The 72,089-nt window shown below is 42.2% G+C and overlaps 1 long non-coding RNA gene across 1 annotated transcript; it reads left to right on the top strand.

Annotated features, from left to right (window-relative positions):
* The first annotated feature begins 22,518 nt into the window (after window positions 1-22,518).
* Window positions 22,519-65,160, top strand: LOC102639337. Its single transcript, XR_387349.3, has 4 exons — window positions 22,519-23,036; window positions 37,284-37,436; window positions 59,519-59,656; window positions 64,148-65,160. It is a non-coding gene; the product is annotated as an uncharacterized LOC102639337 (long non-coding RNA).
* Window positions 65,161-72,089: the final 6,929 nt, after the last annotated feature.

Below are 72,089 nucleotides of genomic sequence, written 5' to 3'. Positions count from 1 at the left end.
TATATTTATATGCTAGTGTATTTTTCCTTAGAACCATTATGTAACCCATGGTACTTGCTAGTGTTACTCTCCAATATATATCTTTTAATTTGGACGGAGCAAGAGATCAACCTTTGAGTGTTTATTCCTTTTCTATCAGCAGTGGCTTGAGTGAGAATGGCCCCCAGTAGGCTCACATGTTTTAATACATGGTCCTTAGTAGGTAGAAATGTTTGGAAAGGATTGTAAGGTCTAGGGTTGTTGGAGGAGATATATCACTGGAGGCATGCTTAAGGTTTCAGAAGCAATGTAACGTTCCCATTGTGCTTTCTCTGCTTCCTGCTTCAGGTCAATATGAGCTCTCAGCTGTCCCTGCTGCCATGCCTTTACTGGCCCATCATGGACTCTAACTCTCTGAAACCATAAGCCCAACTAAGTGTTTATCTTTATAAATCACCTTGGTCATGACATTTTGTCACATCAATGTAAAAGTAATGAAAGCAACATTTTAAAGCATTTTTGTTTTAATCAGTCACAGTTCATTTTGCTAGAATAACCTTATGTTGAGTCTTTAATACCTTCCTGCTGTAATTTGTTTTTCCCTATGTTTTATGGTCCTTGACTTTATTTCCATCTTCCAGGTCAAAGAAGAATATGTCAGGCAAAGCCATCATATATATATATATATATATATATATATATATATATATATATATATATATGAATTTTGTCTCATAGCAAAGCACTTAGATTAGATGAAAAGTAATTAATATTTTTTGAAGAGCAAGGAGTGATGTAAAATGCCTAACTATTAAACACATTCCCATGTTATAATAGATGGTGAGACACATTTGATAAAAGAGCTGAGCAACTATTTAAAAACAAACCAACCAAACAAACAAAAGAAACAAAAACAAAGAATTAGGTTTGGTAAGATGGCTCAGTGGGTAAAGACACTTGTTTCCAATCCTGAGGAGTTGAGTTTGCAGTCCAGGATCCACAGGGTAGAAGGAGAGAACCAACTCAAAAATGAGTAAAAATAAATAAAATAGAACCAAGAATCAATATCAACAATCAAATATACTTTCCCTTCTGGGAAGTAACTAAAAACTTTAAATTTAGTGTATCTGTTAATACCAAATACTGTGTTTGTTTCTGGTATTCATGGTGCCTTCTTTTTAAGGCTTCTATTGGATAGTACACATCTTTTCAAAGAGTTCACTGCCATCTCAATTAAGTTTTTATGGCCAACCCTAAAGCCTAGCATGAGCTAAAGGTTTCCCTTTTATTCCTTTATCTTTACTGGGCACAATATCTAAGCCACCTGTCTGTGTTTTATACTCAGTCCTGAATAGAAATTTGTTTCCTAGGGAGTCTCCCCAGCTTCTATGAGAAAACATCTCTTGTTCCTTGAAATACTTTTAAATTAAAAAGTATGGACCTTTCAGCTGGAACAGATCCTGCCACGGTGCCATCACAGATTGCCTATGTTTTTATTTCTGAAACATTATCTGACAGTGGATTTGAACAGAAATGCTAAACTCCCTGGGCTTAGCTCCATGATGTGCTGTCACTTAATAGGTTTGTTTAGCAGTCCAGGACTAACCATGGGCCACAAAAGCCCCAAGACCAGAGGTGGGATCATTGCTAAAGACATTTGACAACTAGAGTTTACTGGATGGGTAGATGATAATACAAAAATAATAGCAGAGCTGTAAATGAGTTCTCCCTTTCTTATGTGTGGTGCAGATATGTGTGTTTTTGGGTACAGCTCACATGGAAACATGAGGAAGGAGGTAGATGATGAGGATTGCTGGATATTTTCCTCTGCTGTCGGCCAGGTTTTTGTTTTTGAAGAGCCTCTCATTGAACTGAAGCTCACAAATTCAGCTAAACTAGTTCAGCTGTTAGCCCTAGAAAGCTACCATATCTGCCTCACTGTTGAGACAAATGTGTGCAATTATTCCTTACTTTTTTTTTTTTTTAAAAAACATGGGTTTTGGTCACATAATTCAGGCCCTCATTGAAGTGGAAATTTCTGGTTTCTTTGGAGACTCAGTTGTGCTATGTGATGTTTCTTTGGAAACCATCTTATGAGAGGATGTTTTGCAGAGAACAGACATGCGGTGTTTGAAAGCTGGTTGGAAAAGGGGCATGCGGCGTTTTGCTAGAGTGAATGCTTGAGAAAACATGTGGTGGTTGGAAAGGGTATAAATAAACCCAACAGACAATGAACAATGGTGTGCCACATTTTGCTGGTCTTCGTTGGGCTTTGCTGATGCTGGTCTTCACTGTTGACGTACTGGCATTGGTTCACCTTGCCTTCTCTGGTGTTCCAGTGGCTTCATGCCACTTCCTTGGACTCAGACTGATTGACAAAGCCCTTGGGTTTCTTCATGATCAAACTGCCATTGCTGATTTGTGAATGGGGTGGGGGGGATAGATTGGTTTACCGCTGCTGACTTGTGTCAACTGAACTGCTGCTATCCTGACAATGAAGATTAGAATCACCCCAAAGAACTATTTCTAAACAGGTCTACATCTTCCTTTGCCCTAGTAACCTTTTCTTTCCACTACCTCTGGTGGTTGGTGGGCTAGAAGGGAGGTTAAAGCATTTAAGGACCCTTATTAAAGTAGGTTTTGAAAAATGTAAGCCTATATATCATATCTACTTATCCATTTCTCCAGCCCCTAGAATTAATATTTAGAGTTGGTAGACAGTATGGATGATTGGAAAGGTCATAACTGGAGAAGCAATCTTACATATTCACAGAACAGCTATCCTGAGCACCCATAGGGTATTAGTTCCAAGACCTCTGGGGATATCAAAACATGAAGATATTTAAATCCTCCCTGTGTAATGGTACAGCATTAGCATATAGCCAGCTAATGTGCTCTGATGTACATGAAATCACATTTAAATTCTTGTAATACACATCATACTGCAAATATTGTATAAATCAGCTGTGTAATGTTCAGGGGATAATTACAAGAAAAAGTCTGCTCGTGGTCAGTACAGAAATAATCTTTGATCACAGAATAACTGGATGTGAAGCCCACTGAGTATAGGAGATCATTTTTCTTTGGGGAGATTTCTAGGTCCCGTTTTCTTTACCTCTAAACACCCTAAGGGAGAGGGTGGGACCGCAAAGACTACCCAGAGCTTCAGAGCGCATACTGCTCTTACAGAAGACCTGAGTTTAGTTCCCAGCCCACACCTCACAACCACCTATAACTCCAGTTCCAGGGGGTTGGACACTCTTCTCTTGCCTCTGTGGATACCTGCATTTACACATACTCCTGTCTATACATTTACCTGTATAGACACATACTCCTATACAAACACACATATGCATAATTTAAAAAAATAAAACAAATTGTTATCTTTGAGCATATATTTACTTTTCTTTTACTGAGATCCAAGGTATAATCACACCTGCTGTGTTTGGTCACCTCACACAGACATTTATCAAACATTTGTCCTTGACTTTGACAAGAATGACAATTTGAGGAGTCTAGGGAATTTGATTCATGGACAGTCCTTCAATACATTCCTAACATTTTCTTAGATTTTATATATTTTTTGTTTTGTTTTGTGAGGCAGTGGCAGAAAGGATGTTCTGTATTTTGGTGGATCATATCAGGGAGCATGTGTGGCAACTGTGTCCTGAGGTGGTGTGTCAGCTACTGTTCTATTACTGTGAGGAGACACCATGATCAACTTACAAAATAAAGCACTTAATTGGGGGTTTGCTTACAGTTTCAATGGGTTAGTCTATTGTTATCATCATGGTGGGGAGTGTGAGGCAGACAGGCAAGCAGGCATGCTGCTGGAGCAATAGCTTAGAGCTTACATCTGATCAGCTGTAAAGTTGCAGGCAGAGAAAGAGATAGATAGATAGATAGATAGATAGATTTTTTTTGACAAGGCCACAGCTTCTACTTCTTTAACATCATATTGTTTTTCCTCCTATAGGGTTCCAGACCGCTTTAGCTCCTTGGATACTTTCTCTAGCTTCTTCATTGGGGGCCTGTGTTCCATCCAATAGCTGACTATCTGTACGTGTGTCCATGTGCTACCAGATGCATGTGGCAATCAGAGGCTGACTTTCAGGAGTCAGATCCGTTTTCACTGTATGCATTCTGTGGATGGAACTCTTTAACTTCTGAGCAATCTTTTTGGCTATGATCCCACGTGAATTGTTTCCTTTTATAATTTATTTTTTGATGATTTTCATAGGTGTATATAGTGTCTTTGTTGTATTCATTTCTCATTATTCTGACTCATTCCCCCCCCCAACTCCATCTGACCCTTTTCTTCTCCCAACCAGTCCCCCTACTTCAATATCTTATTTTTTTCATGCTGAGTTTAATTTGTTGCTTTCACATGTATGAAATGGAGTTGACTGCTTGCATATGGAATGGAGGCTATGTACTAGATTATGGGCAACTTACCAGTGACCACAGCACCAAAGAAAAAGAAATGACTCTTCCTCCTTAGCAACTACTCATAGCCAGTAGATCCTTTGCTAGAGATGAGGTCTCATGAGTCCCTTCCTGGATCCATGATGGAATGTTGACTGCCTCAGTCTGGTACAGGTCTTGTGCACATAACCACAGCTGCTGTGAGTTCATTAATGAGTTTGCCACATGCCACACCAAAATGCAACAGCTCACACACTCCTCCCAGTTCTTTCTCTTACATTCTCTCCACCTTTTTTTTTTTTTTCTGTAATGTTCCCTCATCCATTTTATTCTTATCTGGCCAACAATCTTTCATGTTTGGCAAACCTATGAGCTATTTCTGAGGGGAGTAAGAAACCTATTTTGCCTACAATGATTTCTGTGCCTACCATGTGCATGAAACATGACGGCTGTTCAATAACTTGGTGTTAAATGAATGCGCACAAATTACAAAATTGATTGGCATCAAAGGATTATTTTTTGTCAATAATTATAAAAATCCATTGCATTTGGCTCAAGTTCAGAGATGCCTTGTATACACGCAGCGGTCTCGTGGGAGCTCATATTATCTGCTCAGACAGGTTCTGGGAGGGCTTGCTCGGAGAGAAATGCTCTGAGCCTGAGGTAGCACTGAGACCACACACTCACTCTGCTCTCTGTACCTCTCTGTACCTATTCTTACTCCTTTCCTGTGGCTGAGTCTAAAATGATTTGCACAGGAAACTGAATTCCTGTCCTTCCCAGGAACACCAAGACTGCCTTCACTGTCATCGCTGAACCCTGTTATTGCTCGCTAGCCAATCCCATTCTCTAGGAGTTGGGTTGCCTAAGTGTTGGAACTTGACCCTGGCTGATGAGGTGACAAGTCCGGTTGTAATAGAATATGTGAGTGTGGGCAGAAAACTCACACAGAGGGAAGTGTGGCTTTTTGTAGGGGAAGGGTCATATAGAATCCACTTTTAAAAGAGGAGCTTTTAAAATAATTAAGCAAAAGAAAGTGTCATGCAAGGAGAGAGCATGACCAAGGGATGATAGGCATGTAAAGGACACATAGGCACATGGGAAAGAGCTAGGAACCCTGAAGTAGAGCGTCAAGGACAGAGAGGTCAGAGTCTTCATTCTCAGGGGTATGGTGCTATTTGGAAAAGCCAGGGGCTGACAGACACCCTGCCCTTGCTCTCCTTCCTCACTCCTGCTAGCCACACCAAACTGGCAGTAAGGAGAATACCCAGCCCACACTACAGAAACCAGTCTTCAGACCAGGGAAGAAGGAGCTATGACAGGAAGGAGATGGAGGTGGCCAGCTAGAGACATAGCCAGGCAGAGGTCAGGACAGGAAGCCAAGACAAAGGACAGTTCAGTTACCAGATGGAACTCATTCCAGAACGTGGGTCTGCTGTTAGACAGGCCTCCTTGGAAAGCACTGAAAAGGGTGTTTCAGGGAAAATCAGTTTCATCTGTATGCATGTTAATGGCTGCTCTTTGAGCTGATTACCGTAGATGTAACTGAGTAGTCTCAAGAAATAGAGAGTAGCCAAGTGTTAAATAGGTTCTCAGAGGGCACTTTATCTTAAACGTTGTGCTTAGAGCACCCGGGGATGCTGCCACTGGGTCATTTGATCAAAAGCTCAAATAAAAAAAGAGAGTGGATTGTGCCCATGCCGTGGGCACAGATCAGACCCATGCCAAGGCTCCCTAGACTTCAGCTCTCCACAGTGGTACCAAGCCCCTCCCCCATATCCTCAAGCATATGACTGTTTTATTAGGCAGTGAGTGCAGCCGACAGTCTACTGAATGCATGACAGTTATCATCCTGAATCTCCTTGAGGGACTCTGAGCTCAGGACAGTATGAGAAGCCACAGCCAGCTAGTGGGGGGGAGTGATGCTAGCAAGGGGCTGTGCTTTTATGTCCTGGCTCTTCTTCTGATGATGCCAGACTTCACAGTGTTTCTGCAAAGTGGGCTTCTCTCCTCTCTCTCTCTCTCTCTCTCTCTCTCTCTCTCTCTCTCTCTCTCTCTCTCTCTCTCCCTCTCTCCCTCTCTCCCCTCTCTCCCCCTCTCCCCCTCTCTCCCTCTCTCCCTCTCTCCCTCTCCCCTCTCTCCCTCTCTCCCTCTCTCCCTCTCTCCCTCTCTCCCTCTCTCCCTCTCTCCCTCCCCCTCTCCCCCTTTCTGTTGCACATGTAAGCATGTGCATGTGGAAGTCAGAGGTCAATCCGAGCTATTTCTCAAGTACCATTCACCTTGCTGTTATGAGACAGGATCTCTTGTTGTTTGGCTTGGAGCTCACCAAGTAGGCTAGGTTGGATATGCCTATTTCCTTTTCTCCAGTTCTAGGATAACAGGCACATGCCATCATGCCTGATATTTTCGTATGACATTCCTGGTATGGAATTTGGATTCTCAGGCTTGCAAAGCAGGTACTTCACCAACTGTGCCATCTCCTGAGCCACGTTCTTCATTAGTCACGTAAGGTCTGGCTCTGTATCTCAGGCTCAGCTTGAATTCTGGGCTCTCCCTCCTTAGCAGCGGCATTTCAGTGTGAGCAATTGTCAGAGCTGCTTCTGTTTGTCTAGGTGAGCTGCAGATCAGGGTTGAAGCTACTAATTCTGGGCTCCTGCTCCACCCACTGCTGCAGCTAGATGGCGCTGCATCCATAGTTTTAGGCATGCGGTCATGGGTTTTTGGAGCATAGCTCACAAAACACACAGAAAGGAAGTTTCTTCCTGGGATTTCTTGGTGTGAAAAGCTACCTCCCAGGATTAAATTCGAGACTTATAGGAGCTGTGGGTGCATGGCACAATTTAAACATTCCTGTGTTTTCTTAATTCCCAGTAAGATGATTAGGCTGCAAGCAGAAATGTGATGAAATTCCACCAAAAAAAAAAAAAAAAAAAAAAAAGAGAGAGAGAGAGAGAGAGAGTGCAGATGTTGTGTCAGCAATCCCCCCTCCTCCTTTCTCCTGTCTTTCAATCCTGAAATGTAATCTTGCCACCTGGGCAAATGGAAATAGTATTTTATTTATTTTATTTATTTTAAAAACCTGGTGAGTAACATCTCCGGGACTATGCGGATGTCCAAATAGCTGAGAGGAAGTGAACAAGTCCAGATGCTTTATCTTCTTGGATACAGAGGTTTAACTCAGAAAGGGCACCCGTGGCCTGTGAAACAGTGCAGCGTATCTGTTAAAACGGTTTTACATATAGACGTGGGGCTGGGAAGATGGCTCAGTGGGGAAGGGGGCTTGCTGTCAAGCCAGAGGAACTGACGGATCTAAATCCAATCCCGAGACCCTACGTAGGTGCTGGAAAGAGAACTGATTTTCCCAAGCTATGTTTGACCCCCATCTGAGAGCCAAGCATGTGTGTGCCCCCCCTCCAATAACTAAATGAACGAACGTTCTTTTAGGAGAAGAACACACTGAATACATTGAGATATACAACTAATGTCTGCTAGCACACGTTTTAAAAATAAGATACACAGTTAAGATATACACGTTGTTTTTATATTTATGCTATAGATTTTGCAATTTTCAATGATAACCAGATAACACTGTGCTTAAAGGGTCAGACTATAATGAGAAAATTTGAGGAGGGAGGGGAGTAGAAAAGAATGAATATGAAACGCAAGAGAGCCTCCGAATGAATGACGCTTTGGAGCAGAGAAACGAGAAGGCCGATGGGTTTGGAATGTCCTGCACTTGAGATCTTGCAGTGTTAAACGAGACAGAAGGCAGCACCCACACAGGCGTTTGGTAACACGTAGGAGGCTAACGTCAAACTAACTTAAAGCCCAGTGCAGCAAGCCCGTGGCTGGTCGGCTGGGTGTTGTCTCAATTAAAAAGATTTCAAGTTCCATAAAAAGAGCCAAGGCAGGTTTTGGTGATGCCTATGCAGATAACATTTGGCGGAACTTTGGTGTGGGGAGAGATGTGGTCCCTCCACACAGCGGCGATGAAGGGAAGAGCAGAGACAATAGTATTTCCTCCTCAATGTTGTAGGTAGGTAGATTCTGCCGTGAATCTGACCTGTGGAAGAGAACCATCTTTTCTTTGGGGTGTCGATATGGCTTTGGAGTAGGAGCACTGTTCATCTGGAGTGGGAGCACTGTTCATCTTGCGGACAGTTTTCTTGTCTCACCTGACAGCCTAGCCTCTCATGGTAGCAGCTGAGTACCTAGAATGTAGGATCACTAACTTAAAAGGAGTTGCTAGTTATCCATGGACTCACTGTGAAAAGAGATTTTTCTAGGGCTGGCTAAGAGTGAGTACCACTGTTGCAAAGGACTAGGGTTCTGTTCCCAGCATCCATGTCAGGTGGCTCACAAATATCTGTAAGCCCAGCTGGAGGCAATCTGATGCCCTCTTCTGAATTCCATGAGTACCTATGCACACAGAGAAGGGAAGAGAGAGAGAGCAAGAGAGAGAGTGAGCGAGAGAGAATATGAATACACATGCACATAAAAACAAAACAAACCTTTTAAAATAGGAATTTTTTTCTTCAGAAAGAAGATAGAGCATCTTTTCTCTCCACCACATCCTCCTTTGTAGGGTTTCAATTTAGCGTTTTCACACTATCGATGACCAGATATTGACACATGCTCATCACTGGAATCGGAAGATCAGATGGGAGCCAACAGAGAATTACAGGGTCCTTTCAACTAATTACAAAACCATAGAGCTCTGCCCTCTGCTGGCTGTCTTTGGAATAGAAATGACAGTATGATCATAAAGGTGCATGAAGAGGAACCCTGTCTGTAGCCATCACTTTGTTCAAAGGCAGCTTTAGAAGGTTCAGGGGCTCACAGTGTTAAGGGGTACAGTCTGTTACAGAAGGACTGCATGGCAGCAGGAACATAGGGCAGGTGGTCACATTGTTTCCAGTCGGGAAATACAGCAGATGAGCACCCCTGCACTGCTTTCCTTCTCTCTGTAATTCGGTCCAGGACCTCAGTTCATGGCATGGTGCCACCCATATTTAACATGAGCCCTCTCATCTCGATTGATTGAATCAAATAATCCCTTCACAGACAGCATGGAGCTTGCATCTTCAGCTACTCTGGAGTGTCTCAAGCTGAGAATTAATATTGATCACCACACTTCTTTATGGCAGATATTAGCAACAGCACCATTTAAATGTTGTCTCCCCACGGCCACAGGGAAATCCACCTTTCAGTACTGGATCAGATGCATTTTTATGGAATTTACAATCATAACTTTACAAATCTAGTTTATCAAGCATTTATGAACCAGGTGCTGTTTGAGACTATCTGCTTCTACTGTAGAGCAATAACTATTTGAAGATCCCTGGATACCAATACCTTATTACTATATATTTATTTCCCCGTGCGTGCATGTGTGTGTGTGTGTACATGTTTATGTGTGCATATGTGTATGTGTGTGCATGTGTGTGTGTGTGTGTGTGTGTGCGTGTGTATTCTGTTTGTGTAGGCAGGGTCCATATAAACTAAGGCATGCATGTGGAGGTCAGAGGACAACCTGAACCCTCTAACTTGTCTGAGACAGGGTCTCTTTCTCCACTGCTGTCAGTGGCCGTCTAGGCCTGAAGGCTTCTAGAGACTCTCCTCTCCCTCTCTGCCTCTCATATCTATGCAGTCATGCTGGGATTACAGATATCCTCAACTCCACTTGGCTTTAAGTAGGTTCTAGGGATCCAAACTCAGGTCTATGTGCTTCTGCCACAAACAGTTCCCACAGAGCCACCTTCCAAACCCTTTCCCCATTTTAGATATTGAGATAATTAACCAAACCAATGTTGATAGAAGCATGAATGTGAAATTTAAAACAAGGTTTATGTGGGTGCTTATTAAAGACCTCCAGTTTTTCATTGCCAAACAACTGTGCCCATTTCTGCTTAATGTTTGCTACAGTTCCCGGGGCTGCAGATGGGTTTTAACGGCCTCCTGGGTGCTGTTTGGGGTCTCTCTCTTGAAGCTGTAGGTGCCCATGGGAATACTTGGAGGTGGTGGAGGCACCGTCGGCTGTTGCTTTGAAAGTGACTGCTGCTGGATTTTAAGTATTCTAATTAATTCCAGTTTTTAATCATGCAGGCTCTTCGGGGTTTCTAAAGGCAAGGGCACTGGTTTGGAAAAAGAAAAGCCAGTTGCCAGCTGCTCATGTCTGTGTGGATTTCCGTTTTCCTTCTCTGAGTCAAGTGCTCACGTTTGCAGGAAGTGCCAGGGAGGGATTTGGCTCCTGCCCCACAGAAGGAAGGGTTATCAAGTGTGTGCTAGAGTCTGAGGTCAGCTACCAAAGACTAACAGATTCGTGCAATCTAGAAGCAGGGTGTAGGTGTTTGGAGCAAAGGGCTCGGTGGCTAAGGGTCCTTGCTGCTTTTGCAGAGGATCAGGGTTCAGTTCTGAGAACCCACATTGGAGCAGCTCACAATCATTTCTAACTCCATTTGCAGAGGACCCAAATACCCTCTTCTGGACTCTGAGGGTGCATGTGTGTCCATTGTGCACATGCAGACAAGCAGGAACACACATGCACACAAAATGCAACAAACCATAATAATAATAATAATAATAATAATAATAATAATAATAATAATAAAGCAGGGTAATGTTGGGGCCTAAAATAGAATCAGTAAAGAGTCCCCTGTGTGCCTTGATACCTATGAAACTCCGGTTTCCTCATCCTTCCTATGTAGGATGAGTTTCAAACACGCATGCGTGAAGTCTCATAGCGGTCAGGTGACCTGACAAAGGCTGCTCCGTTGGCTAATATTCATCCCTAACTGAACAAGGTCTGTACTTCCCATGAACTTCTAGGCATACCTGTGAGGGAATTTCCTCACCCTCACATGCTAACTGATGTGAAGAGACCTACTCCTGCATGTGAGCAGCACCTTTGGGCAGCACCCAGTATACAATATCAGGGAAAAGGTTTGCTCTTTGCCTGCCTACCTTCGCATCTTGTTTGTAAATTCATCTGCCCCGCTTCCAAGTTCAGAGCCTTTGTAATCGCTGCTGTGGTTGCTGCTGCTCCACCCTTCACTGATGGCTCCTTTGGCCTCTAACCTGGACTGAAGACCAGCAGTTCTCCAGGGGTCCTCCAGTCGTTCAGTGCCTCTCAGTTTCATGGATTGAGAAACCTAGGTAGGTCCTAGGACTGGAGCCTGTCCTTGTTTATAAGCTCTGACATTTGTAAAATGTCAGCTTGCACTGTCGGCAATAGTTTTTCCAGCGAGCATTAGAAAGACAAATTAGACAACAAAGGCCCACCAGGGAATACTCAGCTTGCACAGCGCTTATGTTTGACCTGTGAGATATAGGCCCCAGTTTCTTTTCCCTGGGGAGCAAGTCTCCCTGTCTCCTGCTAGTTGTCCCCTAAGAACATCCCCACTCACTTGCTATTGACACAACTGGTCCTGGCCTCATCGCTATCCCGGTTGCTCCCTTTCATGTTCTTGGCTCTCTCAGTCCAGAGCCCCCCTTCCTTTCTCCAAATATCCCAGCCTCCTTTACTCCATGTGACCTCCGCTCTCTGTAGGACCCTGGGTCTATATGTACATGGCAGATTTTAATCTTTGACACAATATTAAAGATTATTAAAATGATAAAATGAATGCCAACCGCGGGCTCCAGGAAATTAAATTTTGAGGTGCGAGTGGCAGATTTCTCCAAAGAATAAATCTGTGATGGAGGATACTTTTGGTATCTTCTTTGGATGACTGGGTCTTGACATTTTACTTAATTAAAAATTATTTGTTGTGACTGTAACTTCCGTTTCAAATTAAACCATCAGACTTCCTAATTTTTCGGTCCGTTAGTTACGTTGAATCCCAGTTTTCGGCACTCATCTTTATGTACCTCCCTGGGATTTTGTTGGTAGGTCAGAGGGTGCACTTAGGTCAGTGCCTTCTGAGAAAATTAAGAGCTGAGTGGACAGTCCTGGGGTGGGGTACAAGTGTGTTAATTTCTTATTCAGGAATCCTTACCTGCATTCTAGAAACAACCCTTTACTCTGAAGAGTAGGAGAGTGAAGGAACCAGTATCCCCTCTGAGTTCCAACCCTGCTCCTGTGAGCTCCCAGCTCAGAGGTGCTCATGTTGACTTTGAGTAAGCCCTGGCTCGTCTCCTACTTACGCTTTCATGTATTAGAAAGGTTGTATGGGGGTGGGGGAAAGCTCAGTCATTAAAGTGCTTGCCTTGCAAATATAGATCAATCACCCAGAAGCCATGTTTAGAATACTGGGCATGGTAGTGAGCTCTCATAGTCCCTCTGCTGGAAGGCTGAGAGACAGGTGGATCCTCAGGGCTCACTGGTCAGCCAGGCGAGACTATTAGCATGTTTTAGGTCAATGAGAAACTCTCATTAATTGTTTAAATGGAAGATGCGGAAGGAACAGCGCCCACAGTTGCCTTCTGGATTCCTTATTTGTAGGTACAACCTCAGCCACACGAAAGAGGGATGATGACATTTTTCATACTCTGTTCATGAAAGATTATCAGGAGGGGTCAGGCTCAAGTCAGCACCATGTCAGGGTGCCTATTACAGAGCCCGTGTCTGGTGAAGATGGTGACAACTCTGCCAGCAGCCAATCATCTTACTTTCAGGACCATTGTGCCATGGCAGCCTTTTCTGAGGATGCTTCAAATACCCCGTGGAGCCCAGGGAAAGGCATCAGGACTCCAGAATGCCCCAGATCTTAGAGTAGCCATATGTGGGGCACAGATGTGTACAGTTAACAGCTCTACTGTTTCTCTCACCCCTTAAATCGGGTGACTTAACCCGCGGCATTTAGCTACTGCACTCAGAATCCTCCTGTTGCCGGTACTGCTCTCAAAACACAGTAGGGCAGGCTCTGAGCCAAGTCTTGGGCAGTGTCTGCCAGGATTGTCTGAAAGCCAATAGGAGTCTCTGAGCCAAGAATGGTTGTTGGCCCAGAGAGACCACAGGGCCTCCTAACCAGTAGGGAGGGGAATCACCGCCCATAGTGTCTCATAGAGAAGAAGGAAAATAGACACTGAAGTCAGCATAATTCCCGGGGAGTTCCAGCGAAGACTGGCAGATAAAGGCTTGGGTTCTGGAATCTTAGGTCAGATTGCTGCCTCAGAGCACAGAGGTGACACTCCCAGGGACAGACGCAATGATCTCATTTTGCTCTGTAGAGACATGGATAGGAATCACAGCATTCTCATCTGACCAGGTCTGAAAGGCAGCCTCTGTTTACAGACAGATGTCTGACAGGACCAGCCAGCATGATGTAGTGATGTCAAGAGAGCCTACACAAGAGCAGGGGGGAGCCATTCAAACAGAGCCTTCCTCTGTCATAGTTGGAACCAATCTGCTAGGTCCCAAGGCTCCAAGGCTCGTATTACAAACTCCTTATTCCCCTTTCCCTGCCTCAAAGAAAAACGGTATCATTGTGACAACCGCAGCACACACCCTTACCTGCATGAGTCTTTCCTTGTATTTGGTCTGGAATCCTATCAGCACACACTGTAACATCTCCTTCACGCTGGAACTCAGTTCTTTAGTTTTACCTTGGAACTTTTTTTTTCTTTTAAAAATAATTTTCCAATTTTTATTTGGACACTTGACACGTGAATATAATGAATCTCGGTCTCTTTTTATCCTTTGACAATTTCATGTATGTATATAAAGGGTTTTGGTCATTTCCTTCCCCTTCCAGACACCCCGTCATCTTTCTCCCCCACTGAAACTTCCCTTCCCAATAACCCAATTTGATGTCTTTTTAATGATTTATTTTTGGGACTCACCAAGTTTAGTTAGGGCTGTGTGCATAGCATGGATGAGGGTTATTTACTGGAGCACAGGCAATAGCACCCTGGCAGAGAATGACTCTTCCCAGCGACCATTCACTGTCCACAGTCTTCCAGGGAGGGGACGAAGCCAATAGGAGTTGGGATGCCTATTACAGAGCCCGCGCTCCCCACTGTGCCTGATGGAGTGTTCATCAGCCTAGTCCTTCAGAGGTCAGCACAGCTACAGCGAGCTCATGACTGAGCCCTCAATAGATATGTCTTAATCATTCTTCTTTTTCTGTTTTCGCTTGCTTGTTGGTGATAGCCTATGTGTTGAAATTGTGTCCAATCTACATGTATATGTTTATTTATGCTTGTGGTGGCTGCAGGGGATGGGATCAGAGGACAACTTGCAGGAATCAGGTTTCTCCTTCCGCTACCGGATCTCTGGGATTGAACTAGGGGCATCAGGCTTGGTGGCCGAGCCTCTCCTTGGCCCTGTGCTTATTTTCAAGGTTTACTCGGGGTAGTCTTCTTTGGAATTCTCTCTTTTCACAGACAATGTCTTTGTGTTCCTTGCCCAGAAGGGCAACGAGAGGCAATGGAGCATCCTGGACTTGGCTTGGGAAACTGTGGACCTGAAGTTTGGCTCTGACTCTGCCTGGTTGGCAAGCTCCTTGTCTGCAGAGCTGATTTGCTCCTCTATAAAATGGTGCAATAAAACTTACCTCACTTCACCTAAGAGGCCATGGGGTGTGGCAGAGAACACAGGCTATGATGAAGCCAAAACAGTGGGTTCAAGTGTTGAGTCTGCCTTTCACGAGCTAACTTTGTATGAGTTCTCTCATCTCCCAGGGCCTTCCTTGGTTTCTTTACCACGATACCAGTGCACTATGGGGCAAGCTTGGGAGGACTCCGTGGATTGGTGTGTAAGTAGAACACAGAACAACTTGACACATCACATCAGAACATAAATGTTGCATGCTGTTATATAGTTTTGCTCTTAGCTCTAGGGACTGATGATGTTTTACAAACTCCATCAGAAATAAGAGAAAGTAGAAAACAGATATTCAGAAATTGGACTTTCGAGCTCTCAGTCTCATGCTACATCCCAGCACTGTTGTCTGTTACAGCGCCCTCTTCTGGAATGTGTCTGGTGCAGGCATGTCTGCTCTGCCTCCAACAGCCCCAAGGAAGGCAGCAAAAGTTCCTTTGGGTGAAGGGGAGTTCGAGACAGGGTTTCTCTGTGTAGCCTTCACTGTCCTGGAACTCACTCTGTAGACTAGGCTGACCTCAAACTCAGAAATCCTCCTGCCTCTGCCTCCCAAGTGCTGGGATTAAAGGCATGCGCCACCACTGCCTAAGCCGCAGCGCCCCCACCTCCCACCCCCCACCCCCCACCCCCGTCCCCCGTCCCCCGTCCCCCGTCCCTTGCTGAAACTGCTCTTGTCAGCTGTGGAGCGCCTCCTTTCCAGGTCATTCTGGCCCATTTCTAGGATTTGATTTTCCTAAGTAGCTATCTGAAACTGTTCTATATCATGCTCCTTTGTAAATATATTTGGTTCTCTTCCATCTCTTCCTCCTCCTCCGTTTCTTCGTCCTCATCTCCCCATTTCTCCTTCCTTCCCTCTCTTCCTCTTCCCTTTCTTCCTTCCTGCTTCTATTCCTCTCTTCCCTATCTCCTCCTTTATTCTTCCTCTCTGTAGTTTCTTCCTTTTCTTCCCTTTCATCTTTCTTCTCTCTCTCTTCCCCTTCATTCTTTCTGTCCTCCCCCCTTTCTCTCCTATTTTCTCTTCTTCATCCCTGCCCTTATTCTTCCTCATTTCTCTCTTTCAACATCTGCCTTCCTAGTTCTCGATTGTCTGTCCCCAGCTTGTTTTCATGGGACATTCCTCCGCTCTCGCAGGTCTGTTCTTCTAAGTGGTTCTAATTCCTGGTGAAGGAAGCTTCCATATATGTAGTGCTGGTTCTAACTTTTCTGAGATTCAAATATTGGAGTTCTTTGAGATGTTAAGACTCAATATATCAAAGGTCTTGAGAATTGTCAGCTTTCATTCTACACTGCATGCTGTAAGTGGCACTCGCTTGCCCGGGCACTCTAACATCAGAATTATCTATGCCCTTCATTTGGCAATCTCAGTATCCATTGTATGACAAGTACTGTGTAAGACAGGGGAAAAATAGGCAGGTATTCTACAAAGACCCTTGGGCTAAAGATTAGAGGAGGAAAAACAGATCTGCCATGCCTGGAGAGGAGAGCTCTCAGGAAAGGCTGCGATGCGGAATGAATCTGGACCAGAATGCTAAAGGTGTGTAGCTTTTCAAAAAGAGACAAGTGAATTCAAACAAAGGAGAACTGGAGCCAATAAACAGCCAAGAAGTGAAAGACCCAAGTGTCTCCCCAGCCAGGAGTTCTGCCAAGGCCAGCTTCCCAGCAGCCTGTTCAGATAAGCCTGGCATTTGTCCTTGCCAGGTCCCTGCCCTGTCCTCCTTTTGCTTTATTATTATTTTGATTTTATTACTAGCTTTTAATTATGCAATGTTTCAAACATGTAGAGAAGTGTATACCATCATGATGCGGCAACCACAGGTTTAACGATAATTCTACACTGCCACCCAGATCTCCCTGCCAGCACTGTATTATGCCAAATTGCACAGAGTGTATCGTTTCGTTCATATACGGTTTTATAAAAGAAAGAACTGTCAAGAAACATGACCAGAATGGGTTCTTATACCTTATGAGAAAACAATAATCATTTCTCAATAACACCACACCCCCAGATCTCATTATAGGTATTTTTAGTTTGTCTTTAGTAAGATACAATAACATCCATGTCTGTAAGCAGTTGATATGACCTCTGCTCCTTCCTCTCTCTCTCTTTCTCTCCCTCTCCCTCTCTCTCCCTCCCTCCCCCTCTAACTCCTCCATTGTCACATCTCTATCACTCATATCTCTGTATTGTAATATCTGTGTCTATCATATATCTCTGTCCCCATTATCGTTATCTCTAATATTAATCTCTCCTTTCTTTTGTCTCTCACCATCACTATCTCTACTCTCTGTCTACAAGTCTATCATCTCTGCCTTTCATCGCTATCATTTCTTGATCTTTGTCTCTACCATTTTTATATCATGATATTCTCTGCTTTTACCTCTGTTTTGGTCATTGCTGTGTGACACTGTTCCTGAAGAGATACAAACATCCAGTCAGACCAGACAGGGAACCAATAGTAGATCAAAATGAAGATAGCACCAGAGTCCAGATCAGTGACCCTCTGGGTACCACTGAGATTCCTTGCAGGAGTTTGAGTGAGGAGTTACTGCAGGAGCAGAAATAACTCAAGGATAAAAACGTGTCAGCAACAGGTCACCTCAGTATGGAGACAGTTACTGAAAGGTGGAAACTTGGAGTTTATTAAAGGTTGGAGAGTGGCCTTTCCATGTAGCTCAGTTCAGTTGATCCAAGTCGCTTCCAGGTAGCCCAGCTTGTCTGAGAAGATTTCAGCTACCCTTATAGCTTATATATGCTTGGGAAGGGAGGAGTCTAGGAAATTGGGTGGTCAGTTAGGGACTTCCTAAAGCATAGAAGATTTCCTGTAGGATGGAATGTGACCATCCCCTTTAGAATATCCTGTGTCTTAAGGAGATTCTTGTCAAGATGGCAGGTTTTTGTCTCAGAGGAAAATGCCATGCAACAGCTGACATTCTATCATCTGCTTCTCTGTTGTATCATATCATGTCATATAATGTCATATTATATCATATTTCTGTCTCTATCATCTCCCAATATCTCTATCATCACTATCTCCCATTATCTCTATAGTCTCAGCCTGTACTATTTATATTTCTGTGTCTCTATCATTTATGTATACGTGTGCGCACATGCACGAGTGCGCAAACACACACAATTATATAATGCTTGCCTATGTTTCTGTGTCTGTCATCTATCTCTATTTCTGTCTCTCTTTTCTCTCTACCTTGACTTCTATCATCTGTATGTCTATCACATGTCCATGTGTATGATACACAATACATCTCCATCATTTCTGTCACATCTTTTTTCTCTGCCCTTTATGTCTATCATACATGTCTATAATCTTTATTTCTGTTTCTATCATCTTTTCATTTCTATCTCTTTCTATACAACCTTTGCCTTTAAATATCTCTATTTCTCTTTCTGCATGTTTTCTCTCTTTATTGTGTCTTTCTATCTTCTCTCTTCTTTTCCTCACAATTTATTTGTTAATGAAGCCAGGTTTTCTGTCCTGTGATACCCATCCCTGCCAAGCCTGTATATTGATATTCACATCCCTATGGTATTCTAGAGATGTTCCCCTGTCATTGTGTTTCATATGAGCGAGTTGACAGATCTATAGATTTGATTTGTGGACTAACGTTTTTGTCAAAACTGTTTCACGGTAGCATAAGAGACACATAATCTACCTGTCTCTGTTTTTGTTATTGATGTCTGTAGTCATCATTCACAAAGACGCTCAGGCTTGTGGTGTTCTACCTTTAGCATCCCTTACTCAGTTTTTAGAAGCAATACTCCAAATGAAGCATAAATGAAACAGCTAGCCTTTTGACTTTAACTGGTACATTTCACATAGAAGAGATGAAAGCACCCCCATTGCTTACTTTCTAGATTGGTTCTATAGCATCTTTCCATGATGATGACACATGGATGTTTGTTTAACGTCACTGTGATACTGTGAGTTACATGCATGTATGATGCATGTTGAGTCACTGCCATCATTACTGAAACTCCATGCTGAAATTGTCCAGTGTTTGATCAGTGCTAACATCTCCAAGTTGATCCTAAGTTTTATTCTTACATCCCAGGCAGTCCTTAATAGCTTCTAGTTATTGGATGTAACAAAACATACCAGCTTTCCAGCCCCCCTCTTCTCCATCCTTGGCCCCATGTTGAAGCCAGCCAAGCCTCCTAGAACTTTAATTTCTTCAGGAGGAAGTGTCATCTTAGAGCACAGTTGGAATATAAAAGTTCTCAGCCACTTTGAACATTGTTATACAGTTTGACCCACCAACTTCCAATCTGGACAGTACTAATACATACTGCTTCCCAAAAAGAATACATTCTAAGAAACATGTCATTAGATTATATCATTGCAGAAACATCAGAGCACACTCACAGAAATCAAGATGGCTATCACATCACAAGGATTATCTTCTTATGGGACTGTCTTTGGAATAAAATACTCTAACAAAAGGAGGTTTATTTACTTACAATTTCAGATCATGACCATCTTTTGAGGAAGTCAGAGCAGGAACACAATGTAGCTAGTCACATCACACCCACAGTTAAGAGAAGAAATAAAACGAACACAGCTTTGGTTGCTGCTGCTTGTGTTTATCCAGCTTTCTTCTTCACCTTTATACAGTTCAGGGTCCCATCTAGGGAGTGTTGTCATATGTAGGGGACTAGGGCAGTTAACAGGACAATACCCTATAGGCATTCCCTCAGAACAGACTAATCTAGATAATTCCTCAGTCTCTTTCCAGGTGATTGTGATAAGTTGACAATTAAAATAATCATCACATATCATAAACTTGATTAATGACTGCCTGTCCTTCATGAGCTATCTTGTGTTGCTTGATCACGGTTGGAATGCAGTAACCAGTCTTGCTTCCAATAATGTATCCAGCTTGCCTGTAGATAGCCTCCCTAATCCTTGGTCCCAAACATTCATCCCAGCCTGCAAACTGAGGTCTGGTTTCAAGCCTCTTCTCTCCAGCATGCCTGGCATGGTTCCACCATCTTGACTTCTTCACAACTCCATCTCCAATTTTCCTACCTCTGGGCTTTGGTCCATTTGTCTCCACCTGGAACACATTTCCTCCATACCTCCACTTTTAGATGTCCTTAGAGAGATTGCTGATTCCAGGTCTGGGTCAGGGAATGTAAAGCCCTCCTTAAAATACCCTCTCTGCTTTAGAGGCCAGCTAATCACCTTGTAATGAGTGTGTCCTTTTTCTCTGAACTCCAGCATCCTTGTCTGATGACATACACATACCCCTATTCCCAACAGGGCCATGAATTCTTAGAAGACTGAGGTCTGCCTTACTTACTTTAGACTCCCAATGCTAACAGTGTCCTGACACATAGAAGAAAAATGCCAGTAAATGTCACCAGAATGAAAGTGACAAATGTAGCGTGAGTCTATTTGGTGTTAGGAGTAGCAAGGAGTAGCAAGCATCTATCTTCTGTTCCTTCCATCAATCTCTTCTGGCCATAATCTCCCTGAAGTAGAAACAAGGCTTCTTCTCCAACCTGTGTATCCTTTAACACAGTGCTCGCTTTAGCTCGGCATCGCCCCGCACTGCACACTAGACAGCTGAATTCACAAGGAAGAGAAGATTTTTAAATCCAAAGCCTCTTGCTTAGGCTGACACGGACCTGAGCTCTTGACCTGCTCGATTCTACTTCAGAGCCAGCGGATTTGGAACCAAGGGGAGCCACAATTCTGTATTTCGCCTTAGCTGTTTTGCAGTCAGGTATGCTGGCTTAGTGCTGCCTCATTTTCTCCTCGCTTTCTTTTTCTTTCTCACTGAAGCATCTTGTATCATAGATGCTCACTCGTTGCAGAGGCTCAGCATGGTGGGGGAATAGAGCCTCCCAGAATACAGTCCAAGAACAAACAGCCTGTGACCCCGGGGATGAGAGCACAAAAATGCTATTGACAAAAGATGGCCAGAGAACGGCTGCCTTTATTTGGACAGAGCGAGGAAAGAACTCTGAGTGAGTCTGTTAGCCAAGCACACCCTGGGTGTTCTATTGCTCTTTTGGGGAGTGTCACGTGCCTGGAATAGCTGGAGCCAGGGAAGAGATCCAGAAATCTAGGAAGCTGTAGATAGAGGGGACTTTTGACCACAGACATGCAAAGGAACGATGTTATATGAACCAGTTCTCTCATGGTGGTGGCTAGACTAAGGCTTGATCTCTATCCGCTAAGGTTTGAGGTCAAGGTCATACCAAGCTCCTTTTTGCCTGTTTAGGAAGATGAGGATTGCATTTTGTCAATTTTCTGGATGAAGTACAGCACCATCCTAATAAGATGGGACCTGGGTGTGCTGGTCCTGCTTGCAAAGTCCCACTCTTTCTCTAACTGGCTGTGGGCACTGGACTGTTCCTCTTACCTCTCTCCCTGTCTTGTTATACGTGTGGCCCAAGTCAACCCTAAGATCCTTTGTTCTCTTTCTTTGTATTGTGTATATGCATGTATGTGGGATATGTATGCACGTATCCACACTTGTTTGTGTGTGTGGGTATGTGTATATGTGTACTTGCTAGAGCATGTGTATATGTGCAAGCTACAGGTTGACACTGAGTATCTTTCTCTATTACTTTCCATATTGTTGTTGTTGTTGTTGTTGTTGTTGTTGTGAGACAGGGCTTTCTCACAGAACCTAGAACTCATCATTTTGCCTAATCGGCTGGTTGGTAAATACCAGTGATCTGCTTGTCTCTTCCTGCCCAGTGCTGGGCCACCATACACAGTTTTGGCATAGATGCTATGGATCCAAAACCAGGCCTCCTCATATGTACAATAAGCACTCTACTCTCAGAGCCACCTATTCAGTCTTTAAGGACTTCCCCCCTCTGAATATTTGTTAATGCTTTCCCTTCTGTTGGAAGTATGGCCAGTTAAATGCTTTCTATGGGACTTCGTCCTTAGAACCTGGTCGCTGGTGATTTTTAAAGAAGATTTTTTAAAGCTGGCAAGATGCTCAGTGGATAGAAACACTTTCTGTGCAGGTCCAGTGACCTGACATGGGGGTTCAAGTCTGACCTCAGCACAGGTAGCCGCACATTCTGTTAAAGGCTAGAGTGGGGATATATAGTGTGCAAGCTAAGCAAGCATCTTTATCCACTGCTGCTCCTTGGTAAGAGTCCGGACTGAGTTTTGGCCTTGCTTGACAAACATTCAAGACTCGTGGATACAATTTTTTTGACCTCACTTTCTTCTTCTTTTTAAAAAATATTATTGTATATGTTCATTGTGGCACATAAAGACATTTCCCTTTGGGACACATTGTTTGTTGAGTTTAGCCTCTCACCCACTGCCCTCTTATCCCACCCTTTAGGGCTATAATTTCAACCCAACCAGTCAGATCGAAACCCTGGGCAGTTTACAAGGATCTGAATACAAATGAACAAGGGTCTCAATGCAAATGACTCCAGAGGAACTCTTTGTCTGGGTGGATGATGTCAGTGATTTCACACGCTCCCCTGACAGAGACTCTCCACCCCGCATTCCTTCTGTACTGATTGACATCTGAGAAGGAAACGCTTTCTTTCTCAAAAAAGAGAACACTAAGAAAGTAACAGAAACCACTCAGTGCAGTAGAGGGGCTGCCAGGCCACGTGACCACTGCTCTGCTCTCTGCGTGGTTCTACTACTGCTACCCTCTCCTCATTGGCATGGACTTGAGACAAACTGAGAAGATGGGTAATCATCATTTCTGAGGCCACTGGAGTGACAGAGACAGGCAGATCTCTTTGATTTTGAGCATAGTGTGGTCTATGTTGGGAGTTTCAAGTTATCCCTAAATTCTGTCTTGACGGAGCTACAGCACACTGGCCCTCATGTGAGCCAACCCCATCAGTCAAGTGAGAGCAATTTACAGCCTGTAGGCCACGTATGAGCTGTAGGGGAGATATTATTGGGGCACAACCCCAAATCATAAACGTGCTTAAAACTATTTTGTAACTTGAAGAAATGGTGATTCTTTTGTTTTATGGGGAAAAAAGTGTGTGTGTAGATAAGTGCACACGTGAAGAAACCAGAAGAAGACACTGGATCCTCTACAGCTGCAGTTCCAGGCCTTTGTGAGTAGTCAGGTATGGTTTCTAGAAACTAAATTTTGTTCCTCTGTAAGAACAGTACAGACCCTTAGCTGCTCAGCCATTTCTTCAGCCCTAGATGAAGAATGCTAGAGCATGAACTTTGTAGATGGCAATGTCAGAAATGTTAGAAGATTAGATAGACCTGCAACCTTTCCTGTAATTGGAACAAGAGGTTTTCCTCCATTGGAATAGAAGGCTAAGGATGCCCAAGGTCGTTCCCTTCCTGCTCCAGTTTGTTTCCAATGGTACTGAACACTCAAGGACTCACCTGGTTACAGGTTGGAACAATGTAAGGGAACTCAACTTCAGCATCTCTCTCGGAGCCTACTCTGTGTCCAGTTGATGCCTCTCTTCTGACCATAGTGATTTTCAATCTAGTCCCTTAAAGTCTCTTCTGCCCTAGTGAGGTGAAGGGGGTGTGTGGTCTGAGGTTCAGAGAACCCTTTGGGGAGGCTGTAAAATTAGCATATGAAGAAAAGGGGCTTGACAAAGGAGAAAGCTGGAAAATTCCCCTGGCTGAGGCCAACTAAGCTTGGCCTCTGAGGCAGGCACGAAGGCATGCTAGATTGCCCTAACCTGACCTATGACTCATGCTGTTAAGGCTCACAGCCCAATGGAGGATACAGAGAGAAGATGCTGAGATGAAGGATGCTTGGGGATGAGTGTAGAAGAATAGCAACAGATAAGCCAGATGGGAAAACCTAAACTGTGTAAATGAGCCCCAAAGCCTACACTACATAAGAAAACAGCTCCCCTTTGCTCTAGCTTGGTTTCTCCCTTAGAATTGTATCCTTGTCTGCCTACTTCTGCCCTCTTCTTAATCCAACCTTACTTCTGCTACAACCAAGTGTCTCTGCTCAACCCCTTCTTCAGGAACACAAGACTCTGGAACACCACTCCCCCCCTCCCCCCGCCCCGCCAGACCTAGAGTTGTTTGTCAAATCCTGATACTCACTCATGTGAATATCCTCCTGTAGAGGACTTCCTTTGTCTCCTTATGTCTCTTTGCAATGCCCTGACTATAAGGAATGAATACACAGTAAAAAGACACTCCTCATCCCCCCTCTTTGGCTGTCAGAATATTGCAACAGTGAGCCCCAAGAAACTGGAATTTCCTGCTGTAGGAGGAAAAGTTTGAAGTCCTGAGAAAACTTGTCTGCTGGAGAAAGATTTACAGCTTGTCAGCTAACCTGGTAGCAGTGACTGATCTTACTAGGGAAACTTGGAGCTGAGACAACAGAGGATGGATCATGGATACCATACCTTGCCAGACTGCTTAGTTGTAAATATCTCTTGCTTTTCATTTAAACCTTACCTCCGTGTCAGGATGCTGAATAGGGACATAGGGGGTCCTGGATCCCTTCATTGCTGTTCCTAATGTGACCATATTGAGTAAATCTCTTTCGTTTGATTTTTATTATTCATTCAACTTTTAAGACTGTCTTTTTGAGGACAGGTAGCTGAACCTGGCTTGTTGGAATATAGATGGTAACTTCAAATCCAGTGATGCCTCAATACTACAGGAGTTGATATCTGTGTTCTGTCTGTATTTAGGCATCTGGTACTTAATGGTCCTGCCCCTCTGGGTGCTACTGGCCTGAATGTTCTAACTCTGTAGTTCTGGGCTGAAAACTAAGAATTTGCCTTTAGCGATTTTTTGACCAGAGTTTCAAGGTAAAAGCCAAGCTGTGGCAACTCTAACAGGCTTATCAGCAAACCCCATCCCCAAATCCTAGTATGTCATTGGAAATAACTGTTGCAAAGGAGATTTAGCCAGTATGGGCATTTTAGGAAGAACTGACTAAAGTGTCCAGTGAACCACAAAGTCATTTTAGGAGTATTGACATGAGTTTTGTCTCTAAATAGTAGAAGAATTGGGGCAGGGGATAAGAAATATGGAACACGAAACAGTCCTGGCTAATATGTGGTCTGTTGAACACTGTCTCAGCTCTCGTTCTGTCAGGGAGCCCATAGACATCTTTATTGTTTTGGTGGAAAATCTAGTTCTTAGGGAACCAAAGCTTCCCTGGACTGCAGCCCCCTAGTCATGGCCATAGTTCTTACCTATGTGGCCTTCCCATTAGGTTCTGCTATCCTCGGAATCCAAAGTGATGGTAGGTTTAGGAGGAGGACCAAAGACCTTCAGGTCCCTCTGAGGGTCTGGAATAAGACATCATAAAAAGCCAACAGTACAGTACTTCCATTATTTATTTATTTATTTATTTATTCATTCATTCATTTATATTTTAAAACTCAGTAATTCATTTTGTTTTCATTTTTTCAACAGTTTCGTATTCTTTTATAAATAATTTTTAATCATTTCCAGGCCTGTCTTAGTTAAGGTTGGGACTGATTGTGTCTCACACTGAGCATAGTTTGAGGATTTATATGAGCCCTTAAAGCCCACCTCCACAGTGACACCCTTCCTCCAAGGCCACACCTACTCTAACAAGGCCACACCTCCTAATAGTGCCTCTCCCCATGGGCCAAGAATATTCAAACCACCACAAAACCCATCACCCTCTCTCATTCCCCTTTCTCACCTGCTTCTATTCTCATAGTGAGTTCCCTCTTCCTTTCATGTCTTGTTCTGTGCAGAGCTCACTGAGTTAGAGTTATTTGCCTGAGCATGGGTGGGGAATTATCATTGGAATAGGGATAGCTTGTTAATGACTACACTTCTGAAGAGGCTAATGCTACCCTTAGCATCATTAATTGCAGATGCTAATTCCCTCTTAAGAGGGAAGGGTTCTCATGGCTACTCCTTCACTCAATAATGGAATGTTGGTGGACCCAATCTTAGGCAGGTCTTGTGCAGATAAACATAACTAGTAGTAGGTTCGTGGAGGTGATGGTTCTCATGACCAGAAGATAAACACTTGCAGCACATCTCTCCTTTCCTTATAATGTTCCTGGCCTCCTTTGTGGGATGTTCTCCAAGACTCCAAGGGGGAGCTACAGCTGTCTCAGTTGGACAGAGTGTCCTGCCGTATTAACTCTCAGCACTTTGACTGCAGTATGAGGCCTCTCTGATGAAGCTGTCACAGAATTTATCTCAAATGGGAAGCCAGAGCTGAGGCCAGAGCCCACTGGGATGCTCTCTCATTACCCTTACTTACTGTTAAGCTTTCAGATAAATAAAACAGGTGAGGTGCCCTGGTTTCTAGATCCATAGCTGCATGCAGGGACAAGCTGGTGGCCAAAAATTCAAAGAGACTGATGGAAAATGAAGGCGGACTTTCATTCTGCAATGAGGAGTCAATGCTTTCAGAAAAAAAGGAAAAAGACTCTAAATGCTCGTCCTAGCCATAGCAGCATGCAGGGTTAAAGAGTAAAGGTTAGAGAGACAAGGCTCTAAGTGTGATCAGATATAATAGAGACTTCAGGAACACAGCACATTGTCAGCGTGTGCCAGTCAATGAGCAGTTGACACAGCCCCTGAGCCTTCCATAGCCTTTCAACCCTAGATCCTACATACAGTCTATGTAGGTGGAGCAGTTCTAGTCATGAAGTCCTGGGGTAGAGCCATCAACAGCAGCTATAACTGTCTACTTCTGGGTCAGGCCACCGCTGACCTTGGCTTTAACATTGTGGTTTAATAATTGGAAAAGCAGGGTCTTAGAGAGATGGCTCAGCAGTGAAGAAAAGAGCCTTTGCTGCTCTCATTGAACATCTAAGTTTGCCTCCGCATCTTCTGTAACTTCAGCTGCAGAGGAGCCAACACCTTCTTCTGGACTTTACAGGCACAGCATTCAGATGAACAGATATGCACACAGACTCATGCAAATACACATAATTAAAAATAAAAATCAATCTTAAAATCTGATCAAAAGAATGAGATTCCAACAGAAGGACAACCTCCTAGGACATCAATTTTCTTATCTTGACATTCTCAAAGAACGGGATGAGAAAAAGTAGCCTTCCCCCCCCTCCCCCTTCTAGAAGCCAAAAAGTCAGGCTCGAGTTTTCGTTAGTAGTTGACTTTGTCAGGCTTACTCCAATAGAACGGCCTTTTGTATATTTTTTCCCTGCCAAATCCCCTTGGCCTCTGAACTAAAGCAAACGCCAATGAATGTTATTGCTGAATAACTCTCTGCATGTTTATGACATGTATGGCTTTCTCTGGCTGACCTTGCTGAGGGGACTGCTCCCCAGCCAGGGACTCATTTAGAGTGGCAGGGCGATGAGGAACGATAGACCATCCTGCCTAGCAGCAGAGCTGGGCAGATCTGAGAGGCACTCAGAAGGAACGGGAATCACAGAACATCTGGAGAAACGTGAACTGACAGAAACTGGCCATGGTGGTTTCAAACGGGGGCAGATTTTGTTTGACAAATGCCATGGGAAGCAAACTGAAAGAGAACAAAGGGAAGAAAGAGGGCCATGAGCCAGTGGACAAAAATGAGCTCCGGAAGGCCATTGACAAAGTGTTGCTAAATGGGTTCACAGGTTGGGCGATACTTCTAGGCTCCCCTCAAGGGTGAGCCCCAGCCACTGCAGTAAAGAGCTGGAGTCAAGTGGTAATTATCCCCTTTCTTTTCCTAAGGGCATACTCTTAAATCTTCAGTTATTACACACTTGGGAAGAGTGCACAGTCTGGCAGCACAGTGGAGCTAAAGGCCTTAGCTTTCCCTGCAAGGCTTTGAGTGTGAGGCTTCGAGAGTTTTGGAAAGGTAGCCATGGTGCTTGCCCAGGACCACTTGTCACACCGGTGAAACAGATTTCTAGTTAATGGTCAGCCATCTGTGTCCCACGGGCCAATTCTACCGGCATTTGTAGATAAAATTTTATTGAATTGCAGCTATACCCATCTGGTGACATGCTGCCTGTGGCTCAATTGTCAGTGCAGTCATAGAATTGAATGAACTAGAATGATGTGTCCCACCAAGACTATTATATTTGTTATTCATCTGCATAGAAAGTTTGCCAACCTGGCCTGGAAAGATGGCTCAGTGGGTAAATCACTTGCCTCTTAAGCAGGAGGCCCTGAGTTTGAGTTTGAGAATCTATGTTAAAAAGCCAGTCATGAAGGTACACACTTGAGTTCAACTCTGATTAAAGAGAGGCAGGATGATCCTGGGGCTTGTTCACCAGCCTTCCGAGCCTAATTGCTGACTGCACGCACACACACACACACACACACACACACACACACACACACACACATTTTCTATTGCTAGATGGATTTATCTGACATGGTCATTCAGCCACTTTAGGGAGCCTGACCGTGACCACCTTTTGCTCAGTTCTCTTTTCTCTATCAGAACCTCTTATCACACTATTCACTTATATTTTCACTCATTGCTGCAACAAGGAGAGGCCCTGTGCTGGCAGGAGTCTTGCTTGCATTATTTTATCACTAGGCATCCCTAAGCTCATAGCACATGGCAGTTCTTCAGTCTTTGGTCACTGTAGGCATGAGTGAATGAAATCTTGTATAGAGGAAAGTGAGGTGAAGCTTTCTGGTTTCTTTCCTGTGGCTGTGACCAAATATTCTGAGGAAAGGATTGATTTCATCTTATACTTGCTGGTCACAGTCCAGCTCTAAAGGAAATTGAGGCAGGAAGTTGAAACAGAACCATGGAGAATGCTGCTCACTGGATTCTCAAAGGCACATACTCAGCTAGCTTTTGCATAGAGCCCAGGACCATATGTCTAGCTATCATGCCTCCCACAGTGGGCTTGGTCGTCTTGTATCAATGATCACTTATAGTCATGTTCATAGGCCTGTTTCTCAATGGAAGCTTTCTTCTCTTGGCAATTGGAGAGTTAACACATAACTGGGTCCTGTGATCGCATCTTCTGCTCACTTGCTGAAAGAACATTAATGTCACATTTATTGGAAGAAAATTCCAAATCGATTTGTTTCTCATGCTCTTGTCATAGTAAAATCAGCCTCAAACTAACTTTCTTTTCTTTTTCTTTCTTTTCTTCCTTCCTTCCTTCCTTCCTTCCTTCCTTCCTTCCTTCCTTCCTTCCTTCCTTCCTTCCTTCCTCTCTCTCTCTCTCTCTCTCTCTCTCTCTCTCTCTCTCTCTTTCTTTCTTTCTTTCTTTCTTTCTTTCCTTTTGAGCTGACAATGTCTCCCATTTATTATTTCTTGATTGATCAATGGATTGATTGGTTTTTAAAATTTTTATTATATATTTTCTTTATTTACATTTCAAATGCTATCCCGACAGTTCCCTATACCCCCCCCCCCCGCCCTGCTCCCCTCCCCACCCACTCCCACTTCTTGGCCCTGGCATTCCTCTGTACTGGGGCATATAAAGTTTGCAAGACCTAGGGGCCTCTCTTCCCAATGATGGCTGACTAGACCATCTTCTGCTACATATGCAGCTAGAGGCACGAGCTCTGGGGTTATTGGTATGAACTAGCCTCAAACTTTCTAAGGTTCATATTCCTCTCCACAATTAGCAAACGTGTTCATGAATGAATATGTGGTACTTATCAGTAGTGGCCTGAGCCCCTTCTGAGGTCACACCTTTGTCCTGTTGTTACTATCTGTGACAATGAATATTGACTGTCAGCTTGACAGAATATAGAGTAACCCTGGAGACAAATCTCTGGGCATGTCCTTAAGGCACATTCTTGATTTGAATGGAGGAGTTGTTCTTTTTCAATTTGTGTGAAACTAATTTGTAATCTCTTAAATTCTGATTAAATATAATTAAATCCAATAATTTTATTATAATTCAAAAATAGATACTTTTTTCATACAATGTATTTTGATCATATTTTCCCTCCCCCAACTTCTCCCAGATCTTTCCCACATCCCTACCCATCCAATTTCATATTCTTTCTTTCTTTCACCAAAATCATCAAAGCAAAAATTAAAACAGAAAAAAATAAGCAAAAATAAAATAAACAAGTAGCAACAGCAAACCCCCCAAAAGTTCACCAAAAAACCCCCCTATGGAGTCCATTTTGTTTAGGCCTGGATACAGAGGATTCTCTGGTGTGCGGCTGACCTGATGAATGCAGCTACACTCCACTGGAGAAAACTGATTTTCCTTTTCCCAGCAGTTATCAATTTCAAGTAGCTTCTTGCTTGGGGTGGGGGATTTGTGTCCACCTCCCCTTCTGATGCTGGGATTTTGTCTGATTTGAACCTGTGCAGGTCTTGTGTGTACTGGCAGTGTGCTGTGACATCATCTGTGAGTTCAGATACCCCTTGTTTCTGTTGTGTCTGGAAGATGCTGTGTCCTTGGTTACTGGAGAGTACTTTAGAGGAGCTCTGAACCCAAAGGGTTCAGTGGATGCCCTAGCATTTTGTTACCTATGCCATCTGGAAGAGGAGAAGGTCACTTCTCTTCATGAAATTTATTATCCATGAATGTTCTCCATTGTCTTAAAAAGACTGCCATCAATTAGTAAGGTTAAATCAGAAGGACTCAAGGAGCCAATTTGATCCAGGTCACACTGGTGAAAGACAAAGCAATTTGTCTATCAAATAGAGACAGTAAAAGGAGTGGATTGACACTCATCAAACATAGTTAAATAAATGGACTCCAAATGACATTGGAAAAACAAAACAAAAACCCTTCACCAATGAAGGGTATTGAGAGAACCAAATCATTGTAAATACTGAAAGATGGAATTAAATATGTACCTTGTCTCTCCTGTATAAGCTATGTGACAGGTAACCAAAAGCAGACACTGGGGAATTTATATTTATGATAGTATTTAGCTCATTGAAGATGATAAAGTTATAATGTCATCATTACAAAAACTCTGATGTGTGCATGGAACATGTGTCTGCCAACCTTAGAAAAACAGACACTAGACATTGTGATGCTCTTGATCAAAGAACACACAGCTTTGTCATGCCATAGGACACAAGCTGGTCTGCCCCAGCCTCTAGACATCAATTTATAGGAAATGCAGAGAATTCAGGATCATGTTCAAATATAACATTTAAGTACAACTGAAAAAACCTAGGATGGAAAACAATAAAAGATAAATGATAGAGTTTTTTCTTCTTTTTCCAACATAACAATAAGAAAGGAAGGAAGATGAATGGAGGAAGTTATGAATCTAAAGAAAGTCAAGAAAAAGCCAGGCGGTGGTGGCACAGGCCTTTAATCCCAGCACTCAGGAGGCAGAAGCAGGCGGATTTCTGAGTTCGAGTCCAGCCTGGTCTACAGAGTGAGTTCCAGGACAGCCAGGGCTACCCAGAGAAACCCTGTCTCGAAAAAACCAAAACAAAAAACAAAAAACAACAAAAAAAAAAGAAAGTCAAGAAAAATTTCACTCAGCTATAATAATTGAACCTTCATTGTATTCTTACTCCATGAACAGACTGTGAAGTTTTGCAGTATTTGGGCTGGGGAGATGACTAAGTGGATAAAGTGCTTACTATGCAAATTTACAAGGACCTGAATTTGGACCCCTAGAACCAAACTCTAGAAGAACATGAAAGTCTTAACTGCTAGAATCTCTCTAGCCCCTCAACAAGTTCTTTTAATGGCAGATGGAGGTAATGTATAAGCAGAAACCATTTCGCATGAAATGTATCTGTGTCAATCAATGTCACATACATATTCTGATAGACTTAATGTTACTATAACAATAGCTGAAGAAACAATGGTTATATAGATAATCACCACCCTGTTTTGGTGGCATAAAATATTTGAGTCAGTTTGAATTGATTATTTTTCTGTTGCTGTGTGAAATACCAGACCAACAGCAAGTTAGTATTTAAAGAAAAAAGATTTATTTTGGTTCAGCTCCAGAGGCATATATATAGTCTCTTATTGGGGGAAGATACGGCAATTGGCTGGGAAGGCGCAGAGGCAGGAGCAGGAAGCTGGCTGTCCACATTTTTATTTGCATACTGGAAGAAGAAAGAGAGAACCAGAAAAGGAGCCAGGCTATCAACTATACAAGCACAACCCTCCAGTGGCATACTTCTAGCAAGATGTTATCTCCTAAAGGTTCTACAACTTCCTCAAACAGTGCCATCAGCTCATGACCAAGTGTTCAAATATTGGCTGCATAAGGGGTATGCATGTGTGTGACACAGTTCCTGCCCTTGGAGCATCACCAGGCCACTGATCCCCACATGTGCCGATGATGGCTGTTAGCCTGAAACTGATTTGCTGTCTCTTCTATTTTATTTCCAATCTCTCTTTCTGGGGAATATACTTCCACCATTACTCAGAGCTAACCACTCCATAATAAATGAAAAAAAGATGCAGCTCTCGGGAATGAGGAATGGATGTGGTCATGAGGCTGTGGACGACAAGGAACAGATCTTCTATTTAGCCTTTAGGGCCATGGGAAAGGATCTAGACAACATAACCACAGAAGCCATAAAAGCCTACATGGTCCTTTGTAGAAATTGCTCATTGCAAGACTTGGTCAAACTTGGAATTAAGAGGAGATGCATGGACCCTGTGGCCCAATGGCTGCTGAATTAATTAGCCAAGGTGAACTTGGGGGCATCAAGGATAGAGAGTTAAAGTGGTCTCCAGAAGAAAAGGCATGGATAGGAAAAGAAGGAGGAATCTATAGAAAGCAAGCAAATGACAGATGGACTTATCTTATTAGGAGGAAGGCTTGTATACAATCTAGAAACAAATAGTATTATAAAGAAAATATGGTTTAATGGAAAAGGACAATGGACTAGCGAACTGACTTTTATGGAGAGGTTGTTAATTTTGGACATGAGGCAATAGAATTGCTGAGATAAGGAAACAAAGATTAGAGAATTAAAAGATGGTATACAGCATATAAAAGGTTAGTACTTCATCCTCCTAGCTACTTAAAGGATTGGAGATGAGAGTGCCTATAGAGATATCAGAGCGAGCTAGCTGTTCTATTTGCATAAACTTTGTAAGAAATTATTTTAACCTTAGTAGTCTGTCACTTTTCTGTTCTTACATGAGCATAGCTACTAAAGACTGCTGTCTGCTGTACCAGGAAACCACAAGAGCTGTGCCCAGCTACCCATAAAGGACAGGCTGTATAAAACCTATAAGGAAATATGCTTTTGTTCTGTGTTTAGTCTCTTTTAAGAATGCAAGGGTTGGGATTAATGATCCAAAATTCATAGAATTTATATAAATTTAAAGATTTCTAAAAGAATTATTAGTGGTCAAAGCCTTGATGGTGTAGCTCTAGTAAATAAAAGATGGGTTCAGACTCTTTGGTTGAAAGAAGGAAAAAGAATGGGAAGAAGGAGGAAGGACAAAGAAAGGAGGAGCAGGAGGGATGATGAGAATCCTCAGGCAAAGAGAGCACTTGATCTGACAGCTCCTTCCCTCCCACCCCGTTCTCAGGAGCTTCTTCACACTGAGACCTGACCGTGGCAAAATATCTGAGCCTATGTGGGGCATTTCTCATTCAAACCACCACATCAGTCAAAATGATTTTCTTAATTTAGTATGTGTCACCATTTCATCATGGTGATAACAATGTAGATAGAGGTGGCACAAAAAAAAAAAATCCAGTTTAACAGGCTGCTTCTTTCCCACGTAATCTCCCATGTACCAGGAGAAGGTCAGACCCTAGCTTAAGAGTCATTTTAGCTGTAGTTTAAGCCTGGAGAAACTTGTTGGGAAGTTGGACAGGAAGAGCTAAGGTTAGCCCTGTGATCCCAGGGTATATCATGTATTCAAGTTACCCCATCTTGGAGACATGCCATTTGGAAGAAAAAAAAAAAAAAAAAAGAAAAGTGCAAAAAGCAGAGATGAGCCATTCAGGTAAGGTGTCTGCTTGAATTTCCTTCTCTCTCTCTCTCTCTCTCTCTCTCTCTTTTGTAATGGCACTAGATTGTAGAATTTGTGTACAAGGCTAAGAGAGATGCTGCTGGTTGCTCAGCACTTTGTGCTACACAACTTAGAAGATGTAGAAAAAGCAATAAGCTACTACTTCACAACAGGCATCTCAACTCACAGTGTTGTAGGCACAGCTCTCGACTGGGACAGTTGACATAAAGAAAAGGCACTCCTAGGAGTTACCCTAGACATTCACCCCCAATTCCATGTGCATGCTCCATTTTAACAAAGCTTTCTCTGTTGTAGACTTTCCTTTCTGGCCCCTGCTCAGTTCTCTCTCTCTCTCTCTCTCTCTCTCTCTCTCTCTCTCTCTCTCTCTCTCTCTCTCTCTCTCTCCCTCTGTGTCTTCCTGTGCTCTCTTGGTTTCAAGGGCATGGTGGCTATGTCTGCCTTTGAGTGCCCAATGTCATGTGTGACCTGGATTCACCAGTGACCCTCAAGGGCCTTCTGCCAGTTGAATTTGTCACCTAGAAAGGACTTTGGAAATGAGACAATTAGGTCTGATTTTCTTTCTGTCCCTCTACTTGAATGATCTCAACATGTCATATGATCACTTAGCTGCATTGCTTTGGTTTATTTCTCCCCCTTTAAATAAAAAAATAAGACAACTTAAAGAGTCCAAGGCGCGTAATTCCCTGCCATTTATCAAGAACTTTTCTTTGGTCAAAACAAAGCATTACCATTGTTAGCTGGTTTCTTATTTATATTCCTAGAACCAATAGTCGCAAAAAGCCACTGCTAACACATTCAGAGCTTGCTGTGTGGAGGCTTAAGTAACTCATGGAAAAAGAACTCAGAGTTGGAATTCTTCCCTCAAACTAGCTCTGTTAATGCTCCCACAACTGAGGTAGACAAAAAATAATAAATCTAGAGAACACTCATAAATATAAATGGCTGTTAAACCTTTCAGTGGGGGTGATTTCGAGTTAAAGATGTAAGATGTTAGCACAAATGCCTTGGCAATCTCACCATGACTGTGTCATGACTTTAATTTAGCAAGAATTAATTGTGGGTTTAAGATGCTTTAGACTTTAATGAGAGAATAGAACATAGCCCTGGGTGTGTTTTATTAACTTGGTTGTGCCTTGTATTTCAAAACCACCTTGGAGGAGACAAGCTATGCATCTTTACAAATGTGTAAGCGTTTCACCTGCAGCCAATGAGGACTGGAAAGGACATGGAGAGCTGTGGTGTTTTTTTGATGCACTCATTTTCGAAATGACATGTTTAAATCACTGGGCAAGAGGTTGGAGAAATGGCTTAGCAGTTCGTTAAGAGCATGGGCTGTTCTTCCCAAGTACTAGGATTCAATTCCCAGCACCCATATGGTGGCTCACAAATGTCTGTAGCTCCAATCCCCACAGGAACAAACATCCTCTTCTGACCTCCACTGGTACCAGGTATCCATGTGATTTACACACACATTCGTGAAGACAAAACATTCATAAAAATGTGTTAAAAAATCATGGGTCAAGTGAAACTTGGACTAGTATTTTTTCTTACTGGCCTTCATCCCTCCCTGTCCTCCCATTCTTTCTTTTTATGTTTCTTGTAGCCTGGACTACTTAGTCTAGCTGAAGATGAGTTTGCTTTTCTCATCCTCCTGTGCATGCCTCCCAAGTGATGGGGTCACAAGAATGCACCACCATGCCCTTTCTTCTTTGTGTACAAGTCAAAATAAGGTGCCTAGCACGCCTTTAATCCCAGCACTTGGGAGACAGAGGCAGGTGGATTTCTGAACTGGAGGCCAGCCTGGTCTACAAAGTGAATTCCAGGACAGCCAGGGCTACACAGAGAAACCCTGTCTTGAAACAACAACAACAACAACAACAACAACAACCAACAAAAAACAAAAACAAACAAACAAACAAACAAACAAACAACAACAAAAAAGTGCTCGGAACCCTAAATCAAGCACTTTGGAACTAAGAAGGGTTTGTACGGGAGATTTTTAACACTGTGTCCTATGGTCTGCTTGTATCATATCCTCACAGCACAGATTCATGGGCTGAAAGACTGAATCTCAGACTTCACTAAGGCAGTATGAAGAGATGGAGCCTTTGGAAGGAGGTTAAGTGATGGATGGAATTGGTACCTGTATTAATTCTTTTATGTTTCAAAATTCCTGATATAGGCAGCTTAAGAAATGAGGGTTTATTTTGTTTCACAGTTTGAGTAGAGTACACTATGATCGGGTGGCATGGCAGCAGGAACAGGAGGCAGCTGGTCACGTAGCATCTACAGTGAGGAAGCAGAGAGAGATGGGTACTGGTGCTCAGCTCACTCCTTTCTATTCATTCCAGGAGCCCAGCCCGTGGGATGGTGCTGCCCACAGTTACAGTGGAACTTTTCTATCTCATTCAGTCTTTATGGAAACATCCTCACAGTCACATCCAGAAGTGTTTCAATAGTGACTCTAAATCCTCTCAAGTTTATATTCAAGATTAACAGTCATTACTCAGGGAACCGTCTAACCTTCTCTGTCTCTGAAGACATAGTGAAAACGTGTTGTCTATGAATGACCAAGTGGATCATCTCCAGACTCCAAACCTGTTAGAACCTTGACCTTGAACTCAGCCTTCAGAACCACTGGGAATGGGTCTTCTGTCTGCATCTCCCTATCTGTGGTACTATGCTATAAGAACCAGAGTGTCTGAGACAAAGATCCAGTGCAAGGACATTGCTGAACAGCAGCTTTGATTCTGAGAACTGAAGGGTGCAGGTTTCCAAGGGTTCACATACATGTAGCCCAGTGGTGAGTAATCACTGTGTTCAAACCTTCGGACTTTTACATGTGTCAGTAGCTACGTGGCAAACATCTCACTCTGCACTCACATCCATCCTGGATTGGCATGACCTCTAATCAGCATTGGGGGATTTCTGATATACTTGCCAAGCTGAGCCTGAACTCCCAGAAAAGGGGAACATTGATGAAGTTTCCTTTCTGTAGCTGTGAGAATTCTTTGACAAAAAGCAACTTACAGGGGAAAAAGAATTATTTCAGCTCACAGCTCCAGGGTACAGATCACAGTTGTAGGAAATCAAGGCAGGGACTTCAAAAAGTTAGTTACATAACATCCACAGCAAGATGAGAGAGAAATGAATGTGGCATGCTCTCTTCCTTGCTAGTTTGTCTGTCTCCACTCATACAATTCAGGAGTCTCTGTCTTGGGAATGGTGCTGCCCACTGTGGACTAGGTCTTCCAGTGTTAATTAACTTAATTAAGAGAATCCTTTTAAATATTCTCATAGGCCAACACAATGTAGCCAATCTCTAACTGGAACTCTATTCTCCTGTTGTCTCAAGTTGACAATTAAATCATCACAGGTGTCAATCATGGTGATGGCAGTCAGTATAGCCAATACTCCCTGCAATTAACAAGATCTCAGGCACTGCATGATATCTTAACTCTGGCCTATGTAGCCTATGGGGCAGAACTAATCATCTCTTCCTTCATGTAGGTGGGGAAACCAAAGCCCAGTGGGGTCAAGCCACACAGCCCAAGGTCAGAGAAGTCCGCATGGCAGAGCTGGGCTTGAAGTACAGATAGTGGACTCTGGAGTGTTGCAAGTTTCTAGAGACTAAAGGACTCTCCTGGCTGTCCTCTTCACCAGGTGAGTGATGTGCATGAGGTGACAGAGAGTTTCCAACAGCCTAGAATTCATACAACCCCTCCAGTTGTCTAAAACATCAACTGATACTTATAATTCTTTGGAGAAAATGACATAGAGTGTGTTTTTTCTGGTTTAGCACCCCCCCGCCCCCTAACAAGTCATAATTCTTACTATAAAAATGTTAACTTAAAGAATTATGATAAATGAAGTTTCCCGTTTTTATTTTACTTCTTCTTCCTTATTGCACTTCTTTTCTTCCAACCCCCTCTAAGCCCAATTCCACTTCTCAAATTTTAACACAGATCAATTTTGAATGTATCTCTTTATCTACCCAGATATGTATATGCATGTACACACATGTGTACATGCCCAGCAAACACCTGCTTATACTTAAATGAATACTGTGCAAAATACACACACATATGATTCATATGCACACGCTCATGGTATGCATGCATACACCCATGCACATGTACATGTATTTGCATGGGTACACCTAATGAAGTACATATAGGTACATGTATAAGTGTGTGCTCATTCACATAGTGGCATGATTGAACATACACACATACTCGCACACTTCTGGGCAGTAGAAAGTGCATAGCCTTGGCAAAAGATCTGGAATCCAATAGTGATGCTTCCATTTATGAACCACACGATTTTGTGGTAGTGATGTCTCTACACCCTATGATCTTTCTTGATAAATTATAGATAGCAGTGTTCCCTACAACTTAGGTCTAGGTGGGGTTATATAAGACAACAAATGGAGCACTCAGAGCAGAAAAGGTTCGCGGTAACCCTTCATGTGTGATATCTTCGTGCACATTTGCATACAGGAGTATGCAAGTATTAACTGCTGCTCTCGCCACTGTCCTTGACAGAATGGAAGCATCTGCCTTGCTCACGGCTTCAGCATGGTTCTTGCATTCCCGTGAAGCAGCTTGCATCATGATGGCATGCAAGCAAATCAAAGGGGAAAACAAACAGTCCCCTGCCTGTCCCAGTTCTCCCATTGGACTCCCAAAGGTTCTACAGCCTGCAGAGTGGCCGCCCACATCCAGTGCCAGTTCTCCCCTCCCTGGAAGCTCCCGCACAGATTCACTCAGACCCAGCAGTTTCTTAGGTTGTTATATCCTGCCAAACTGACAATAAGGATTAACTGGTACGCAGACATTAATGCACATGATGGGTGCTGTATAAATCCCTTTGTGTCTTGGAGTTTTGATTGAACAATGCACTGTGCCAGCAATACAAAGCTGCTTTTTAAAAGGACTCAACATTGCATCACCTACGCCTCACCTGTTGGCAGACTTTTATGTGGGTCTGTTTTGCACATGTATAAACAATGCTATCATAAATTTCCAGGCACATAAACTTGTACACATTTGTCTGGGCATTGCTACGGGATAAATTTCTGAAACCAGAATAGCTGATAAAAATGTATGCATGCTTAACATTTTGGTTGAAGCTGCCGAAGGGCCCTCCCTATGGGCCACATAAATTATAATTAAGAATGCCAAGGTTGGATGTGTCTATTTCTCCAGAATCTTGTCAACACTAATTACGAAGGCATCTTAAAATCCTTATCAGATTCTGAGGTGGAAAACCTCTTTCTGTTGTGTTAACTGCAGTTCTTTGATTCATAGTAAGCTTACGTTGATTTAATGAAGGAAAGATTAGTCACCATTCTCTGAATTAGTCCTAATCATCTAGGAAAAGATGTTAATTCATCTTTTCATGTGAATATTTTTAAAAGCCAATTGTTCCTCTTTTCTCTTTTGAGAGTATTTTTGTTTCATTTCTGTTGCTGTGATTTAAAAAAAAAAATCCAGACAAAAAGAAACTTCTAGAAAAAGGGTTTATTTCAGCTTACACTTCCAGGTCACAGTCCATCATTGTTAGGAAGTCAAGGCAGAAGCTTGAAACAGCTAGTAAGTCACATCCACAGTCAAGTGCATGGAGGAAATGAATGCACACGAGGGTGCTCGCTCGCTCGCTCGTTCTCAGCATTTCTCCATCTTCATTCAGTCCTGGACCCTGTAAGTAGGGATTGGTGCCCCTCACGGTAGGCTGGGTCTTCCTACATCAATTAACTGAATTAAGTCAATCCCTTGCAGACATAACCACAGTCCAACCCAATCTAGGCTGTTCCTCATTGAGACTTTCTCCCCCGGTGATTGAAGGTTGTTTTAAATCAACAAGACTAACCATCAAAGGGAGAATTGTTCCTAGGGCATGACTCACAGGACTAGGAAGCACCATACCATTGAGCTCCAGCCTCAGCCTCATGGTGTTTTTTGATCATTTTTATGTACAAAGGATTTTACTAGCTACTAGTGGCACATGTACTAGTAGTCTCAGCACTCAAGGGGCAAAGGCAGGTGTAACTCTTTGTCCAGTCTGACCTATAAAAAGAATTCTAGGCCAGCTAGAACTACATAGTGAGATCCTGTCTAGAAAATAAAATTTAGTGAAAAGAAAAAGAAAGAGAATTTTATTTCCTTATTAATCACATATGCTAAGAAATTTCCCATTTTGTTGCGATTCTAATATTTATCTTTTAGGAATTTGAAATTCTTATACAGTAAACCTGTGCATCTTTTCCTTTTTATACTGGAAATGTTCTCATCTCAAATTTATATAGTATTGTTTTCCTCCTTAGTGTTTTTTTTTTAATTAAAGTATATGGCAAATGTGGGAGTTCTGTGTGGATTAGGGAATGAGACAGGAAATTTAATTTTAATCTTAAGTCAATAGGCAATTGTTATTGAAGTTCAAGAAAGACAAGAGGAAACACATTTGGAGAAGTTGTATCTGTTAGTTCCTTCAGTTACTCAAATAGTAACGACAGATTGCCTAAGAGTTTACTGTAAGGTTGCTACTGGCTAGTAGACTATCCTGTGATAGTGAAAATGGTCAGTATGTACGGTGTTCATGGTGGTAGCAAGCACAACCCTGTAGCTGTTAAAATGAAGCTCATATGCTGAAGGAATGGAATTGTAAATGGTTTGATTGATTAAAATTGGCAAGTAACTTGTGTCTGCTAGGGATCATAAAGAACAGCCCGAGTAGCACCAGAAATGACACAACAGAGAAATGTGTGTGTGTGTGTACACATGTGAATATGCGTGTATGTGCATGGATAAGGGCATATGTAGCTTGAGTGCATGGACACATGTGGATACATGTGGATATATGGCCTGCACTTGTATGAAAAAAATATGTGCACATTGTATGCACATGTAAGAATGCAGCATGTGTGCATATATATGTGTTCACATAGCATGAAAATAAGCATACACACAAATGGACATGTGGTTTGTATGTATATACGTGTACAAGCATATGCATATATCCACATGTGGGCATGAAGAATACATAAATTTCTATACACATGTGGTGTGCATCTTGCATGTGTATACACACATGTATGAATAACATGTTTTCACATGTAGGCAAATAGGTTACATTTAACATCTTCACATACTTTGATATGTGTTCCATGTGTATGCATGTGTCTGAATGTGTGTGCTAATATCTTTGTTCATGAATACACATATAAGCATGTAGCTTATGTGCATGCATATAGATCAGAGATTTGTGTGCACTTTCACATGTATGTGTGTGCATGTGTGGGTAGCATGTGAATGCACATGTATTCATACATAGGCTTGTGAGGTAAACATTGTGAGAAAGATCATGCATGTAAGAATGAGAAGCTACAGCCAGATACTTCCTTTTAGAACTTTTTGCTAATTTTTTTTCCCAAAAGTCTAATTTTGTTTCCTTTTCTGAGTTGAGGGTAATTTGATAAAAGACGGGAAACTTCTCGTCCTTGGGATTCGTGGCTCTGTGGATGGGGAAGAGCTGCCTGTTAGTCAACAGGTCTCCCCTTTCCAGCTTTGTAGCATCTCCAGCTTCACTCTGCACAGCAGTTCTTTCTGCACAGCCCCTGCCTCTATGTGAACCTGAGGGCCTCATCTATATTAATTCACCCCTCCTGCAGAAGAGGGTGTTCTCTCCTTATAAAACAGGCCACGCAGATGCCCATGCAACACATCACAGTGCTCGCTCTGCAGCGCTAATCTTTTCCGTAGGGTCCCATTAGCGTTTCAAGAGTTTGTAGTCCTGGCTATTTTTGGTATGGATGCTGAATGACACAGAGGGGTCTGGGGCATGCATATGTGATGATGTTAACATGCACATGTATTTATATGCTAGGGAGCCTTGAGGTGGGGAAACTTAGATTTCCATTTCCCAGAGAAAATAGGCCTGTTGTGCTGCCATGAAACATGGAGTCCCAAAATGGCTGGAATTGAAGAAAAGCTTTTCTTATGGCTCTGGGGGGAAATGTCTGACTGTGGGGCAGGCGTCTGTGTGAGAACAGAGGGTGGGGACATAGAGACCTGGTCTGGCAGTGTGAATGAGCAGGTTGTCAGGCACACAGCCACCAGATTTATTACAGAGGCGAAAGGGATACAGTCTATGCAGAGCCATCTGGCCACCTGTCAGCTGGAGGCCTGAGACTTGGAAGCAGGCTGCTCAATACCCAAGAGATAACAGCGTCTCAGGAACTGGTAATGGGGTGCCTACTGGAGAAACCTCATAATGCAAGGTGTACCCGTGTGCTATTTTGTGATAAAATGGCAAGATGAAAAGACAGAAGAGCAAGCCATGGACATATGAGACCCAAAGCTTAGAGAATTCGCACCGTGGCATCTCATGAAACTTTAATCATGAACTTCATTCCCATTCACTGAGATAAGTGGGGTGATAGGAGCTGACAAGCGACAGAAGCTGTCTCTATTCCGGGTGGTGATTTATGGAGAGGTAGAGAGCAGGATGCCTCTGGCTCTCCCTTCCAACCTCACTTAACAACTTCATTAATAACGCAGATAAACAAGCCATCTAGTTCATGAACAGCATCTGATATTAAATTGAGAGGTGCTTGGAATCCAAGAAAGCCCAGCACAGCAGCCCACATGGAGGGAAAGCAGAGGTAGTGACCTGGAGTAAATGAGCTCCTGCTATATACAGAGTAATTCACACATGGGATTAGTGAATAGCTCAGTGGATAAGGTGCTTACCACACGAGCACAAGGATCTGAGTTCCATCTCCAGCACCTGCATAAGAAGACAGGGACAGGGGCTTGTGCCTGTGACCCTGGTGTTGGAGAACAGAAGTAGGCAGATCCTATAGGCTTAATGGTCAGCAAGCTTAGCCAGAGTGGTCAGCTCCAGATTTTATGAAATAAAGTGGAGAAAGATTGAGGAAGACACCGTATGCCAATCTCTATCACACACACCCCACATACATACATACATACATACATACATACATACATACATACATATATACAACACACAGTCATTTATGTACTGCTATGCATACGTGCTCACATGTGCAAACACACTGGGGAAGGGAACTGGGAGTGGAAAGAGAGAAGAATTAGACATATTTAGAAATATTTCAGAAAGTCTCCAAACACATTTGGAGAAAAAGAGTGGAAATGCACTGAGTCCTAATTAGCATTCTGCGTAGAGTGCAGACACTTCTTTAATCCTCACAGCACAAGTTAGACTGTGTTATCATTCATCACAAACACTGCACACTGCGGAACTGGACACCAGAGCAATTCATCGAGAACACACAGGCAGGAACTGCTGGGCCTCTGATTTAGGCATGTCTCAGTGCCAGTGTATAAAACCTAGTGTGCTTGCATGGGTCTGTTGTCCTTCAACACTGCCAAAGCTCAAGTTTCAACCTCAAACCCTCTGAATTGAAACCTGCATTTATGTAGGATTTCCATATGACTCATGTACGTGTGAAGCTATGCACGCTTGAGCTGCCTGGTCTGTCCTCAGGCATGGGGGACTTAAGACTTTAATGAATAGGGCAGAAGAGAGGGCTCAATCATTAAGCACTTTCCTTGCAAATAGGATGATCTCCATTCAATATCCAGAACCCATATAAAACCAACAGAAAAGCTTCATTTGGTGTGTGCTTGCCACCCTAACACTGGGGATCTAGCAAGAGGAGATTCCTGGGACTCTATGGCCAACCAGACTAGCCTACAAGGAGAGTTCCAGGCTGAAGAGAGAAATTTTCTTTAAAAAGAAAAAAAAAGGGACAGTCCCCGAAGAATGACACCAAAGGTTGACCTCTGTCAGACACACATGCACATGCACACATGTGGCACACACATACACATGTGCTCATATACACACGTTCACGGATTCTAACTGATGTTTTTTTGAAAAACAAACAAACAAACAAACAAACCTATGATTGTTTTTTTTTCTTGGCATGGGTTAACCATTCCAATATTCACCTGCAGACCTAGTGGCTTCCTCCTTTTAATCAAAGTTACATGACCACAGGCCTCCACATTCTATAAAATAAAAAGAGCTTTTGGAGCAATGACTCTGGCCTTTGCCTTGCTCACATTCTCTGTTACCATAGCACCTGTCTCATAGCATTGGAAGAGTTGGTCAACTGTTGTCAGTTTCCCATTAGGGACTGAAATCTTGGGGGACAAGTTTGTCAGTTATTCACCACTGTTCCCTAACAGCTAGCATGGAGATCCACATAACCTAAGGAAGATGAGCAACACAGGCTTGTTGAAAGACCATGAGAATAAATGAGTGAGTGAATGAATGAATGATGACCATATGGATAAATTCATGAATGCATGAAAAAAATGACAGTATGAATGAACAATTTGCCATGAGAATGAATGAATGAATGAATGACCATGTGGATTGAATGCATAGCCCTGGATGAGCAGAATAATAAATGTGTCAGTGGCCATGTGAACAATTTACACATAGCCATGATAAGAAATGAACAAATTAGCACTAGGAAGGGGTTTGTTCTTTCTGGGCTACATCTCCTTGATGGCTTTTCCCCAAGCCCTTTAAAAATCAGGTTTGCTGCAAACATCTGGGAAGCTTTTTGCTTTCTCTTCTATCTTTACCCATGGTTATGCTTTCTTTTTAGGCTCCAGCAGATGTTTTCTTTGGGCACAAACAAAGAAAAGAAATCAATAGTTTCTTCTCAACAGTGAATTTAAAGATGAAACATTGTAAACAACAACAACAACAACAACCATGGCTTGTACAGATGGGATTTTTCTGTTCTTATTTCTATAGTGTGCTGAAATCTGAGTGGAAAGTTGGGGTCATAGCACCTTCATTCACTCATTCAACAAATACTTATAAGGTCTCCAATCACCAAGGTTTAGGGATTGAGATGACTGATACATACCTGACCCACCTTTGTGAATCAGAGAAACTGAAGAGGGGATAAGAAGTGAATTAGCATAACTAATTCCAAATAGTTTTTGAGTTAAACAATATTGATCAAGTCCCACCTCTATGCCACAAAGTGTCCTAGCTGCTGTGACAGATTTTTAAGAAGAATCCCTGGCTCAAAGCAAATCATAACTTAGCAAGGGCAGCATACCAAATCATGTCAATGTTTTGGCAAAGACAGAGACAGAGGCCCTGAACAGTAAGAACATTAGAAGCACATAGTGGGGCACACTGAGAAAGAGGTGACAAAATAAAAGGAGGTACATCTCAGGAGTTTTCATAGAAGATAACATGCCTAGTCTAAAATGTAAGCAGGACATTACCAGCTAAGTTTTACTGTCAATAGATGCAGACACACACAGACAAACCCTGGATGGAGCTTAGGGACTCTTCTGGGAGAATAGGAGGAAGAATTATGGCTCCTAACGGGGTAGGAACTCCATAGGAAGATCAACAGAATCAACTAACTTGGACCCTTGGTGCTCTCAGAGTCTGAACCACCAACCAAAGAATATACATGGGCTGGAACTAGGCCTCCCCACACATTTGTAGCAGATGTGCAGCTTGGTCTTCATGTGGGTCCTGAACAAATGGAATGGAGTCTATCCCAAAAACTGTTGCCAGTTCTTCTATCTGGGCTGCCTTGTCTGGCCTCAGTGGGAGAGGAAGCACCTAGCCAAGCAGAGGCTTGAAGTGCCAGTGTACAGGATACCTAGGAAGGCCCCCACTTGTTCAAAGGACAGGGGAAGGGAGAGGGGAGAAGGATTGTGTGCGTGGTGGGGTGAGTGGGACAGGGGGGCAGTTAGTGGGATGTAAAGTAAATAAGTAAAAAAAAAATAAACTAAAAAAACTGTAGGATTAAAGCTTAGAGAAGCAAATAATGTAATAACATTTAGTACAAATAAATATATTTTCAAGAATAAAAAAATTTTACTGTCAACTTGATTTAGAATCACTGTGGGAACCAACCTCTAGCCATGTATGTGAGCAGGTTTTTGCATTAGGCTAATTGATGTGGGAAGATCCACTCTGAGTGTTGGTGGTGCCATCCCATGGGGTCTGGACTGAATAAGAAGGAAAAGTGAGCTGAGCACCAGCATCCATCACTTTCTGTTTCCTGAGTGTGGATGCCATGTGACCAGCAGCCTCACATCCTTGTCACCATACTTTGAATCGCTATGCTGGACTGTGCTCTCAAACTCTGAGCTAGAATAAATCATTACTTATTTACTGACTTGCTTGAGGAATTTTGCCCAAACAATGAGAAAAGTAACTATGAGGTAATGAAGGGCATGAGACAGAAAACAATGTTTTCTTTTGGTTTTGTTTTGTTTTTAACTTGACCCAAGCATCAACATAGCTAATCAGAAAGGGTGGGACCATGTGCTATGGGAATTTAGGAGTAAGAGAGGAAATGTGTGCCCCAGAAATGTGAAAGGGAAGGGCAGGAAGGCTAACTTTGTGGCTGTGATAGGAAAAGGATTTTCTTTACAGCATGTATGATGACTAGCTTTCACTGTCAACTTGATATGACCTAGAATTACCTGGGAAGAATATCAATGAGAAGTTGTCTATACTGGTTTAGACTGAGAGTATGAATATCCACAAGGGATTGTCTTGATTGCGTTAATTCACATGGGAAGATCCAGACCACAGTTGGCGGCACCATTCCCTAGGCAGGAGCTCCTGAGCTGCCTAGGAACAGTGGAGAAATTAGAACTGGGCATGAGCAAGCAAGCAAGTGAACATGCTTGCACACATTTTCCTGTGCTCTCCATTGTGGGTATGATGTGAGCAGCTGCTTCAAGCTCCTGCCTTGACTTCCCCACAATGGTGGACTATAACCTGGCATTGAAAGCTGAAATAAGCCCCCTTTCCCTAAAGCTGCATTTTGTTATGGTATTTTTGTCACAGCAACAGAAATGAACCTACATCCACTGAAAAGTGTCTGAGTAGACCTACAAGTCCTTCCTTTTGGCTTTTTTTTTCTTTCACAGCTTTTTAACATTTAAACTATCTAGTACATTGTAAATGATTATACATAGCATATTTACAACAGTTTAATATTGAAAGACAAACATTGAGTCATATATAGATTCAAACATAAATGTAAAATTGTAAGTGCAAATGTTTGTCACAAGATTTACTTTATGCATCAATATGTTGTTCAATAATGAGTGTTCTTGTAGTCCATCTGGTAGAAAAATGAAAGATGTCCATTGTCTTGACACTTTGACCCTATTAGTTTACTTCTATATTTTGTTACCTGTATAATTTATATAGCTTTGAAAGCTACTAGAGAGGGTAAGAAGATGGATCAGGCTATAAGAAGCTTGCCCTGAAAGTTTGAGGACCTCTGTTTAATCCCCATAATCTACGTCAAATTCCAGTGTGTTGGTAACCTATACCCCAGCACTGGGAAGGCAGCTGCATATATGGGGATCTCTGGGAATCTCTGGGAAGCTTGGAGAGCTCCAGATTCAGTGAGAACCTTTGTCTCAACAAATAAACTTTAAAAACAAAAACAAAAAGCAAGCAAGCAAACAAACAAACAAAAACCCCTAGGTGGAGACTGATTAAGGAAGATATCCCACATCAATCCTTGGCTTCCAGGGGCCACACAAACACACACACACACACACACACACACGAGAGAGAGAGAGAGAGAGAGAGAGAGAGAGAGAGAGAGAGAGAGAGAGAGAGAGAGAGAGAGAAAGAGAGAGAGAGAGAGAGAAACAGCCATTTGGGAACTAAGCATGAACTGAATAGTTTTCCATGCAGAAGTGGCTGTTTACTTTGATTTTTTAGTTCTTGTGATTTGAGAATGTATATGTGGGGAACACACATGTGGTTTAGATAGGACATCCCAGTTCTAGCTCACAAATTTATTATTTGCTGTTTACCAACATGTTAGATCATATCTATCTATCAACAGCTTCCTCTGTTCTAGATGACAGCAAAATGTTCTCAGCCCCCGTTTCCGGGGTCAACTGTAGAGCTGCCTGCTTCACTAATCTGATGAAATACTAGAGAAGCTCTTGGTGTTTCTCTCATACTGATGGAGAGATGTGGGTGCAGTCTGTAGCACATCAGAGCAGAATGGAATAATGGAACTTGGGAGTGCCAATGCCTTGTCTGTCGGCCTTGTCTCTTCTGACTTTTGACTTGGCAGAACTGTGGCATCAGGATTCCACTTAGTTTTACTTTGTGTGTGTGCCCATGTGTGTGCAGGTACATGTGTGCCTGGGGGCCAGAGGTCACTGTTACTTGTCTTCCTCAACTAATCTCCACTTTAGTTTTTGAGATATAATCTGTAATTGGCCTGGAGGTTACTGATTTGGTTAGGCTAGCTGGCCAATGAGTGTCGAGGATCCTCCTGTCTCTGCCCTCCTGGTGCTGGGGTTACAATCATATACCACCATGCCCAGCTTTTCTGTGTGTGTTCTGGGGATTGAGCTGAGGCCATGCTGGCATGCCGGCATGGCAAGCATGTTATAGATGGGACCATCACTAAGCCCCTTGGTTTTGATTTTTTTTTTTTGAAATAGAGCTTTCTAAGCTCTCAGGTTCTTCTCTTTGGAGTCCAAATGTGACATATAAGCATCATGGACAGACTCAGACATTTCCTACTATGAACTACTGAAGTGGAAATTTCCGGTTTCTTTAACGACTCCGTTGTGTCACGTGATGCTTTTCTTGAAGCTGTCTTGTGAGAGGGCATGTGAAGTTTTGCTGAAAACAGACACTTGAGAGGGTGTGTGATGTTTAGAAAGAATACAAATGGAGCCCCACAAACAGTAAGAGGATGCTCTCACATTGCCACACTGTGCAATGCTTTGCTGGTCTCAACACTCCTTTTCTGTTACCTTCCCCCCCCCCCCCTACTCTGGTCAGTGGGTTAGAAGGGAGGTTGAAGCATTTACAAACCCTAAATAAAGTGGGCTTTGTAAAAACTCAAAGCCTACAAACTACTCATGAAGGTAAAAAGGGTAAGAAATACCTGTGACCTTCTTCTATGGTGTCTCCCTAAATCATAGCCACACTAGGAACTGATTCCGGGACCTCAAGCACTCTAGGCAAACACTCTACTATGAATCTTATGTTCATCCCACAGCCAAATTCCTTAAAGATTTTTATTTGAAACTTTTCTTAAAATATATTTTGTATATTTTGATTATATTCTCCCCTTCTCCCAACTCCTCCCAGATCTGTTCCACCTCCCACCCACTCAGCTACTTTCTGTTTCATAGACAAAACAAGAAAGAACCAAAACCCCAAATCAAAAGAGACCACAACAAAATCAGTAAGACAAGAAACCAAAAATAACAACAACAAAAGACAAAAGAAGTACACAAAAAACATAGAATCCATTTTGTACTGGCCAGCTCCTCCTGGGCACAGATCCTGCACAGTAGCATGGCTGATGTTCTTAGTGACACCCATTGAAGAAAACTGATTTTCCCTTTCACAGCAGTTATCATTTGGAACTTTGTTTTCACAGCAGGGAACTTTGTTTCTATTTCTTCTTCTTCATGCTTGGATTTTGTCTGGTTTGAACCCACGCAGGACTTATAGTCAAATTCTCAGTATTATTATTTTTTAAACATTTTATGCATTTGAGTGTTTGCCTGTATGTATTTAGTACATTAGGTGTGTTCCTGCTGCCTGTGGAAACCAGAAGAGTACACGAGATTCCCTGGAATTGGAGTTAAAGACAAAGATGGCTCTGAGTTGCAATATAGGTGCTAGGAACAGCCTGGGTCCTCTGGAAGAGCAGCTAGCAGTCTTAGTGACTAGATTACATCTCCAGCTTCTCAACCCATCCAAGTACTTTACATAAGAATTTTTCAGGGAAGCCAAAATTTGTGTCTCTGATTATTTTATAAATATGCCTCCAGTATATTTGACCCCAAGATTATTTTTCCTCATATTTGGGGGACAAAATCAGGCATGTGGTCACATTAAGATTTTATTTACTTAAAATGCAAAATTTCTTTTTATTAATCTACTAAATATGTGTGTATATACCCATACACTCTTATGAAAATTGATAAAGAATGATATAGAGATAGATATAGATATCAATTGATAAAAACGTGACTTTTCTACAAAAATCAATGATTTTTCTTTCAGAAGTAGGAACAGTATTGACATAAGAATTTGTGATTTTTTGAGAAAACCTGGCCTGACCAGGGTCACAAGTCTCTTCCAGTCGGCACCAGCACTGGGGCACCTTGGGCATGGAGTCTGCGGACACCACCAAGGTCCTCAGAGGACTCTGCATGGGACTTTAGGACCTCTGGTGAGTGGAACACAACTTCTGCCAGGAGGCAGCTTCCAACGCCAGATGTTTGGGCACCTTCCCTGCAAGAGGAGAGCTTGCCTGCAGAGAGTACTCTGACCACTGAAACTCAGGAGAAAGCTAGTCTCCCAGGTCTGCTGATAGAGGCTAACATAATCACTGGAGGAACAAGCTCTAACCAGAGACAACTATAACAACTAACTCCAGAGATTACCAGATGGCGAAAGGCAAATGTAAGAATCTTACTAACAGAAACCAAGACCACTCACCATCATCAGAACGCAGCACTCCTACCCCACCCAGTCCTGGGCACCCCAACACACCCAAAAAACTAGACCCAGATTTAAAAGCATATCTCATGATGATGGTAGAGGACATCAAGAAGGACTCTAATAATTCACTTGAAGAAATACAGGAGAACACTGCTAAAGAGATACAAGTCCTTAAAGAAAACATGAAAACACAACCAAACTGGTAGAAGTCCTTAAAGACAAACAGGAAAGCACATCCAAACAGGTGATGGAAATGAATAAAACCATACTAGACCTAAACAGGGAAGTAGACACAATAAATAAAACCCAAAGTGAGGCAACGCTGGAGATAGAAAACCTAGGAAAGAAATCTGGAGCCATAGATGTGAGCATCAGCAACAGAATACAAGAGATGGAAGAGAGAATCTCAGGTGCAGAAGATTCCATAGAGAACATTGGCACAAAAATCAAAGAAAATACAAAATGCAAAAGGTCCTAACTCAAAACATCCAGGAAATCCAGGACAAAATGAGAAGACCAAACCTACAGATAATAGGAGTAGATGAGAATGAAGATTTTTCAACTTAAAGGGCCAGCAAATATTTTCAACAAAATAATAGAAGAAAAATTCCCAAACCTAAAGAAAGAGATGCCCATGAAAATACAAGAAGCCTACAGAACTCCATATAGATTGGACCAGAAAAGAAATTCCTCGCAACACATAATAATCAGAACAACAAATGCACTAAATAAAGATAGAATATTAAAAGCAGTAAGGGAAAAAGGTCAAGTAACATATAAAGGTAGGCCTATCAGAATTACACCTGACTTTCACCAGAGACTATGAAAGCCAGAAGAGCCTGGACAGATGTTATACAGACACTAAGAGAACATAAATGCCAGCCCAGGCTACTATACCCGGCCAAACTCTCAATTACCACAGATGGAGAAAGCAAAGTATTCCATGACAAAACCAAATTCACACATTATCTTTCCACGAATCCAGCCCTTCAAAGGATAATAACAGAAAAATACCAATATGAGGACAGAAACCATGCCCTAGAAAAAGCAAGAAAGTAATCCCTCAACAAACCAAAATGAAGACAGCCACAAGAACAGAATGCCAACTCTAACAACAAAAATAATAGGAAGCAACAATTACTTTTCCTTAATATCTCTTAATATCATTGGACTCAATTCCCCAATAAAAAGACATAGACTAACAGACTGGCTACACGAACAGGACCCAACATTTTGCTGCTTACAAGAAACCCATCTCAGGGAAAAAGACAGACACTACCTCAGAGTGAAAGGCTGGAAAACAATTTTCCAAGCAAATGGTCTGAAGAAACAAGCTGGAGTAGCCATTCTAATATCTAATAAAATCGACTTCCAATCCAAAGTTATCAAAAAAGACAGGGAGGGACACTTCATAGTCATCAAAGGTAAAATCCTCCAAGAGGAACCCTCAATTCTGAATATCTATGCTCCAAATACAAGGGCAGCCACATTCATTAAAGAAACTTTAATAAACCTCAAAGCACACATTGCACCTCATACAATAATAGTGGGAGACTTCAACACACCACTTTCATCAATGGATAGATCATGGAAACAGAAACTAAACAGGGACACAGTGAAACTAACAGAAGTTATGAAACAAATGGATTTAATAGGTATCTACAGAACATTTTATCCTAAAACAAAAGGATATAGCTTCTTCTCAGCACCTCTTGGTACCTTCTCCAAAACTGACCACATAATTGTTCACAAAACAGGCCTTAACAGATGCAAAATATTAAAATTGTCCCATGCATCCTATCAGATCACCATGGAATAAGGCTGATCTTCAATAACAACATAAATAATGGAAAGCCAACATCCACGTGGAAACTGAACAACACTCTTCTCAATGATACTTGGTCAAGGAAGGAATAAAGAAAGAAAGTAAAGACTTTTTAAAGTTTAAGGAAAATGAAGCCACAACATACCCAAACTTATGGGACACAATGAAAGCATTTCTAAGAGGGAAACTCATAGCTCTGGGTGCCTCCAAAAAGAAACTAGAGAGAGCACACAATAGCAGCTTGACAACACACCTAAAAGCTCTAGAACAAAAGGAAAAAAATTCACCGAAGAGGAGTAGACAGCAGGAAATGATCAAACTCAGGGGCAAAATCAATGAGGTGGAAACAAGAAGAACTATTCAAAGAATCAACCAAACAAGGAGCTGGTTCTTTGAGAAAATAAAAAAGATAGATAAACCCTTAGCCATACTCACTGGACGGCACAGGGACAGCATCCTAATTAACAAAATCATAAATGAAAAAGGAGACATAACAACAGATCCTGAAAAAATCCAAAACACCATCAGATCCTTCGACAAAAGGCTATACTCAACAAAACTGGAAAACCTGGATGAAATGGAAAATTTCTAGACAGATACCAGGTACCAAAGTTAAATCATGATCAAGTTAACGATCTAAACAGTCCCATATCCCCTAAAGAAATAGAAGCAGTCATTAATAGTCTCCCAACCAAAAAAAGCCCAGGACCAGATGGGTTTAGTGTAGAGTTCTATCAGACCTCCAAAGAAGATCTAATTCCAGTTCTGCACAAACTATTCCACAAAATAGAAGTAGAAGGTACTCTACCCAACTCATTCTATGAAGCCACAATTACTCTGATACCTAAACCACAGAAAGATCCAACAAAGATAGAGAACTTCAGACCAATTTCCCTTATGAATATCAATGCAAAAATACTCAATAAAATTCTCACTAACTGAATCCAAGAACACATTAAAACAATCATGCATCCTGACCAAGTAGGTTTCATTCCAGGGATGCAGGGATGGTTTAATACATGGAAATCCATCAATGTAATCCAGTATATAAACAAACTCAAAGACAAAAACCACATGATCATCTCCTTAGAAACAGAGAAAGCATTTGACAAAAACCCATTCATGATAAAAGTTTTGGAAAGATCAGGAATTCAAGGCCCATACCTAACCATGATAAGAGCAATTTACAGCAAACCAGTAGCCAACATCAAAGTAAATGGTGAGAAGCTGGAAGCAATCCCACTAAAATCAGGAACTACACAAGGCTGTCCACTCTCTCCCTACCTATTCAACATTGTACTTGAAGTCCTAGCCAGAGCAATTCGACAACAAAAGGAGATCAAGGGGGATACAAATTGGAAAGGAAGAAGTCAAATTATCACTTTTTGCAGATGATATGATAGTATATATAAGTGACCCTAAAAATTCCACCAGAGAACTCCTAAGCCTGATAAATAGCTTCAGTGAAGTAGCTGGATATAAAATTAACTCAAACAAGTCAATGGCCTTTCTCTATACAAAGAATAAACAGGCTGAGAAAGAAATTAGGGAAACAACACCCTTCTCAATAGTCACAAATAATGTAAAATATCTTGGCGTGACTCTAACTAAGGAAGTGAAAGATCTGTATGATAAAAACTTCAAGTCCCTGAAGAAAGAAATTAAAGAAGATCTCAGAAGATGGAAAGATCTCCCATGCTCATGGATTGGCAGGAACAATATAGTAAAAATGGCTATCTTGCCAAAAGCAATCTACAGATTCAATGCAATCCCCATCAAAATTCCAACTCAATTCTTCAAGGAATTAGAAAGAGCAATCTGCAAATTCATCTGGAATAACAAAAAACCTAGGATAGCAAAAACTCTTCTCAAGGATAAAAGAACCTCTGGTGGAATCACCATGCCTGGCCTAAAGCTGTACTACAGAGCAATTGTGATATAAACTGCATGGTACTGGTATAGTGACAGACAAGTAGACCAATGGAATAGAATTGAAGACCCAGAAATGAACCCACACACCTATGGTCACTTGATCTTTGACAAGGGAGCTAAAACCATCCAGTGGAAAAAAGACAGCATTTTCAACAAATGGTGCTGGCAGAACTGGTGGTTATCATGTAGAAGAATGCGAATTGATCCATTCCTATCTTCTTGTACTAAGGTCAAATCTAAGTGGATCAAGGAACTCCACATAAAACCAGAGACACTGAAACTTATAGAGGAGAAAGTGGGGAAAAGCCTCGAAGATATGGGTACAGGGGAAAAATTCCTGAATAGAACAGCAATGGCTTGTGCTTTAAGATCGAGCATTGACAAATGGCACCTCATAAAACTGCAAAGCTTCTTAAGGCAAAAGACACTGACAATAAGACAAAAAGGTCACCAAAAGATCGGGAAAGGATCTTTTTTTTTTTCCATTTTTTATTAGGTATTTCGCTCATTTACATTTGCAATGCTATACCAAAAGTCCCCCATAGCCACCCACCCCCTCTCCCCTACCCACCCACTCCCCTTTTATGGCCCTGGCGTTCCCCTGTACTGGGGCATATAAAGTTTGCGTGTCCAATGGGCCTCTCTTTCCAGTGATGGCCGACTAGGCCATCTTTTGATGCATATGCATCAAAAAGAAGGTGGACTCCAGAAAATCAAATAACCCCATTAAAAATGGGGTTCAGAGCTAAACAAAGAATTCTCACCTGAGGAATACCAAATGGCTGAGGAGCACCTGACAAAATGTTCAGCATCCTTAATCATCAGGGAAATGAAAGTCAAAACAACCCTGAGATTCCACCTCACACCAATCAGAATGGCTAAGATCAAAAATTCAGGTGACAGCAGATGCTGGCGAGGATGTGGAGAAAGAGGAACACTCCTCCATTGTTGGTGGGATTGCAAGCTTGTACAACCACTCTGGAAATGAGTCTGGCGGTTCCTCAGAAAATTGGACATAGTAATACCGGAGGATCCCGCAATACCTCTCCTGGGCATATATCCAGAAGATGTCCCAACTGGTAAGAAAGACACATGCTCCACTATGTTCATAGCAGCCTTATTTATAATAGCCAGAAGCTGAAATGAACCCAGATGCCCCTCAACAGAGGAATGGATACAGAAAATGTGGTACATTTACACAATGGAGTACTACTCAGCTATTAAAAAGAATGAATTTATGAAATTCCTAGGCAAATGGATGGACCTGGAGGGCATCATCCTGAGTGAGGTAACCCAATCACAAAAGAACTCAAATGATATGTACTCACTGATAAGTCGATATTAGCCCAGAAACTTAGAATACCCAAGATATAAGATACAATTTGCAAAACACATGAAACTCAAGAAGAACGAAGACCAAAGTGTGGACACTTTGCCCCTTCTTAGAATTGGCAACAAAACACCCAGGGAAGGAGTTACAGAGACAAAGTTTGGAGCTGAGACAAATGATGGACCATCTAGAGACTGCCATATCCAGGGATCCATCCCATAATCAGCCTCTAAATGCTGATACCACTGGATACACTAACAAGATATTGCTGAAAGGATCCTGATATAGTTGTCTCTTGTGAGACTATGCTGGGGCCTAGCAAACATAGAAGTGGATGCTCACAGTCAGCTATTGGATAGATCACAGGGCCCCCAATGGAGGAGCTAGAGAACGTACCCAAGGAACTAAAGGGATCTGCAACTCTATAGGTGGAACAACAATATGAACTAACCAGTACCCCTGGATCTCGTGTCTCTAGCTGCATATGTATCAAAAGATGGCCTAGTCAGTCATCAGTGGAAAGAGAGGCCCATTGGCCGTGCAAACTTTATATGCCTCAGTACAAGGGAATGCCAGGGCCAAGAAGTGGGAGTGGGTGGGTAGGGTAGTGGTGGGGGGAGGGTATGGGGTACTTTTGGGATAGCATTGGAAATGTAAATGAGGAAAATACCTAATTTAAAAAAAAGTGGAAAAAAAAGAATTTGTGATTTTATAAAAAAACATATTTCAGGGGGCTTGTCACATCACATGTAGAGAGAGGTCAGGGGGCAACTTTTAAGAGTTGGTTTTATTTTTTACTACCACTTTGGTTTCTAGGATTGAATTCAGATCATCAGACTCAGCTTGCTGAGCTGTCTCATCTGTCCAAGAATGTGCAACTCTTTCTGTTATAAAGCCTAAACTTCATGATGATGCTTTTTTAAAAGTAAGTGTATGTTCCCACAGTAGCATTTTTCCACACAAATCCTCACTGTGGCATTTCCCACATTCAGCTCAGATAACCTACAGTGGGGGTGTGTTCCTTGATTGACTTCCTAAAAATCAAGTATAGTCAAGTTGACAGTAGAGATGGTCACAGAAGTGGGAGTCACGCTTTGCAGTGGAGTGGGATACAGGTAATTTTCACATCATTCCTGTATGCAACCCATAACTCTTTGGACGAAATCCATTTTCAAGTATCTTTAATAGCAAAAACTTGAGCACATTTCCAAAGTTCGGTCTCACATGACCTAGCTATCATGAAGTGGATGTATTTATTACCAAGCAATACCATAAATACCTAAAACTACAACTGCCAAAATGCATACAATAAGCTATAGGACCCAAGGTCTATCCTTTTATATTATTTGGTAGATTCTCATCTCTCAATTTTATTAATCCATAAAACACTTCCTATCCAATAATATAAAATGAGAACAGGCAAGACTACATTTTTTGTGTGTAAAACATTTAAAGAAAAATTGTATGCATGCACATGCTTGCTTTGGGAAGGGAAAGAAAGGGATGAGTAGTGCCCTTCAAGGTTGAGGACTAAAGTGACACCTACCAAGGACACTTAGTGTCTTTGGCTTTGGATATGGACTGTGTTCTTAAGGATAGGGAAATTAATTGACACTTGCATTCTGAAACTTAGGCTAAAGTTTAGTCTGTAAACTTAATTAGTCACAGACATAAGTTAACCTATCTGAACTCAACTTTGCCATATATAAGATAGGTTCAAAATACCCATTCATGTTTACAGATAGAAATATTACAATTACGGTCTCTATAGAGTCTAGCACCAAACTAGTGCTCAATGAGAATGTTTACTGCAAACCAAATAAATTTATTCATCGTCTTACAGATAGATGTATAATATGAATGTCGAATGAATTGATATATTCTATATTCTGCTTGATACTGCATCAACTAAAATGGAAAAAAACAATTAATCAAACATAAAAACAGGAAAACCTGATCTCTTGTTTAAAAAAAGATATAAATAAATCGATAGAGAGAGATAGAGAGATAGAGCTATAGATTCCAAGAAAACAAGCTGGACGAAATATCTAAATGAGAAATTCAAAACATACCTCTGGTGTAATGACTCGGAAAGATGAAAGTTCTCTGAGATAAATGAATATGCATACAGAAATAGTTGTGCATTAATCTTCACCTGTCAGTGCAGATATCTTTTGAAGATGTCATTGGAAACTTTAGTGTTTTCCAAAACCCAATGAAACTTGGAGCTCAGTGCTTTTTGTTAAGTGGGTAAAACTGTAGGTCCTTGATGGATAACTGATTAAGTTCATGTGCCTTTGAACCAAGTGATTCCGTTTCTAGTTACCAACCTTAAGGGTCTAATATCAAATGTGTCCAGGCACATAAGATTGTTCAAAAACTATTTTGGAATCATCTGTAAGAATGTGTTTTGGATATGTTTTGTGATGGTTTGCTTTAGTTGTCAATATCACACAACCTAGAATCATCTAGAAGGAAAGTCTCAGTGAGTGATTGTCTACCTTGGGCTGACCTGTGGGAATGTCTAGGGGCGGGAGCTGTCTTAAGTATGTTAATTGATATGCAAAGGCTCCACTCACAGTAGGTGGCATCATTCCCTAGACAGGGATCCTGAACCATATAAGGGTAGAGGAACTGAGCTGAACACAAGCCAGCAAGTAAGCAACTGATCATGCATGCATTCATTTCACTCCGCTCTTACCTGGTTCATGTTTCTGCCTTGTTTTGCCCGACAATGGGCTCCAACCTAAAATTGTAAGCTGAAATAAACTACCCTTTGTCAGGATATTTTTTTTTCACAGACACAAAACCAGAACATGCTTATTATTGACATTAATGGACATTGAATAAGACAAACTGCCTTCCACAGATTGATCCACAGAGCCAGAAGAAACTCTACTTAGCACAACTATGGGCTTGAATCACTGCTTTATCTCTACATAGTCTACAGCTTGCCCCACTTTGCACATGTTGAGCTCATCAGCCTTCAAAACAGTATAAGACAATTCCTTAAGAAGAATCTCTCTATGTGCACATAGTCAGCCTTCCATATTGTAGACTTTTATGTCCCTATATCCAACCAACTACAGATAGAAAGCAGTAATAGTAGAAAAATGTGCTGGCACTGAATATATATTTTTTTCTTATCATTATTCTACACACAATTCATCTCACGAATATCAAAGTGGCATTTGGATTTTAGATGTTAAAGTAATGTAGAGATTATTTAGAGTCTGCATTAGGGTTTTTGTAAATCCTATGTAAAACTATGTCACTTTACTAAAGGAACTAAAGACTGTAGACTTAGGTGTCTGCAGAGGATGTCACAGGTTACTACAGGATGGCTATGCATTCAAACCCAATCTACCAATTCTATGTCTCTGAAGGACCCTCATGAACACAGTAGAAAAATTCACCGGACTCCAACTAAAGTTGAGAGGGCTCATTTACAATTAGATGTGAATTACAGATATACTTTAAATTATGGTTATAGGAGCTAGAGAAATGACTTAGCTTTAAGAGCTACTCCAGTACTGGAGTTTACTTCCCAGTACTCACATCAGACAGCTCACAGTTGCCTGCAACTCCACCTTTAGGGCATCCAATGGCATCTTTTGCCCTCTTCAGAAAATCCCATATATGTGGCATATATTCGCACAAAGACATAGAGTGTAAAAAATATGCTTATGTATAATACATAAATTTGTTCTTAGTTTCTAAAAGGAGACATCTCTCTACTATGGCATGGGTGGATGGATTACTTACTTACTTGAGTGCTGTAAAAAGATGGTTCATCTCTGGTACCCACACAAAGACTAGGCATGGTGACACATACCTATTCCAGTGCTCGAGGGGAAGGGCAGCGGAGAAGGACCCCTGGATCTTGCTAGCCAGCCAATCTAGCTGAATCAGTGACCTCACATTCAGTATGAGATTGTCTCAAAAAGTAAGGTAGAGTGTGACTGGGGGAGGAAGCCAACATCAAATTCTGATTTCCACCACACATGCACACACGCATGCATACACAGGCTGAAATCTACCATTGGATCTTTTCTCTGTTTTTGCCAGCTTACTGCTGCTTGATTATTTTTCATCCTTATTCTCTAGCCCTCACACAGGTAATGCTTTGTATGTGATGGATTTAAAGTGCATGGACTTGGTACCTTGCTCCCAATGCTGCCTGAAATGATTGCATTTGTTGGCCTCTGGCTTCGCCTTACCGCTTCAGGAACCAGGAAGAATAAGGTATGTGTTATCTTGTCATGTCTCCTCCACGGCTGTCTGCATTCCTTAACACTAAGATGCATGCTACCAGATTCCAGGGTTGGCAGCTACTTGAGTTGAACTATTCCTGAATGAAAATAGTAAAAATTGTAATATCTTCCCACATCCTTCAAACATTGAGCTGTGCTGCATAAAAACCAGACTGGGACCTATCTTCATAAAAGTGTGGGTTTTCTCATAATAATAATGGCATCCCAAGGTGATAGCTTTATTCACTTTCGGAAACATCACCTCATTTGGTTCTCACACTGTCAGATATGAAAGGAATTTTTTACTTTAAATTCTCTAAAGTTTAAGTCAATGAGTCCAATAACGGCTGCTGCCCACATATGCATTGGTGTGGGGTCATTCACTGAGGCATGGGCAATCTACTAGTAGCCATTTCCCAAAGAAAAGGGACTCCTTTTTTCTCCAGCAACCATCAGCATCTCAGCTAAGAGCAGGGTCTTGTGAGTCCTTCCCTCGTTTATTTCAAGACTGTTGATTATTATGTTCCTGAGGTCTTATGTAGGTAACCATAGCTTTAAGAGCTCATGGGAGCAGCATCCTGTGCTATCGAGGAGACACTATCTCACAGAAGACCCCCTGGTCTTCTGCCAATTACAGTCTTTCCTCTCCCTTTTACATGATGTTTCCTGAACCATGGCTGGGGTTGGGTTATAGATGTCCCACTTTGGATTGGGCACTCCACAGTAAATTAGTCTTTCCATTTTGACCAGTTCTGGTAATAATAGGAAAGGATTCTGTAGCCTAATTTTATCTAAATTTAAATAGAATCAGAGCCCTGAGAAGTTAGATAAGGCATTTAAGAAAGCCCACCTAGTAATAATTTGGGGAGAAGGGCACCTTATCCCTATCTTTTGACTCTAAAGCCCATGCTTTTCTTCTTTCCTTTGTCTTCTTGTATTTATTTCTCTAGTTCTTGCTTTCAACAATATTTACTTATTGAATTCTATGTCTGGCCTTGCCCTAGGTCTTGTGGATGTGATGAGCAATGAAATAGGCTTTTGCACATGTTATCTTCTTCCACAGACTATCTCATTGGAGCAAAGTCTAGTAATGACAATGGGCATAAAAATTTTAAAGAAAAAGTCATCAGAGATGCCATTGAGGCAAAATATAAGAGGTGTGTGTGTGTGTGTGTGTGTGTGTGTGTGTGTGTGTGTGTACCTGCACATGCAGAGGACTTTAGATATTTTGCTCTGACACTCTTCACCTTATTCTCTTGAGAGAATGTCTCTCCCTAAACCAGATGCTAGGTCAGCAGCCATCAAATCCCAGTGAACCTTCTGCTTCTTTCATTCCCACCATAACACTGAGGTTTATATATAACCATAACTTTTTAAAAACATGAGTACTGGGGATTTGAACTCAGGTCTTCATGCTTATACAGCAGTCTCCCCGGGCCTGAGATATGGTTTAGAGTTATCACAGAGTGAAATATTGTACATACATCTACAAATACAGCAGTTACCTGATCTTGCCCTTTCACAGTAATTACTTATAAATAGAAATCCTTTGAAAGATCACTAGAAACTTCCTTGCTTCATTAGTGGAGGTTGTGACACCTTCTTCTGTGTCACGCTGACACATTCCGTGTTAACCTATGTCACAATACTGTGTAGAGTTCAAGCCTTTGTCCATTTCTCAACAGGAAACAGACAGGACCTTCAAGGGCAGGAGTCATGGAGAATTAGACAAAGGGGGACTTGACAGAGGAGTAGGCCAGTGTGAGTGGACATGCTATGGACTGCTACTCATACCCAGTTCACAAAGCTGTAGGAGGAGACACCAGACAAGCTCTTTGGCCATCAGGGATCCTGCAGTGATGCTGCAGATAGGAAGCTCTGTGATGCATCCCTGCCTCATCTTCCTCTGCTCTTTGCTCCACCGGATCCAGCCAAGAGAGGAGGGCAGAGGAGGTCAATGAAGGTTCCAGAGAACATATTCTGTGCAGCAGAAAGCAGGATGAGAATGGAAGTAAAACTAGAACGTCTATGTCTTGCCACAGAGTCTGCTCCCAACAGCCTTTCCTGACTAGACTTTGAACTCCAATATTTGTCATGAATATTTTCCTATTTCAATGTCTGATTGCTTCTTGTAACATAACCCACTCTGTCCTGCAGCAACCAAGCAAGGTTAGAAAAATCAGAAAATATAACCAACCCCTGCTGCTTAAAACTTAACCAACTCCTCAATTAAAATGTATACTCCTGGGACTGGATGGTTAAGAGTGCTTGTTGCTTTCCCAGAGGGCCTGAGTTCACTCATGTCTGGCTGCTCACAAATGCCTGTAACTCTAAAAGGAGATCTGACACCCTCTCCTGAATTCTGTGGGTACCCATATGTACATTCCCCCCCGCCTCTCTCTCTTTCTCTCTCTCTCTCTCTCTCTCTCTCTCTCTCTCTCTCTCTCTCTCTCTCTCTCTCACACACACACACACGCATTCACGTGTGCACTCAGGTGTGCATGTATACACACACACACAAATGCACATAAAACTAAGGAAAAAACACAATCCTTAAAATGTATACTCTTTCATGCCTTGTTAACCTCTCCTTGAACAGCATTGTCCTATTTTCTAGTCTCCTCAGGTGCCTTTCATGACACTCAACTTGATTGTGATGAGAAAGGTCTAGGTTAGTGAGGTACACTTTGGGGTCTATGATAGGCTTCCCAGGACTCTACTCAAATGAGTAGAATAGTGTCTTAGCTGGGTTGGTAGTATGATGGAATTATTGGGAGGTGCTCAAAGGGAGGAGGTTTGTGAACCCAGGAAGTTATTGCTGGCTGTGTGCCCTTGAAAATGCATCTTTCATGGCTTCTTCTTGTCCCGCCCCCTCCTCTGCTTCCTGTCAGTTATGGTGTGAACAGCTCTCTTCTGCCATGCCATCACCAATGATGGTGCAAATCATGTGAAACTGTAAGCTGAAGTAAGTCTTTTCTCTCTAAACTTGTTCTTAGGCATTAACCCACAGCACCAAAACTGAGCTTGCATCCACAGTTGGCCTTCCTGGGGTTGTCTATATGAAATTCCTTCCTTCCTTCCTTCCTTCCTTCCTTCCTTCCTTCCTTCCTTCCTTCCTTCCTTCCTTCCTTCCTTCCTTCCTTCCTCCAGCCATTTACTTGTTTGTTTGTTTTGCTTTGCTTTATCTATTTAGTACTTTCTCTTGAGTTTGCCTGAAATACTTCCTTAAAGTTTTTTTTTTTTTTTTTTTTTTTCTGGGCCCACTACGCAGAGATTTGCAGTGCTGTGATACACCTGTAGCTCATCAGTACAGGCCTGGTACAGGCCTCCTAGAGTGTCAGTTAGGAAGACAGATGCTGGGAATGCTTTTTGATCCTCTACTGGATTCACATCCAGCTTCTATCTAATATAGACTTCTTTCCAGTTCTTCATTCCTTAAGATCATATTGATCAATGTTAAACCTTCAGGCATCCCTGAATCTAGAAAAGGATGATAGAAACAGCTATTGCTATTGTGATCATGTGTGGGTGCACACATATGTAAACTCTTATACAAGCACATACACACACAAAAAGACACATATATGTATATATAACATACATGCACATGTATATACACACTGAAATGTGTACATATGTATCAAACTAGTATGGAATAAGATGTATTCTGTCTCAATTTCTGAAGGAAAGTAAGGTCTGAATTTAGGAATTATCTGAATTCAGATTATCTGGAAGCTTTCTATATTTGAACACAGCAGCACAGGAAGTTCTAGAAAGCATCAACTGTCATCACCTGAAAAGAAGGTTCAATTGAATAATTGCTTTATCAGGTTGGTCCATAGATATGTCTGTAAGAGATTGGCTTGACTGTTGATGTAGGAGGGCCAGGCCTACTCTGGGCAGCACCATTCCCTGGGCAGGTGATCCTGTATAAGAAAGTTAGTTAAGTGAACCTGTGAACCTTTCAGCAGGCCAGCAAGCATCATTCCTCATGGTTCTGGCTTGAGTTCCTGACTTGACCTCCCCAATGATGGGATATGACTTGGAGGTGTAAGACAAATCATTTTGTTCCGTAAGGTGTTTTGGTCATGGTATTTTGGTCACCAATACAAACAGGAAGCTAGAACATAGGAGAAGCTATGCATATCATATCCCCAGTCCCAGAAACCAGTTTGTTTCCTCCATGTTCACCTTTATCCAACTTTAAGTCTTTCATCCTCTTCAGTATTTCCAGGGTCAGCTGCTACCACTCAAGAACCTTTGTGCTGGTCAGAGCTCCTGGCTGCAGGGAGTCCTCCCAGTGGGGATGAGTAATGAGGGCTATTTGCTGAGGGCTCTAGGAATATGACTAAGGATTGCTAAACTCTGTAGTGAGGGCATAACTTTTGTCACATAGAGTGATGCTGGGAAGTAGCCAGTCCCAATCCTAGCTCCATCGTGCCATTGGAGAACAGTCTCACATATCATTGTTCTTACTCTTCAGGTGTCTTTTCTTGATTCCGGCAAGATGACTACATGGCCTGTATATGAATCCTTCCAGAAGTGAGATCTACCAAAGTCTATCTGGCTGGTGCCTCTGCTGAGGATGTGTAGACCTTGAGAGCTCCAGGCTAAGTGTCTCCCAGGCCACTTGTTGAGATGAAATGTTCAGTGAATGAAAATAGATGAAGGAGGAACTCAATCTGATAATAAGGACAGTGGAAGAGCAAGAGAAAAGAAAATGAGTTAGAAATAGTTCATAATTAAATTAATTATGTGCCTGGTTCATGCAGTGGCTAATTTGTGCTTGTAGCATATCGGTGGTGCCATTGGTTTGCGAAAGAGTCGTGAGATTATTATGTCTGAGGTTCAGACATACATGGTCTCCCTGATGATCCAAGGCTGAAAATGAAGAGTTGCATAACCAATTGAATAACTTCTTGAGCACCAGGGAAGGGTGGTTACTCTGGTCTCCACTACCTAGTCTCCCTCGGTGGAGCTTGACAGATCCTGGGGAAAATGAAGGATTTGGGAACAGGAGGAACTGGCACAGGACTAGAACTGGGCAAACTGAGGAGGAACTGCGGCAAAGACAGCCGAGATGATTAGCTATGTGTGTCAGCACCTTTGGTACCTACACATCTGGAAACACACTGCTTCTGGCATGTCCTTGGAATGGTTTTAGACAAGATGAACATTTGAGTCAGTATACTGAGTAAAGAAAATCCACCCTTGCCAATGTAGGCAGACATCTTGCATCCTGTTGAGGTCACTATAGAACAAATGATGAAAAGATAGAGTCCTTCTTTTCTGGTTTTGGGACCTTCAACTTCTCTTGTCTTTAGAACCATAATTCTCCATTGTTAGGCCTTTGGAACCCACCCTTGTTTCATTTCTATTGCTATGATGTGCTGCCTAGTTTTCTGTTTTGACTCAAGCTAATGTCATCTGAGAGAAGGAAACCTTACTTTAAAACAAAACAAAACAAAACAAAACAAAACAAAACAAAACAAAACAAAACAAAAGCTTTCATAAGATTGGCCTTTAGGCAAGCCCGTAGAGCATTTCCTTAATTAGTGATTGATGGAGGAGGGACCATTCCATCATGGGTGATGCCATCCTTGGGCTGGTGCTTTTGGGTTCTATAAGAAAGTAGGTTGAACAAGCCATGAAGAGCAAGCCAGTAAACTATGCCCCTCCATGGCCTTATCATCAGCTCCTGCCTTAAGGTTCCTGCCCTGTTTGAGTTTCTGTTCTGACTTCCTTTGATGATGGTCAGTGATGTGGAAGTGTAAGTTGAATAAACATTTTTTTCTCTTCAAGTTGTTTTATTCATGTTGTTTCATCACAGCAGTAGTAACTCTTACTAAGACATGTGATAAAACAGTCTGATAAAAGGCAACTTGGGGGAGAAAGAGTTTATTTTAGACCACAATTTAGGAAATCAAGGCAGAGCAAGCTGGAGACCGATAGTCATGTTACATCTACAGTCAAGAGTAGAATAAATGTACGCATGTTTCCTTACTTGCCTGCTTGTGTTCAGGTTAATTTCTCCAGTCTTATACAGTTAAAGACACCCTGTCTAGGGAATTGTGCTGCCAACAGTGGGCTGAGTCTTTCCACACCAATTATCTTGAGATAATCCTTCATAGACATGCGAACAGACCAACCCAGTGTAGATAACTCTTCACTGAGACTCTTTTCCCAGGTGATTCCAGGTTGTGGCAAGTTGACCATTATAGAGCCCTGTCACATGATTTGGCTTCCCAAGTGCTCCAGGTTTCAGTAACAAGTTCAGTAATATCAGCTTTTCTGATTGTCTGGTTTGAAAAAAGCATCCTGGGATTCTTGACCTCTGTATTCAATTACACCAATTCCCATAGCAAAACTCTGTATAATCTATTGGTTTTGGTTCTCTAAAGACTCCTCCTTAAAAGCAGATATGCAGAGAGTAGCATTGGTCTTTCCATTAATATCCTTGGTTTTCCTTGGTAGGGAAACCACTACCTTATGGATGTCATAACCCATCAACTCCATCTCTCAACGTATTTGTGACAAAATGGCAAGCACAGTGTAAGGCTTTGAAGTGATTGAGACTAACAAGGTGGACCTTGGAAAAGAACTTGATATGAGTGTAAATAATCTCTCTCTCTCTCTCTCTCTCTCTCTCTCTCTCTCTCTCTCTCTCTCTCTCTCTCGCTCTGTGTGTGTGTGTGTCTGTCTGTCTGTCTGTGCATGTGTTATTTTGTCACAGCAATAAGAAAAGTAACTAATGTTTCCTTCTATGCGTCTTCTCTTCCTTTGCCTTGGAATGTGAGCATAAAGGCAGGAGCTCTAATTGTCATCTTGGGTCATGAGGTGCTCTTGAGGCTGGCAGCTGAAAGATGGTATCTCAAAGAATTTAAAGTGAGCTCTTGTGATGATAGTACGATCCCACTAGTTCTGGAGTTGCTATCTTCTAACATTTTCCTCTTCTTTCTTTGTAGGTGGTGCTTGTCTGCAGGCCAAAACTGAGTCTGATAGATGTACTCAAGAAGCTGAGACCTAGGAGAAACTTGGTATCCCTTAGTTGGCAGATGGACCAGTTAAGATTCATTTGATTACACATAATAGATACTCAAGTAATGATGTGTTGAGCAATAAAGTGTGTGATCATTCTGCATCACATGAGATCAGAAAGCTCTCAGTTCCAAGTTGACTCAAGAGCTCTGTGACCCCACCATGGGCCCAGGCTTTTGTTGTCCTTCGGCTCCTCCAATTACAGCAATGAGGGAATATTTTCCCATAGTGTCAAAATACCTGCCTGTAACCACACTCAAGAAAGACACGGTGCTGGGGAGATAGCTTAGCCAAGAAAGTGCTTGCTGCACAAACATGAGGATCTTAGTTTGTTCTTCTAGAACCCACAAAGAGGAGCCAGTGTGTCTGTGTGTACCTGTAGTTCCAGTGAGAGGTAAAAATCAGAAGACCCCTGTGTCTTGCTAGCTAGCCAGTATAGCAAAATCAACACAATCTAGGCCAGTTATAGACCTTGTCTGAAAATTAACAAACCAGCTAATAGGAAGCAATTGAAGAATACAGGCAATGTGAACCTCTGACCTCCATGTACCCATTTGTGTACACACACACACACACACACACACACACACACACACAGAGAGAGAGAGAGAGAGAGAGAGAGAGAAAACAGAGAAACTGGCCTTTCTTTGAGCTTGCCCCATCTCTTGCCCCTCTCCTCCAATCAAAGGGACACGTCTATCAGACTGGGGTCCTCCTTAGTAGCCAGACCTAATCATTTTTCCACATGTATGTATGTGTGATATGCACACATAAGTGTGTTTATATGTGTGTGTGGTTATGTCTGTGTGTCTGTGTGTCTCTCTCTGTGTATATATGTGTATAAGCAAGAGCTTGATGCTGGCAGTCTTCCTTGATTGCTCTTCACCTTTTTACATTGAGGGAGGGTCTCTCACATAAGCCCAGAGTCCACCAATTCAGGCAGTTTAGCTATCTAGCCTTCTGTCTGCTTCCTGAATTCTGGAATTACAGGTGGGAGCCATGCTGTGCAGTGCTTATATGTGCATTCTGGGTTTGTGGGTTGCTTCACTTCCTGAACTATCTCCCCACATCTAGAAATGCCACCTGCCTCTAGACTACATTGTAAAAAAGAAATAGGTTTGCATGACAAAATTAAAACAAACAGGTTATTCTTAATATTGTATGCTTTGCAGCCTAATAGAATTGGCTTTTTAAATTAGGAAGTCAAAGGCATTATGATGGGAACCATGCATATTTTCTTTACAAAAGGGTTAAGAATTGGACCATTGGCTAAGAGCACAGACCCCAATGAAAGGTCTGAAAGCATGGTGTGCCTCTGCCCATGAGCCTGGGATGTAACCACAGCACGGGCCTGTGAAAAGTAAAAAACACTAGCAGACAGTGATCTTAGGAAGTTCTTTCCTTCTCCTATAATCCAGCCACCTCAGGCAGCAAGATACTCTGCAGGAAGATCACAAACTGCCAAGTTCACAGTCCTTAGCCTTATCCTTCTGACCTCCATCACCAGGAAGCAAGACTGGCCACATGAATGAACACCCTTGTAACTTAAAGGGAAAAATGTAAAGTATGTTTTTTGTTTTTTGTTTTGTTTTTTTTTGTTTTGTTTTGTTTTTTGTCTTCTAAAATATACTACATATTGTTCTGCCTTGTTAGCAAAATCATATGAAATATGATTTAGATTGGGATTACTTTACTTTCAAGAATATTGCTGAGTCCCTCTTGTTCATGTGGCTACATTAAACACCCCCCACTCCTGCTTTTCATTGTTGATTTGCCTTTATCTAATCAGTTTATTGTGGCTGAGTGACTGAAGCTGGCTTGTTGGGCACAGGGTTGTGACATTAAAGTTGGGTCACACTTCTATTCTTTTTAATTCATATGGTTATGTCATCAGTCTCTTTCCATTGACTTACACCTCAGCCTACTCATCTCAGTAAACAACCATGGAACCCTGGAAGCATGCACGGCCTGTTGGTGTCTAGTGTGTGGTTCCTAAAGCTATATTCTATGTTGGCCAGCATTCTCTAGCAGATGCCTCACACTTAGTAAGTGAATTCAGAGTAGAGTGGAATGTGGATGCAAAACAGAATAATCACAGGGTATTTAGATGGAATACGTAATCATTTTTCAAACCAGGGACACTTTGTTTCTCTTTGTACGATTCTACACTACATACACATATAGATGAATAATAATAGTAGCTACTGTTTAGTAAATTACCCCTGTTACTAAGTGATTTTTTTTCTACCTTGCTTGCACATACTTCTAACTTAGCGGGGTTTTTAAAAATGCTTCAAGCCTTCCTTGGAGACTGCAAGATTATGGGATGAAATTAAGGTAGTGGCATTTATTAAAATACCCCCACTACATCAAATCCCCTCATGACGTTAGAACCAGGGAATTCAGGGTAGGGAGGCATTCCTCTTGTGCCTGCCACTTTAGGTCTCTTCCTTAGAATGTGGATCATGTCCTAGAGACTCACATTTAAACAGTTGGGATGGGGTGGGTTTTGAGGTTTTAAAGTTCTGCCCCATTTCCCTTCTTCCTAACTGTGGAGGCAATGTGACTAGCCACCCTTCCAATCTAATACTTATGTGGGGAGATGAACGAAGTGCCTATTCACCCCAGTAGGGACCAACAACAGACCCATAACAGTTCCATCTACATGTAGCTTGCAGAATGAATGGCATTGATGAACATGACTCACACGAGTGTGGGTGAAGAGCTACTTACATGAGTGTCACAAGCTTCCCTCAACTTTGTACAATGTAACTTCTTAAACTGTAATTCAGAGTAATGTCTGTGACATTGCAGCTTCTTAGATACTTCGTCACAGTGACCAAGAAAGTTGCTAATACAACCCAGTTACAGATTTTAGAAAATACATGTACAGTACATAAATTCTTTCAGAACATTTTCTATAGTCAACTAATTTGGAAATTAAAACAACCTTCCAGGGAAGTTTTGATTGTCCTCTAAATTTCAAAGGTGGAAGAATTGTTTCTCAGTGGCTTTTGAGAGCCTGGGTGACCCCAAAGCAGCCACAGTGAAAAGTCTGCACCCAACATGGATTGAGCCCTCTCAGGGACTCTTCCCTGGCCTGTGTCTAGGACCTCCAAGATGCTGATGCTGTAGGCAACCAGGGCAGAATTAACACCGAAATGCCTGGGAAGAGCAGCTGAAATCTCAGGCGAGGAGCCAAAGACCCTCTCCATCCCCTCCTATGAGGGAATGTCCTAAACAAAGTTCCACTGTGATTGTGAGGGTGTCTTGCAAGTAGGCAGGGCTCATCCAACAAAGATGGTGGTTTCAATCAGAGGAAACCATTCCTCCCTGACACTCATATAAGTAGCTCTTCATCCACACACCCTGTGAGTCACGTTCATCAATGTCATTCATTCTGCAAGCTACATGTAGATGGATCTTTATGGGTCTGTTGTTGGCCCCTACTGGGGTGAATAGGCACTTCGTTCATCTCCCCACATAAGGCTCACATAGCAGATCTTGTGTGTAATTTTTAGAAGTCTTAGACAAGGCAGTCCTGAAGACCCAAGCCTCCAACTGGGCACTCAGGACCTGCTGGGATCGCTGACCACTTCTGAGTTTGGGGTGTTGGCAGTACCGAGTCGAATTCCAAGGGTTTCCACCCAGAGGTGATGAAGGCATTGAACAAATGGGTTCTATCTGGAGAACAGGTCGGCTCACAGTGCGCCTCACACAGCCTCTGAAAGCCCATGGTGTTGTCTCCCTTTTGGGGTGTGAGGGGTGTGCATGCGGGCACGCAGGTGTGAAGTTTTAAGCCAGAGCTGGAGCTGGTGAGAAGGAGAAGGTCAATATTTATGAGTGGGTTTCTAAGGTTTTATTTTATTTTTCTTATTTCGACATATGCCTTCTGGTGTCCAAGGCCCCATGATTTTTGCATTTATAAGCGACTAAAAGCAAAACCTTATTATAGGAAATTAGATTCTCTTGCTTTCGCTTAGTTTTCATTCTCGACTTCATAAAAATGGAAAGAAATTCTATCACCAGAGAGAAAGTTTGCACTTGGAATGTTATTAAAACAAATACCCCAAATGCCTCCCATATAGACTGAAGCCTTTTATAAAATTGGATTAATAACCTTCACCACAGTGCTTGCGTGCTCTGCAGCCTTCTCTTTAGGCCCAGCCCCGGAGGACTCGGCATTCTGTCTACCCTCTGAGCTGGCTGCTGGCTACACAGTGCAGGATTTCTTCTTTCCATAAATTCTTTCTTTGCTGGTAGTGTGAGCACTTCTCTTTCTGTGCATGGCTCACCTTGGCCCAGAACCTGCTCCTGTTTTCACTGGAAGTGACCTCACAAGGGGCCCTCGCTCTAATTATTTAATCCACTTGATGACTCTATGGAAAATCCTGAGGTTTTAGCCATTCTCAGACCTTGCTAAGCTAAGAGCCAGAACTCTCTCTCTCTCTCTCTCTCTCTCTCTCTCTCTCTCTCTCTCTCTCTCTCTCTCTCTCTCCCTCTCTCCTCTCTCCTCTCTCTCTCTCAGTGTGTGTGTATGCATGCACTTTACACTGTGCATAGACCCCATCCCCATGAGCCATGATGCCTGGGCCAAATGCATGACCTAGTTTTGCAGTGTTGGGTGTGCATGAGGCTGTTGATTTTGCCTAAGTATTGAATGCCCATTGGTGTGATTGCTGAATGCCCACTGTGTGAGCAGTGCTGAGCTGGCAGCTGAATGCTGTGAAGCGAGGGGTAGAGATGGCAGATTTGTGCTCAGGAAACTAAGGCATGGGATGAGAAACAGTCATTAATGAAAACACATTTTTAAAAGAAAATAAAGGGGGAGGAGGGTTGTGCTGGTGAGATGGTTCATCAGTTGAGAGTACTTACTGCTCTTCCAGAGTACCCACATTCAGTTTCCAGCACCACCCACCACAGGCAGCTCACAACCACCTGCAACTCCAGCCCCAAGAATCTGGTGCCTTCTTCTGGCCTCTGTGTGTACCTTCATGCATGAAAATGCCTGTGCAACACACACACATACACTTTTAGAATGAAACACCACTGAACAGAGCATTCTGACTTTGATGGACAGTGCCAGGATGGATGACCTGAGGGTAAGGGGCACAGACTTGAATGGGAACCTTAATCTTGGCTGTGTGTTTTACAAACTGTGTTTTTACAAACTAATTGTTTTTGCAATTAGGGTGTATGTGTGTGTACATGCGCACATGTGTGTGTGCACAAATGTGTGTATGTGTTTGAGTGCACATGAACATGTATGAAAAGAATGTGTGTGAAAGGAACCTGTAATCCTTTCATACAGCAAAAAACCCTGCATCAACCTGGCCCTGCTATGTCCTTAATTCTTCCAGCACAGCTATATACACACTCCCTGGTGT

The sequence above is a fragment of the Mus musculus genome, chromosome 1 (genome assembly GCF_000001635.26).
Source record: "Mus musculus strain C57BL/6J chromosome 1, GRCm38.p6 C57BL/6J".
NCBI classification, from domain to species: Eukaryota; Metazoa; Chordata; class Mammalia; order Rodentia; family Muridae; genus Mus; species Mus musculus.
Note: the sequence above shows the minus strand (reverse complement) of the source record. Positions and strands in the feature narration are given on the sequence as shown.